This window comes from Nomascus leucogenys, chromosome 23, assembly GCF_006542625.1.
Source record: "Nomascus leucogenys isolate Asia chromosome 23, Asia_NLE_v1, whole genome shotgun sequence".
NCBI lineage: Eukaryota > Metazoa > Chordata > Mammalia > Primates > Hylobatidae > Nomascus > Nomascus leucogenys.
This window is the reverse complement of record NC_044403.1, coordinates 3,715,377-3,787,465: the sequence shown is the minus strand read 5'-3', so window position 1 is coordinate 3,787,465 and position 72,089 is coordinate 3,715,377.

Genomic DNA, 72,089 nt, shown 5'->3' with positions numbered 1-72,089 from the left:
CTCCTGACTTGAGACAAGCAATGGGGGCTTTTGTACCTAACCCCCCTCACACATCTGTCCATCGTTGGCTTCCATGATTGGCATGAGGCACAAAGTGGGGAGGGAGAAATGCAACTTTCAGGCCCCACCAGGCAAAGAGGCCCCAAATAGCTCAGGGAAATACTCCTGAGAAGGGTGCAGCCAAAGGGAAGGAATACATTCAACATTCTTAAAGAAAAGAATTTTCAACCCAGAATTTCATATCCAGCCAAACTAAGCTTCATAAGTGAAGGAGAAATAAAATGTTTTACAGACAAGCAAATGCTGAGAGATTTTGTCACCACCAGGCCTGCCTTACAAGAGCTCCTGAAGGAAGCACTAAACATGGAAAGGAACAATCGGTACCAGCCACTGCAAAAACATGCCAAATTGTAAAGACCATCGATGCTAGGAAGAAACTGCATCAACTAACAAGCAAAATAACCAGCTAATATCATAATGACAACATCAAATTTAAACATTAAATATTAACCTTAAATGTAAACGGGCTAAATGCCCCAACTGAAAGACACAGACTGGCAACTTGGGTAGAGTCAAGACCCATCAGTGTGCTTTATTCAGGAGACCCATCTCATGTGCAGAGACATACATAGGCTCAAAATAAAGGGATGGAAGAAGATCTACCAAGCAAATAGAAAACAAAAAAAAGCAGGATTTGCAATTCTAGTCTCTGATAAAACAGCCTTTAAACCAACAAAGATCAAAAGAGTCAAGGAAGGTCATTACATAATGGTAAAGGGATCAATTTAACAAGAAGAACTAACTATCCTAAATATATATGCACCCAGTACAGGAGCACCCAGATCCATAAAGCAAGTCCTTAGAGACCTACGAAGAGACTTAGACTCTCACACAATAATAATGGGAGATTTTAACACCCCACTGTCAACATTAGACAGATCACTGAGACAGAAAGTTAACAAGGATATCAAGGACTTGAACTCAGCTCTGCACCAAACAGACCTAATAGACATCTACAGAACTCTCCACCCCAAAACAACAGAATATACATTCTTCTCAGCACCACATCAAATTATTCCAAAATTGACCAAATAGTTGGAAGTAAAGCACTCCTCAGCAAATGTAAAAGAACAGAAATCATAACAGACTATCTCTCAGACCACAGTGCAATCAAACTAGAACTCAGGATTAAGAAACTCACTCAAAACCGCACAACTACATGGAAACTGAACAACCTGCTCCAGAATGACTACTGGGTAAATAACGAAATGAAGGCAGAAATAAAGATGTTCTTTGAAACCAATGAGAACAAAGACACAACGTACTAGACTCTGGGACACATTCCAAGCAGTGTGTAGAGGGAAATTTATAGCACAAAATGCCCACAAGAGAAAGCAGGAAAGATCTAAAATCGACACCCTAACATCACAATTAAAAGAACTAGAAAAGCAAGAGCAAACACATTCAAAAGCTAGCAGAAGGCTAGAAATAACTAAAATCAGAGCAGAACTGAAGGAAATAGAGACACAAAAAAAACCCTTCAAAAAATCAATGAATCCAGGAGCTGGTTTTTTGAAGAGATCAACAAAATTGATAGACCGCTAGCAAGACTAACAAAGAAGAAAAGAGAGAAGAATCAAATAGATACAATAAAAAATGATAAAGGGGATATCACGACCAATCCCACAGAAATACAAACTACCATCAGAGAATACTATAAACATCGCTACACAAATAATAAAAAATAAAAAAGAAACAAAGAAAATCTAGAAGAAATGGATAAATTCCTGGACACATACACCCCCCCAAGACTAAACCAGGAAGAAGTTGAATCCCTGAATAGACCAATAACAGGCTCTGAAATTGAGGCAATAACTAATAGCCTACTAACCAAAAAAAGTCCAGGACCAGATGGATTCACAGCTGAATTCTACCAGAGGTACAAGGAGGAGCTGGTACCATTCTTTCTGAAGCTATTCCAATCAATAGAAAAAGAGGGAATTCTACTAACTCATTTTATGAGGCCAGCATCATCCTGATACCAAAGCCTGGCAGAGACACAACCAAAAAAAAAAAGAATTTTAGACCAATATCCCTGATGAACATCAATGCAAAAATCCTCAATAAAATACTGGCGAACTGAATCCAGCAGCACATCAAAAAGCTTATCCACCATGATCAAGTGGGCTTCATCCCTGGGATGTAAGGCTGGTTCAACATATGCAAATCAATAAACGTAATCCATCGTATAAACAGAACCAAAGACAAAAACCAGATGAATATCTCAATAGATGTAGAAAAGGCCTTTGACAAAATTCAACAGCCCTTCATGCTAAAAACTCTCAGTAAATTAGGTATTGATGGGACGTATCTCAAAATAATAAGAGCTATTTATGACAAACCCACAGCCAATATCATACTGAATAGGCAAAAACTGGAAGCATTCCCTTTGAAAACTGGCACAAGACAGGGATGCCCTCTCTCACCACTCCTATTCAACATAATGTTGGAAGTTCTGGCCAGGGCAATCAGGCAGGAGAAAGAAATAAAGGGTATTCAATTAGGAAAAGAGGAAGTCAAATTGTCCCTCTTTGCAGATGACATGATTGTATATTTAGAAAACCCCATCGTCTCAGCCCAAAATCTCCTTAAGCTGATAAGCAACTTCAGAAAAGTCTCAGGATACAAAATCAATATGCAAAAATCACAAGCATTCCTATACACTAACAACAGGCAAAGAGAGAGCCAAATCATGAGTGAACTCCCATTCACAATTGCTTCAAAGAGAATAAAATACCTAGGAATCCAACTTACAAGGGATGTGAAGGACCTCTTCAAGGAGAACTACAAACCACTGCTCAACGAAATAAAAGAGGACATAAGCAAATGGAAGAACGTGCCATGTTCAAGGATAGGAAGAATCAATATCATGAAAATGGCCATACTGCCCAAGGTAATTTATAAATTCAATGCCATCCCCATCAAGCGACCAATGACTTTCTTCACAGAATTGGAAAAAACTACTTGAAAGTTCATATGGAACCAAAAAAGAGCCCACATTGCCAAGACAATCCTAAGCCAAAAGAACAAAGATGGAGGCATCACGCTACCTGACTTCAAACTATACTACAAGGCTACAGTAACCAAAACAGCATGGTACTGGTACCAAAACAGAGATATAGACCAATGGAACTGAACCGAGCCCTCAGAAATAATACCACACATCTACAACCATCTGATCTTTGACAAACCTGACAAAAACAAGAAATGAGGAAAGGATTCCCTGTTTAATAAATGGTGCTGAGAAAACTGGCTAGCCATATGTAGAAAGCTGAAACTGGATCCCTTCCTTACACCTCATACAAAAACTAATTCAAAATGGATTAAAAGCTTAAAGTTAGACCTAAAACCATAAAAACCCTAGAAGAAAACCTAAGCTATACCATTCAGCACATAGGCATGGGCAAGGACTTCATGTCTAAAACACCAAAAGCAATGGCAACAAAAGCCAACATTGACAAATGGGATCTAATTAAACTAAAGAGCTTCTTCCCAGCAAAAGAAACTACCATCAGAGTGAACAGGCAACCTACAGAATGGGGGAAAATTTTTGCAATCTACCCATCTGACAAAGGGCTAATATCCAGAATCTACAAAGAATTTAAACAAATTTACAAGAAAAAATAAAAAACCCATCAAAAAGTGGGAAAAGGATATGAACAGACACTTCTCAAAAGAAGACATTTATGCAGCCAACAGACACATGAAAAAATGCTCATCATCACTGGCCATCAGAGAAATGCAAATCAAAACCACAATGAGATACCATCTCATACCAGAGTGGCAATCATTAAAAAGTCAGGAAACAACAGGTGCTGGAGACGATGTGGAGAAATAGGGACACTTTTACACTGTTGGTGGGACTGTAAACTAGTTCATCCATTGTGTGAAGACAGTGTGGTGATTCCTCAAGGATCTAGAACTAGAAATACCATTTGACCCAGCAGTCTCATTACTGAGTATATACCCAAAAGATTATAAATCATGCTACTATAAAGACACATGCACATGTATGTTTATTGTGGCACTATTCACAATAGCAAAGACTTGGAACCAACCCAAATGTCCACAAATGATAGACTGGATTAAGAAAATGTGGCACATATACACCATGGAATACTATGCAGCCATAAAAATGATGAGTTCATGTCCTTTGTAGGTACATGGATGAAGCTGGAAACCATCATTATGAGCAAACTATCATAAGGACAGAAAACCAAACATGGCATGTTCTCACTCATAGGTGGGAGTTGAACAATGAGAACACCTGGACACAGGGTGGGGAACATCACACTCCAGGGCCTGTCATATGGGTAGGAGGAGGAGGGAGGGATAGCCTTAGTAGAAATACCTAATGTAAATGATGAGTTAATGGGTGCAGCACACCAACATGGCACATGTATACCTATGTAACAAACCTGCACGTTGTGCACATGTACACTAGAACTTAAAGTATATATAAAAAAGAAAACAAAAACCCAGAAAGAAAGAAACACCAATGTAAAAAAAAAAAAAAAAACAAACAAACAAACAAAGGGAAGGAATCTGAAACCTCAGGTCTGGACAGGGCACCAACAGCACCTGCTAGAGTAGGGTAAAGTGCTCATAGACAGGGATCTTAGGGGTGAGTTGAAAGCAGGTGAGAGATTTATTCCACAACTGGTTCATTTTGTTCGCCTGCTGTGTCACACACTGCGCTAGTCACACACTGGTGACAAACAAGGCAGACAGTAATCCTGAGCTTTGCTCCTGAGCTTTCTTCTGGCCACAGATATGGGGCTGTGGGGAGTCAGGAACAAACCAAACAGATACATCAACAAGATCACCAGTGGATGGAGAGCCAGAGAGGAACCCAAGAGGCAAGGGAAATCTTATGAGCCATTGTCTGAAAGATTTGGGGTCTGAGTTGTTGAGCTCCTTCTGGTTTCAGCTCTTTAGGGTGTGAAGAATGATTCTCTGGAACCTATCCAGTCTTCATTCCATACCATCCTGAAAAAAGTTGTCTCAGATATTAGCGCCCAGTTTACCCTACTTTCTGGCTGAGTTGGATGAGCAGTAGCCTTGTCAAAGCCTCTGGATCAAAGCCCTGGAAAGAAAGAAGCACCACCTTTTTAAGGCTGTCGAAAAGAAAAAAAAATCTGGAAATGGCTACGAGACCTTCAAAACTTATTGCACACCTGGCACAATAGGAGGGTGAACATGAACAATGCTCCCCCTTCTGAAAAATAAGGAACGTATGAACAAGGTCAACCATAAAAGGCACAAGGACCACAATATCTACCTGAAGAAGCTGGGTCTACAAACCAGTGGTGTGTCACTGTGAATATTTGGAGCTGGCGAGATGACCAGATCCCCAGAGCCACTGGACACCCAGAGTCCTACTCCAGGCTCTGGAGGCCAATCTGCCCTCAGTATTTATGGAAACCTGAGGTTTGTTGGTCTCCTAATTTCAGAAATATCCTTACAATAAATCTCAACTGCTGAAGGTAACCCTGTGAGAGGGTCTCTGTGGCCCTGATACACAGGCTCTAAATGTGTAGGGGTCTGCAAACAACAGGTCAGGGAGGGCTGGAAGCAGGGTGAGCCACTACACTCCCACTTTTGACTTTTTTTCACTCCAGCCTGCCCTTCTCATTCCTGCCAAAATCACAGATTGCACCAGCCCAGAAGGAAGCCCTGAATTAAGGATTTGGGTCTCCATCCAATTTCAAAGTGCAATCACTGAAACAGGTACTTCCGTCACTACCACTTGGTTCTCCATGAAGCAGAACAGTTCCTTCTGCTCCCCAAGCCCAGCTCCACTTGCTTCCAGTCTGCAAGAACTCAAGACCTGGATCATCATCTCTTCTCTCTCAACTCCCAGGTTCTGCCAAGCATGGCCCGGATGGAAAGCCACGGCAGTGGAGTGGGAGTTGTCTCCTTTAACCAAACCTTTTCAGGAGCAGGTTTAAACGTACATCTTTATTTTAGAAAGCAGCCTCCATATCCCAAAGCCTGTGGCAAGTGGGAACTTAAGGTCCCTTGAAATCATCCAAGTGTGGAAGTGGTGATTTAGAGCTAAAGCAACGATCTAAATTCTCCAGGCTGAAGTTTAGCTGAAAGAGGGCCTCGGTTCTCTCCTTCTATCCCTGGGCCTTCTTCCCAAGCCACCCCTAGACACCCTGTCCACAGAATCCGTGGTTTGTGATGGCACCTCGCTCCTGCATTCTGAAAGATGCCATTTCACAATGGTTGCTCCCTTTACACCTGTCGCATGGCCCCCAACCGAACAAACTCCAGCGGACAGATTCATGCCAGCAACAGGTTCACAGCAGACTGTGGAGGTATAGAGCACATGAATCTCCCACTTACTGAGAAAAAAAGTGACAGAGAGCCTAGGGAAAGGAAACAGGGACCCACTCCCTGCTCCCTATTCCCCCCAATCCCAGCCCCTCCCATCCATCCCCATTCCTTCCACCTGAGATCAGTGCTGAGCCCCCAAGAAGCTCATCGAGTCTTTTGGAAATATAACAAAAGTGAGTACAGTTGGTGCAGTTGCAAAGAGGCCCCAGATGCCCAGGTTTGACATCCTCTGAATCACCCCCTCTCAAGGGTCTTCCAGGCAGCTGTCCTCACTCTGGCTCAAGTAAATTCAGTTAGATTTTGTGCCTTGCCTCTTGCTTTTAGGTTGACACTGATGCGAATAAATGGCCCAAGAGAGGGTTTCCTAAGAGGGGAAGGAGGCTGTCTCAGAAGGAGGAGGAACTCACGTCTGCTGAGGACACAGTTATGTCCAGTGAGGTCAGGGACAGGCTGTTGACAGCTTCCACTAATTCCATTGGGGCAGGCAAGTGGCAACTGGCAGTTATTGGAGCTGAGAATGCTGGAATAGATTGTAAAGTGAACAGCCTGCCCTTAGATTGTAAGCCTAGCTTAAGGAAACAGAACTTCAGGGAGAGAGGAGAGAGCAGATTTTCACAAGACCTCTAGTTAGGCTTTGGTTTCCATATCCTTCCCCACAGCTTCAGCCCAAGCGCCCAGCAGCCCACCTGTTTGTCTTTTCCCAACTCCCCAAAGGTAGAGGCTCCTGTTGGTAAAGCAACAGCTGAGAAGTGGGAAAGGTAAAGGTTACAAACACTGCCCCAGATAATCCTCAAAAAGCTTTGCTGGAATCAGGTTATGCACCTCTGAATCTGAGCTAGATTTATTGGGTCAGGGACCATGCTTGCTTATTGGCTCAAGAACTGACAGAGGAGGTGTCTTAAGAAATGCTTGCTGGATGGATAAACAGCTGAGTGTTTATCTGAGCCTGGAAACTGCCTGCACCAGCACAAAAGTAAAGCCCCAACACCCTTAGGCCACACCTGCTGGAAGACTTCCTATCTGTCAGCCCCAGGAAGATGTAGGCAAGATGAGGCAAGTCCTGACCAACAAAGGAAACTGCCCTCCTTCTTTCCTGGCCTTTCTTCCACTGCGATGCCAAAAATCCCATCAAGTCCAGTTACCCAGACAGTGGGATGTAAGAGGAGTTTCCTGGAAATCTGGCTCTACCATTGCCCCATGAATATGATGGTGACAAGCCTGGGCCCTGAAATCAGAAAGCCTGAAGTTTGAAATCTCAGTCTTATTACTTGCTAAGTGTGATACTTGGAGCAAATTACTCAATGTTTCTAAACCTTGATTTCCTCAATGGGTAAAATGGGGATAATATTGGGTAATACACTAACCATAATGTCAGGAATACAGTTAGTGCTCAATAAATGTTTCTCTCTATTCCCGTACACCCCATCCTGCTAATTCCCTTCTCTCTCTTCTTCCCCGTAACTTCCAACTGCATCATTGCCTATGAGCAGAGGGTAGAATAATCACAAAACTGGAAAGTTTGGGACAGCCTAGAAGTTATTTACAAGTCTAAGAGCAACCACTGAAGCCTGTCCAATGGCCTGGCTTTTTAAAAAACACCTAATTAGGAGCCAGTGAGGTCCCTAAGCCCACATAATTTCATAGGAATGACAGGGGTATGTATTTACAAAATAACTATTTACCCTTTAAAAGAGCACAAGTATTTTCTGCTCCCACGATATCTCAAGTGGTGCCTAGATTACTGAAGGTCTGTTATCCAATGAGTAATGTCACTCAGAGAGGTGGTATGAGTGATTTAGGGTCTAGATCTGTGAACTGGGATGAGCCATTTCTTCACGTCTTGGTCTCCAACGCATAAAATGAAGAGATTGGACCAGATGATCACTAGAGAATCTTCTAATGTTAAGACTTAAAGTTTAAATGGTTTTATGATAGAGAGTGATTGTAGAAAAGTAAAACCCACAAAACTTAACCTCCCAGGAGGAAAATTAAAATATTTTAATTGGAAGTAAATGATAACATGGCACAGTTTGATGTGAATGTAATGGCATAAGGAGGTTGGAGGGCCTGCGTGCCCTCTCACACTCATTCTCAGCACCAGATGTGGGGGCACCGGCAGCAGCCGCTAGGGAGGCTGATAAATTCCACCCTCACTCCAGCTTTGAAGAAACCTCCATGGTAGAAGAAAAAAACAAAGAGCCCCTGAGTCTCTCTACTGCTTCACTGGCTACTCCAACTTTGGAAAGCAGGGAAGGAGGAAGACCCCAACATCTTCCATCAGTGCTGAAGACACCACCAAATCCCCCCACACCTCTGCTTCAGCTTTTACCTGTGCCCCCACCCCCACACAGCCCTCTGCTAGCCCCTAGGTGTTAGCTGCCTGTCACCTGCAAAAGGTCTTCCTTGGCCAATTTTTGTCGCCAATTTTTGTCACAAATTTTTGCATATTGCTTCCATACGTTTGCAGATAGGATTCAGTAGGTGCTGATTCCAACTATGTAAGAGAAAATGGAATGGCTGCACTTGCTGTCACAGAAGGCTTTCAGGAGAGCACATTGATTGGCTAAAGAACGCTGGGAGAGGTACTCTAACTATGTTAGACCGAGATGCTCAGACAGGAGCTTCCCCACAATCCAGGAAATCAGGGCTTTTCAATGTTGACTTGAAATTCTGCCTAATAGTCAAGAAAAAGCTTTTTTCAACCATGGGGGAAGAATGAGGAGGTGGGGATGGAGAGGGGTAGAGTGCCAAACGATTCCATCCAGGACGGGGCATGGAAGGACAGTGGCAGGCCCAAGTCCAGAACTGTTCCCTCCAAATAGTGAACGTTTGGCAACCTTACCCAGAAGTTCTGATATTTCTAGTTAGTCAAACCAGGCTCTGATTTCCAAAATAAGGCCAAATTCATAACAGTTTGGGAAATGAAGGTATCTGGCTGAAAGACAAGAGTTGGAACCATTGCCCTGTCATCAGCATCACATTAACAGAAACAAATTCCTCTGCCCATGCAAACTATCCACAAACAATTTAAGCCAAGAAAAAGTCCCAACTAGAAAAGCACACAGATGAGCACCAACCCAATGAGGCCCATCATTTTTGAGTGGACACCCTCTGAGCAACTTGGCGAAGAAAGCAGGGCTCAACTTACCCCCAGGAGGCTTGGGAGAACCTCTCCTGATGGACAGACATGAAGGAGGAGTTCAGTGATAGCACCTGGAAAGGTGGTAACTACTCACTGGCCACAGGGATGACTGAAATGAGACCTATGCCAAGGATAACACAAAGGATAAAAACAGTCTAAAGCAGAGATTGAGTTTATTATTTGCTGAACAAGAGGAGGGTCACATTTCATTAAGAAAGGTCAGGACAGTTCTCTGAATTGAAGGTGAACAGGACAGACACACTGTGAGAAAGAGGAAGTTTTGTCCAAATTTGTGATTGACTCGAAAACAAGAGTAAACTCTCTTGGATTGTTTGCTGTTCTATTTTGTATCACAGAAGCACAAGCACAGTTCTCCAAAATGTCCTGGATGGGTCTGATCTGTGGGGCATGGCCCTGGCTGCCTGGTGTCTGTGCCTCCTCTCATCGAGGTGAAATTTTTCTCTGGCTCCCACTTTGGTTAAGAATGAGGAGCCCTGGGCCCCCATCAGCCTTCAGCATGGCTCTGTGCCCATCGCCCAGCTCTCTTCTCCTCACTGCCTAGGATGGATAAAAATGCAGCTTTCCTGGCCACAGGGATGAAATAACCACATGAAAGCAGATGGGTAATTTTGTTAGCACATAACTATTAATATGGTATTTTCTAAACAGGAAAACTTAGGCACTGAGCCCCAAGCCCCAGTAAGTTGGAGGCTACATGATTAAAATATTGCTGAGTAGGGAGAAAAAGGCAAATTGTAAGGAGCTAACCAAAAACTAATAGGGTCTAAATCTGGGTGGTATGATTGCAGGTGATTTTTATTTTCTAACTTTCTATATTGGTCTTCTATATTCTCCAAATTTTCTACTCTGTGTGGTTCTGAAATCTTTTTCTTTTTATTTTGATACAACAAGCATGAAGTCAAGGTCGTGGTAGTTATTGCAATGATGAGTTTAGACCAGGCTCACACCTGTGAGTTTAGGTGGCTCACATCTGTAATCCTAACCCTCTGGGATGGTAAGAGGTAGGAGGATCACTTGAGGCCAGGAGTTTAAGACCAGCCTGGACAACATGGTGAGACCCCACCTCTATAAAAAATTTATTAGCCAGGTGTGGTGGTGCAGGCCTGTAGTCCTGGCTACTTAGGAGACTGAGATGGGAAGATTACTTTAGCTCAAAACTTTGAAGTTGCCATGAACTATGACTATGATGATCATACCACTGCACTCCAGCCTGGACAACACAGCAAAACTCTGTCTCCAAAAAGAAGAAAAAATATTACATAGGGGTATGAGGTCAAAAAGTTTAACTCCTGATACAGACAATAGGGCACAAAGAGCTCAAAACTAAATAATGCATTTAACAACCCTGCACATTAGCCACTATAAAAGTAAGAAAAGATCATGCAGGTGTGCCCAAGGACATGTAGTTTTCTTCTCAAGAAAGGAAAGTACCTAGAATAAGATAATGTAAAAGGGTCAGCCCAGAACAGCAGGCAGCTGGGGCAGTGCAGCCAGAACAAGACTCTGCCGGCAGTCAGTCTCAGGGGCTGAGGCAGTACAGGGAGAGAGCCAGCTCACACTGTCCTGCAGATGGAGGAGATTCGGCAAGCAGGGAAGAAAACTGTCAAGAGAAGCAAGAAGCCCCAGGAGAAGGTTGAGATGGGCCTCTCAGAGCAGAGTGGGGACAATGAGTAAAGAAGTAAAGATCTGGGGGAGGGGGGATGGACAGCATTAGGAGATATACCTAATGCTAAATGACGAGTTAATGGGTGCAGCAAACCAACACGGCACATGGATACGTATGTAACAAAGCTGCACATTGTGCACATGTACCCTAAAACCTAAAGTATAATAATAAAATAATAAATAAATAAATACATAAGTAAGTAAATAAATAAATAAAATAAAAGAAGTAAGGATCTGAATGCAGAGAGAGGAAATTAGCCTGTCTTTACAAGCTAAATGGTTCAGGGACAGGCAACCTAACATAAAGGATCTCACTCCTATCAATGGAACAGAATAAATAACTCAGAAATAAAGTTACATACGTACAACCAATTGATCTTCGACAAAGATGACAAAAACATACACTGGGGAAAATCCTCTATAAAATACTGGCCAACCGAATCCAGCAGCACATCAAAAAGCTTATCCACCATGATCAACTTGGTTTTCTCCCCATGGTTGGTTCAACATACCCAAATCAGTAAGTGTGATTCATCACATAAAACAGAACTAAAGACAAAACCACACGGCTATTTCAATAGATGAAGAAAAGGCCTTTGATAAAGTTCAACATCGCTTCATGTTAAAAACTCTCAATAAACTAGGTATTGAAAGAACATACTTCAAAATAATAAGAGCCATATATTACAGACCTACAGTTAATATTATACAGAATGGGCAAAAGCTGGAAGCATTCCCCTTGAAAACTGGCACAACACAGGGATCCCTTCTCTCACTACTCCTATTCAACATAGTATTGAAGTTCTGGCCAGGGCAATCGGGCAAAAGAAAGAAAGGGTATTCATATAGGAAGGGAGGAAGTCTAATTATCTTTGTTTGCAGATGACATGACCTTATATCTAGAAAACTCAATCATCTCAGCCCAAAAGCTTCTTGAACTGAAAAGCAACTTTAGCAAAGTCCCAGGATACAAGATCAATGTGCAAAAACCACTAGCATTCCTATACACCAGTAATAGGAAAATAGAGAGCCAAATCATGAACTAACTCCCATTCACAATTGCTACAAAGAGAATAAAATACAGCTAACAAGGGATGTGAAGGACCACTTCAAGGAGAACTCCAAACCACTGCTCAAAGAAATCAGAGAGGACACAAACAAATGAAAAGTTATTACATGCTCATGGACAGGAAGAATCAATATTGTGAAAATGCCGTACTTTCAAGGAGCCCTTGGAATCAATGGGTTGGTTTTCTAGGGCTCCTGTAATAACACGCCACAGTTGGCTGGCTTAATACAACGGAAATTTATATTCTCACATTGAACTCTGGAAGTACAAAGTCCAGATGTTAGCAGGATTAGTTTCTACTGGAGGCTTTGAGGGAGATTCTGTTCCATGGCTCTCTCCTGGATCCTGGTGGTTCTTGGCAACCCTTGGTGTCCCTTACCTTGTAGGTACATCACTCCAATCTCTGCCTCCACTTTTACATGACACATTCTTCCGTGTGTGTGTCTGTGTGTGTGTGTGTATGTGTGTGTGTGTGTGTGTGTGTTTTCTTAAGAACAGCAAACGCTGGATTTGGGAGGGCCCACTCTAATCCACTATGAACTTCCCTTAGTTTGGTTACATCTACAAAGACCCTGTTTGTAAACAAGGTCACATTCGAGGTTCTGACTGGACATGAATTTGTCAACTCAGTTGGGAACGGACCAGTCCGAGGGCAAGATAAGAGGTGGAACTAAGCAGGAAGGTTGAGTGCAGAGTTTTGAAAAAAGTGTAGTCAGGGCTAAGATCTAAGCAACATTGTTCTACTCCTTTGGAGGAGAAATTTTTCCTTCTTTTAGCTTCCTTCAGCCACTGCTGTGACCACCTCATCCCAATTCCTCTCTGCTCCTTCATAGTCCTTAAAGGTTAGAAGCATGGGCTCTGCACTTCTGTGTCCTGCATTTCTAGGTCCATGTGCCCTCAGAGACTTACTTCCCTCCACTTCAGTTTTCTCTGGGAAAAAGGGATGACAACAATACCAGGTTCATATAGCCATTTTGATAACTGAGCAATGTAATGTTTATAAAGTGCTTGTCTCAAAGGAGTAAAGTATGGATTCAGGTAACTTGCCTATTTTTGACTTGTCTTTTTATTGATTTGACTTACTTTATGCTAATGTCAAGTGATACTTTGGCCTTCTTTTTAATTTCTATATTTTATTTACCCCACTGCCTCTTACAGATGGTACAATGGGTAGAAAGTCCAGATTGTGTCCAGAGACACAGCCAATCCTGTATATTGAGGAGGCTGAATTGAGTTACTTGATTGGGTCAGTAGTTGTAGTTTCCCACATGCCAGGACATGGTCCCAAGCAATGCCCCACAATGGTAGCTGCAGCATTCGCTCAAACAATACGGTGATGTCATGACATGAAATGGTCTCTCCTGGCTGTGGTCTACTGTTTGCAACTGGTATCATCTGGTTCTGGCATTTGTTGTTCACACTAACATATCAATGATAGGCCTATATATCATCCTTTGGTCAAGTGAAGGCCCAGTTGGTTCCCGGTCTCATTGGATGGTGCATTACAGGGCATGGCAATACATCCAGGACATGCTCAGAGTGGCTTACTACCTGTCAATCTTAGTAAAGTCAAATGCTCTGAGCCTCAGTTTCTTCATCTATAAATGGGGATGATATCTACCTCTTAAGACTGTGTATTAGGTTGTTCAGGCTGCCAGAACAAAATATCACAGACTGAAGGCTGGAGGTCCAGGATCAAGATCCTGTCAGGGTTGGATTCTGGTGAAGGCTCTCTTCCTGGCTTGCAGTTGGTTGCCTTCTTGCTGTGTCTTCTCATGGCCTCTTCTCTGTGCACAGGCAGAAAAAGAGATATCTGGTGCCTCTTCCCCTGTTTGTAAGGACATCATATTAAGACCCAATAGATTAAGAGGCCCTATCAGATTAAGGGCCAATACTTATGACCTCATTTAACCTTTATTACCTCCTCATAAACCCTATCTCAAATAGTCATATTAGAGATTAGGGCAGAACATAGATCATGCTCTGAAGATGGTAGCACTTTTGATGTGGGTCATAGTGGAGGTCAAGAAGGTTGCAGCAAATCAGGCTGAGGAAGGAAAATCTGAACAGACAAGGACAAAGGTAAATCCCCCGATCTTTGGAGAAGGACTGAACGTCAACACCAGACCCCATACTTGGCAGCATCCATGTTTTGCTGCACCTCTATTTATACTTGAATTCGCTGTTTAATAATTATCTCTGGTTTTCTTTCCTTGATGCCACCTTCTCCCTCTCTTCCTACTTTCAGTCAGCCACCAGATGTGCCTTACCTGCCTTCCCCGCTATCTGATTAGTTCAGACCTCCGTCTTTGATGGCTTGGATTTGAACGGTAGCTTCCTGCTTTATCCAGTCCAATCCACTCTCACACTACAGGCTGATTGTGTAAAATGTAGACTAGATCCTGTCACTTTCCCACTTGAAGGGTTTCAGTGACTTCCTATGATTAAGACAAACCCAAATTTGATAACAGGTTCACAGGGCCAACATTGTCTGCTCTAGCTCCTGCATGTCCCTCTGCCTGAGTGCTTACCAACCCCACCTTTTTTTATCCTCTGACCCAGATGGCTCTGGGTCTCTGCCCATGCTGCTCTGCCTGCTCCTGTCTGCTCCCACACTCTTATACTTATACAACAAACACTTATTGAGATCTACTCTATGCTAGTCACTGAAGATTTAGAGCTAAATGAGTACATACCGTTTTTTCACATTTTTTACCATACTTTACATAATCATTTCCTTGAAATTGCTTTTTGAGTTAAACACAAATTGAGCCAGGTGTTTGTCTTCATAGAAATTTTAGCTCTAAAGAATTTATGGTAGATTATAATATGATCTACAGTATCAAACCGTAAAATGTAAAGTATCAGGAAATAAAAAGAAATATATCATGAACCTAGTCCAAGACTCACTTTTCAGGGCTCAGGTTCCAAGCCACACAATCTGGAAAGCCTTTTTTTGGAGGTTGGGTGGGATCTAGCCCATGTGCTCACAGGTGCCTGTTCCTCCTCTGCTGACAGTTCTTCCACTGTGCTGAAGTTGCCTGTAGTCGCCCACATTAGACACTAAGCTCTGGGAGGCAGGGCGGCTGTGTCTGTGGTCTTATTGTTGTATCCCCAGCACCCAGCACAGCACCTGACACATGGCAGATGTTCAATAAATGTTGGTTGAATTAATTATCATTTTAAAATCATTTTTAATATTTGTGCATGTATGTTCACAAAAGGCTTATTTACAATAACTAAAAGATGGAAACCACCCAAGAGCTCACTGATGGATGAATGGATAAACACAGTGTGCTACGGATATACGTGAATATTATTTAGCCTTAAAAAGGAAAGAAACTCTAGCACACACTGCAACACAGAGGAACCTTGAGGATGTTATGCTAAGTGAATTAAGCCAGGCACTAAAGGAGAAACACTGTATAATTCCTCTTATGTGAGCTTCCTAGAGTCATGAAATTCATGGAGATAGAGAGTTAAACAATGTTTGCCAAAGGCTAAGGGGAAGAGAGAATGGGGAGTTCGTGTTTAATAGGTAGAGAGTTTCAGTTTGGGAAGATGAGAATGTTCTAGAGGTATATGGTGGTGAATGCCATAGATCTGTAAACTTAAAAATGGGTAAGATGGTAAATTATATGTTATGGGTATTTTACCACAGTAAAAATGACCACACTGAAAATATTGCTTATGATATTCCAAGTGAAAAAAATAAAACCTCCAGGTAGTACTGTAGAGAGAGAGAAATGGATCAGTCGGGTGTCTCCTGGTGACTGTGGTCAAGATTCAGGAACCCGTGGTGGGCAGATCAGGTAAAGGCTCCCACCTTAGTCAGGCTCATTGCCTCTGGACAGCCTCAGGTAACCCTCACACCTGCTCCAGACACTGCTGCTCATTTTTTAGTTTATTTCAATTGAGCTATTTATAATGAACACTCATGTTTACAGGAAAGTCTACCCTTAGAGTATACTCACTAGGCTGTCTGCTAAGCAGGAGTGCATTGAAATAGCTTTATCTGTAACTTCAGGAATGAAACATCATTAAAGCACCAGCAGTAGACTGTTTCCAAAGATGACAATATCTCTGTCTCCCACCTTGCAGGATTTTTGCAAGGAGACCTTGTCTTTCCTCCCATCAAGTGGTGGCATCTCTTTCTCTTCCCCTGAGTGTGAGATGACAGAAATGATGTTGTGTAGGCTTCCAAGTCAATGTCATGACAGTGTTTGTGCTCTCTAGGGGAGCCAGGTGCATGCGATGAAGAAGCTCAAGGTAAAAGACTGAATGAAGAGGCGGCACATGCAGTGAGGGAGGCCATGTTGGAGGCTGAACACTTGCTGTGTGAATGGCCTTCCAGCTCAGCCCAGCTGCCATCCACCACGATTTCATGAGACATCCAGCCTGATGCCACGTGGGACAGAGCAGGCTAACCAGGTCCTGCCCAGACCCAGAGAATCACTGGGTCATAATAATCATTGTTCTAAGTCATAAGGTTTTGAAATTGCTTGATTTGCAGCAATATATAACCAAAACCACATCTTCTACCAAATTAAGCATGAAGAGTGTAGAATTGTATTATAGAGAGCTCTAGTGCAGTGCCCCCTCCAGTTTATATTCACTGTAATACTATTAAATAAAAAGGGGAGAAATCCACCTACAGCTCCCTCATCCCAATGATTCACTTATTTTCCTTTTTTCGTTTCTTGCCTGTGGTGGTGGGCATACATAGATAAGCAACGCTGTGGTTATCAAGTACATAGCATTTTGTAGCTTTTCCTCTCAGCTTTATAGCATTCATTCGCACACTCAACAAACACTTATTGAGATCTACTCTATGCTGGTCACTGAGGATTTAGAGCTAAATGAATACATACCATGTTTTCACATTTTTTTACCATACTTTACATAATCATTTCCTTGAAATTGCTTTTTGAGTTAAACACAAATTGAGCCAGGTGTTTGTCTTCATAGAAATTTTAACTCTAAAGTACTTATGGTAGTTTCTAATATGATCTATAGTATCAAACCGTAAAATGTAAAGTATCAGGAAATAAAAAGAAATATATCATGAGCCTAGTCCAATAGAATTACTCTAACTAAATATGAAGCACTGAGATTTCAGCCAAGACAAACATATAGTGAATTATTCTCATTGCTTGATTAAAGCAAGAACATCATTCTCCTAATTGAAATGAAGATTCTGACCTCACCAAATGGGAGGAGTGGAAGGTGACTCCAAGGTGGGGAGGTGGAGGAGCGCGTGTGGGCAGGTGTCTGCTCTTCAAAGGGCTTGACTGTGAAGAGGACAGAGTGTGTTGTGGTGGAGAGGGGCGGTCAGAAGGGAGACACTGTTCGGATGCTGATGGCAAGGTCCCGTTAGAAAGGCGGTGACAGGATTCAGGGAGCAGAGAGGCTAACTAGTGGGGCAGGGTCTCTGAGACCGCCTGGGGATGGGATAGGGAACTCAAACGGGAAGACTGGCCTTCCCCCGTTTGAAGGGTCACTGCCCTTCTGCCTTGTGACAAGAGAGAAGAAAGATAAACACAGATGAAAATAGGTTTGTGGATTTGGAAGGAAAACGAAGGTGTTTCCTGGCTGACAATGTCTATTTTTTTCCATTTAAAGTAGGAGATGAAGGGGAGTGCGGAAGAGAGCGGTTGGAGGTTTGAAAGGGATAGAAAAGGTTCCCATGCTCCTTTTGTTGGATCTGCTGATGATCTATGCCGAGTTCAGACGGTTGGAAATCTGAATCCTGGAGTGGACTGAAGGAAAAAGATAGAGTGGGCCATGAGTATCCCCAGGGCCTTGGCCCAATCTTCAGAGCAGGCTCCTGACCCCCAGGAAAAGCTGCCATCTAAACTGCTGTAGACTTGGGCTGCAGGTTCTCTGGCACCTGCTTTTCTGAGACTGGTGATTCATGAAGACCATGGAGACAGGCAGAGGGCACAGCCAATGATACAGCTGCAGAAGAGTCTGAGGGGTGGAGAGACAGTGGGCAGGACGAAGATTTCCGTTGTGCGTTTCTGTTGGGCACGAGGCCTCATGGGATGGGAGGGAACCCGCAAGGCTCAGAACCGCGGCAGTGGGCCGGGGACTCAGCGGGCCAGGTAGGATCCAGTCCCAGAGAAAAGGGGCAGCAGGGCTGTGTGGTGTCCAAAGGTGGACAGCCTTCATCAGAGGCTGAAACCTAGAGAGAGGAAGAACCACATCGTGGGAACACAAGGAGGGATATGGAGCTGAGAGCAGTGATGGGTCTAAACTTGAGCAGACTTCTTGGCAGCCATTCTCCCTTTCTGACTCCGAATTTTCTGGCTTTCCTTCCCTCCTAGGTGCTGTCAAGAGTTCTTCTCTTCTGAGTATGTGACTCTCCTGAGAGCCTGAGGAGATGGCTGCAGGAGCAGTGGCTGGACCCATCCCTGTGCTGTGCATGGGCGTTGACAAATCTGCCGCTACATTAGTCGGTAGCAGTGGTTTGGCAGTGATTTGGCTTAATTGCCATATGCGGGGCAGTGGTGCATGTGGTCAGCATCCCCCAACTCACATCCATGAAGATTTCTGGTGCCATGGCAACATCCCCTACTTCTTTGAACGTGAATACCTTCAGCCATTTTTGATTCACCTCAAATCTGAAGATCTTTAGCCATGTCTGGTCCAACTCTCTTGTGCTTGCAAGTCCAAACAACAGGACTCAGCAGGGAGCCCCAAAGAGTGGTAGACCTGGTAGACCTCTACACGTAGACCTGGGCTGGCTGCAGCATACCTCAAGATAGATGGGTCAGTTCTGGGAGTAAGGCAGGATTCTAAGTACAGTGAAACTCAGTGGTTTGTTTCCACTGAACCTCATCCTCTCCTAGTGGGACTGGCCGCACCATCCTCTTCCCACTGGGACTCATCCAGATTTATTTAGTCCTCGCTGGAGACTCAAGTGAGGTGTTAAGACTGAGCCCACACCTAGGAGCTTGGGGAATCCCACAGGGCAGAACCAAGGTAAACCTACCCGGCAAGTCTAGCTAAGAATTTTCCTTTCGAGAAGAATTGTCTCTGTATTTAGGATTAGTGCTGGAGAAGCCAGAGTACAATTAAATAAATCTCAAGCTCTTAGTTCTAAGATTCTGAAAACTCTTCCCGATTTGAAGATACTGAAAGAAAGCTGAATGTCACAGGCTTCTGCTGAGGACCAAATTACATAGTCTGTGTGAAAGAGTTCTGCAATGTTATCAACTGCATGCCACCCACCCATAGACACTCTTAGCATCACTATATAGAGAGAAAACTAGAACAGCAAATGTTTATTTGTTTATTTTATGGCAGAGTTTCACTCTGTCACCCAGGCTGCAGTGCAGTGGTGCAATCTCGGCTCACTGCAACCTCTGCCTCTCGGGTGCAAGCAATTCTCCTGCCTCAGCCTCCTGAGTAGCTGGCACTACAGGCGCATGCCACCATGCCCAGCTAATTTTTATATTTTTTAGGAGAGATGGGGTTTCACCATATTGGCCAGACTGGTCTCAAACTCCTGACCTTGTGATCTGCCCACCTCAGCCTCCCAAAGTGCTGGGATTACAGGCATGAGCCACTATGCCCAGCTGCAAATGTTTATTTTTCACACGAGAAAACCAACTAAGGTAATCAGGAGTAGGCCCTGTCCCAGAGACAGTATTTAGAGGAATACAAACATCATAATGTGAGGGAGAAAAGACTTTAAGAAGGTTGTTGTTCCTCTCAAACTTCAATCAGTTCAAAACTTGAAACTTGAAAGGCCTGTTAACAGGTAATGGTAGATACTCTACATGAAGAAACCTGAGCAGAAGAGGATTGTCACACAGGACAAGGTGAAGAGGGTGTAGACGGACATCTGCTTCCCCATGATTGCCCGTATTAGGCAGAGATAGGGGCTAGGGAAGCCATGGGTGCTGTAGTGGATTCTGGGTTGGCTCACCATAAGCAGGTGCTGAAACAGAAGGAACAGAAACACCCACCAGCTGCCATCCTGCAGGAGGAAGTAAAGGAGGTACAAAAGCAAGAGCATCTGAAAGTTCAGGATGGATTTCTTCAGAAAAGTGATGTATTCCTGCATCACCACCACGGAGCCACCCTCCTCTTCACCTACTCCCAACTCCACTGACTTCCCCTTGACCTGTTTATGGTGAAGCTGAGCTATGAAGAATTCCATAAGGAAGAAGAGGCCTATGAAGATGAAGATAAAGAAGTACAAAGTTCCTGTTATAGAATCGTAAAACCTTTTTTTTTTTTTTTTCAAAACACACATTTGGAGAGGGGAAAAGATGGGGATTAGAATGATGACATTGCAAAGAAAGTATCATCAGTCACCTCATCCTGTACTACGTATATTAACTCCAAAAGTAATTTAAGTGCCTATCCTGTGCCTGAGGGTTGGGATCCTTCCAGGGATTCGGGGTGAGATGTACAGCAGGGGGTACCCAGGAACCCTGCCTTGCTGGGTACTCTCTGTGCTGCCCAAGTGAACATGATATTCCCAGATCACCTAGTTGAATGTATTTGGGATTTTCCTCTAGTGTAGTCTTGGTCCTGAGGCTGACTGTGCCATAAAGACCACAGGATGGCACCCAGTGATTTTATGCTTCCTGTGTCCATGTCTTTGTCCAATCCTTTCCTTTTGAGTGTAGACGGAGACTGTGACTTGCTCCTAACCAATAGGATATGGCAAAGGATGTCATTTCTGTGTTCCCAGTATGTTATGTAGAAGTCCACTTAAGCAGACTAGAGCAAAAGACTCTCCCTCACTGGCTTTGAAGAAGTAAGTTGCCATGTCATGAGAAGGTCAATGGCAAGGAATTTCATGCAGCTTCTTAGAGCTGAGAATGATCACCAGCTAAAAGCCAGGAGAAAAATGGGGACCATGGTCATAGAACTGCAAAGGAATTGACTTCAGCCAATAACTTTAATGAACTTTGAAGTGGATTCTTCCCCAGTCAAGCCTGCAGATGAGTATACAGCCTAGTGTATACCTTCATTATTGCTTGGTGAAACCATGGACAAAGGATCCATGTTTTGTCTTCCATATCAACTGTGAGATGATATATGAGTTGTTACAAGATACTAAGTTTTTGGAAATTTGTTATGCAGCACTGGAAAACTAATGCAATGACTCTGTAGCCACCACAATGGTACAAGAGTCAAGGGAAGCTGATTAACCTCAGCATTAGGCATACATGGAGACAATTCTTGACTTCTTGCAAGATCTGGCCCAACCATACTTTAGGAGGACTGAGCATGTTTTAGCAGAGAGTGCTTGAGACAGAGACCACTGCTGCTGTGGCTTCTGCCTCTTCTCCTTAGATAAGAAAGCTCCTGCATTCTCAGCCCTGGAAAAATGCTCATGGTTCTGAATAGATCCATTCTGTTTTGGATTTGGGCTCAGCAAGGTGGGACATGAAGTCCCAGAACCATCAATTGCATATGCAATTACAAGTGAGTGACCTGCTGGACTCCACAACCTCAGCAGGCACAAGGCTCAACAGTTGGAGTTGCTTGCTGCCACTTCAACGCTCATCCTAGGCTAGGCATCTTTGTGCACTGAGTAAGCTGCACAACTATTTGAAGGGCCCTGGGAGGCCTCTTTTTGAAACTCAGTTGGGTTTGTGGGAAGGCCAATACCCTGTGGGTGAAGTTCTACCCAATGAATGTCTGTAGTTCTGTAGAAGACAGGTTACCTCTCAGAGCTGTGGGACACTTTAGGGGTGAATCAGAGCCAAATGTTGCTGTATACCTAATGCCTAGAATTAACTTTTGGTACACAGTAGGGGCTCAATAAATATTTCTGGGGCACACAGACTATAACCATAGGCTCTCAGAGAATCTTGATATTGTTTCTAGGGCTTGTAGGTCATGGTAATGCTATTCTCAGGCAAGTTCACTAAGAGTCACAACTCAAATGTCTGGTTTACATCACAAGTAAACCTTTCATGGTCACTCTCCCTGGATTTATCCTGGTTGCAGGCAATGGTTCCCAGTCATTGAGCCTGTACCATCTTGTTTCAATGGATAGATGGAGGCTACCTCAGATGCTTCAGATTAACCACAAAGGAAGGACAGTTTGGATAGCAAAAGCAGACAGTCAGCAGCTATATTTGAGCATTTACTTGTCTAGTTGAAGATTGTTCCAGGCAGAGGGAACAACAAGGGCCCTGACCTTGAGATGGCATATTGATCAGTGTTCAATGGCCCTACAGAACAGAAATCATCTGGTGAGAACAGAAACCTCACCAGTAATTTAAGTAGGGAGAATGTAACACAAAGACTTAACTATTAAAAAGTAATGACTCAAAGTGGCAAAAAAAGGACTTTAGGGCATCCATAAGTAGCAACTGCAGGAAGCAGCTTCTACGTCTTGGGCTGAGGAAGGAGCTAAGAATGGCATGGATTCAGATGATTAGGAAACTTGCCAGAATGTGTGGGTTAGAGCAACTTGCCAGAGGGTATAGGTGGGAGGTGGTCCACAAGAACTACTTAGATGAGTGCTTTCAAGTCTCCTGCACACCAGAGAACCAACTGCTGCACCCAAAAACATAGCACACTGGAAGGAATTCCCTTGTTTCTACTATTACCTCTTAGTGTCCTTCCAGTATTATCTATTGACAAATTCTAACATCAATCCATCTGACAAAAGAGAAATTTTTACAGGGTCCAGCTCCAGTATCCAAAACAGGGCAAGAAAGGGTAGATTTGGAGCTGAGAGGCAATATGTTGATAACTGGCACAGTCTACATTTTTGGTCACTCAACTTCCACATATGTCCTTCTACACACATTTGAACAGTCAACAATGAAACAAGCTCCAGCTGTCCTTTGTACAAGTGAAGAAGTTCTCACACTTACCCCAAAATGGAGACAATCACTCCCAAAAGACATTGTTCATTGCTGATTATATTCAGTACCTCCAAGTTTAGTCACAGTCATTCTGAAAATTTGTTACCTGATAACTGAATTATAAAGTTAACCTCCAACAACTTGTGTATAAAATCAGGGAAAGAAGAACAGAGAAGAAAATAGTTACTATATACAAATAAGTATATACACAAAAAATATACAAATCCACTGCAATCTTTGTAATTAGTTATAAGGTCACAGTAGCTATCTTTGTCTTCCTTCTCCACTACCCATTCATTTTTTTGGCCTCATCCAGAAGTTTAACTAGATGGGGTTCTTATCCTAGTGGGCTGAACCAAACCATCATTTCTGAAGGGTGTGACTCCCCAAGAGTCTTGACTTTTTCTTTTGTTTGCTGTAGTTTTCAACTAAACTTTACTATTGGGCATGAAAAGTATGCAGCCTTCTAGATATAGCTCTCCTTGTCCCCCACTGGGTAGCAGCAACCCAATTTCTCATTGGCAATTGTGATCAATCACTTCAGCCAGTAGAGTAACCCTTTCTTCTTACTGGTTCAGTGATGTAAGCTACCCCAAATGGTCAAGTGGCAGTCTATCTTCCAAATCAATGGAACCATTGTTATATCCTTTAATTCCCTCTTGGGAACTAAGATCTCCAAAACAGAAGAACTCTAGGTTGCTGAATGGGAAGCAAAAAATTCTGCTAGTGTTTTACTAGGTATAATAGTGTGTTTCTCTCACTTTCACCTTTGATTGCCAGATACATATGTTTTGGCTGTATGGGAGATAGCACCATATAGAGATCTCTGGTTCAAAGCATATACTGCAGCTTGTAAGACAGAAAACATTCTTTCAGGGTGTTATCTCACAGTTGACAGCATAGCTGACTTTTCAGTGAGCCAGTCTAGCTTTCAGTTAAGCCAGCTGTTCCTGGGTGATCAGGTATTGTGATAAGATTCCATGGGCATGGGCCTATTGCTATACTTCCTTTACTGTAAAATTTGCTCCTTAATCAGGCACAGTTAATGAGACATTTCATGAGTCTACAGAGAGTAGTGCTGACAGAAACATTTAAGGCAGGAAAGCTAAATCCTTATCCAGTGGATGTGTCTATTCTAGTGAGGAAAAATCTCTATCTCTCAGTGGTGGAAGAAGTCCAGAGTAATCAACCTGCCATCAGGTGGCTGGCTGGTCCCCTGGGAAATGGTTCCATATGAGCCTCAGCCTTGGTATCTTCTGTTAGTAGATTAGGCACCCATCAGGAGCAGTGTCCAGTTCAGTGGGAATGTCCACATTGTTGAGCTCATGAATATCCTCCATCTCTCCCACCATGGCCACTGTATTCATGGGTCCCATTGAGCAATCAATGGGGTGGCTGAGGAACATAGCTGACTGACCAACACGGCGCACCATTTTGTCCATTTGATTATTGAGAGCTTCTTTGGTAGTGGATGTCTGATTTGGTGAGCATTTATGTAGGACAAAAATATCTTCACCCTCTGTGCCAGCTCTGAGAGTTCCTTCCACATAGCTTTTCTTCAGAGTTCTTTGTCACCAATCATTAAGTCTGGTTCCTTTTAAGTCCCTCACCATCCAGACCACTCATGAGTCATGTAGGTGTTTAATTCATAAGCAGTTAACAACTGCTCATGAGTCATGTATGCATTTAATTCTAGCTATCTCTTAGTATAGCAAACTGGGTAACCAAACATACTGGTCAAAATTTTGCCCACTTGGACAATTTTCCTTCACTATTCCCCCTCCCACCCTGCCAAAGATCAACCCTTAATGGAGTTTTATGCTGCAGCTTTCTACTTTTGTGTGGTCAATATATGATGCAGATCCATCTGTAAACCAGTCTCTGGTTCTTTATTCCTAAGGCAGTTGGGCTAATGGAACTCTCCACGAGGTCACAGGCCTGAACTGAGGGAGAGGAGTTAATGTAGGAGGTGTTATATTCAAAGGAATATAACTGACTTGTATATGAAATCTCCTTGAGCTCAGATGCTTTTATAGCATTTCCACTTGATCAATTTCTGCAGTATATACCCAACCTTATGACTAACATAACACAAAGTTCATGATGAGAAGCTCAGCCTGCATAGTCACCTAAAATCCTATTGATGGCAGCAGCTGCTGCCATCACACCAGCTGTAGGCTGCAGCCAGGAGGCACAGCTGGGGCTGCACATTCCATGGAGCTGGTGGGAGCCCCGTCCCTTCTGAGCTGGGGCAGGAGCTCCTTGGTTGCTGCTGTAGCTGCCGAAGCTGTGGCTGCAGACCCAGGCCCCCCACTCTATGGAGCAGGTAGGAGCCCTGCCCCCATGGGCAGGGCTATAGCTGCCCAAACTGCAGCTGTGGATCCAAGCCTCCCTGTGCTCTTGTTGGGTGTACCCAGAAGCAGGCAGGATCTGCCCTCCCAAATGCAGCTGCAGCCTCCCAACCCATGGCTGCAGACCTGGACCTCCCACTCCCCGGAGCAGGCAGGAACTGCAGACAAGTGGGAACCCCACCCCTTCTAAGTTGGCTGGGCAGGAGCTCCCTGGGTGCAGCTGCAGCTGCTCTCCCAGGTGCAGGACCTGGGCATCTCTGCAGCTTGCACCCTCAGGGACCCAGGAAAGTCCCTCATCCCTGCAGGCTCAAGGCTGCCTGGCCTCTCTCCTCTCCTAGTGCTTGCTCTGATATCAAGTGGGGTTAAGGCAAAGCCTGGGGGCCATGAATAGCGCAGCGGGAGGCAGACAGATTCCTGGAGAGAAGGGGATGGGTCCACAGTAAGGCCCCTCCTTCATGCCAGGGAGGGCCTGAAGGCTGGGGGCCGGGCTGCCAGTCCTGAGGACTGGAGTTGGGACTTATGATGCCTGCTCCAGGCCACCCATGGCCATCCATGGACCATGCACCTCCTCCCCTCTGAGGTCCATAAAAGCCCCAGGCTCATCCAGAGTGAAGCAAAGGGCAGAAGATTGAGAGATGATGGGATGACCAGCTGTATAGAGGAGCTGCTCTCTCTGCTGAGAGCTTCAGATACCTACAGAGACCTCTGAATGACCTACCTGCAGAGAGCAGCCACCCTCCCCAGGGCCTCCTCTCTGCTGAGAGCTGAACACTTGATGGGACAACCTGCCTACAGAGAAAAGATAGCCACTACAGGTATCCTCTGAGCTGTTCAAACACTAAATAAAGCTCCTCTTCATCTTCTTCACCCTTCACTTGTCTGCTACCTCATTCTTCCTGGATGCAGGACAAGAACTCAGGCAAAGGAACCACTGGCCACAGAGGTTTCTGGGAAGAAAATCGACACCCCAAAGATCCCATAACACTATGATTAGATGTTTAATCTTTTCCAAGAGCCAGTAGCAAGCCAGAAGGTATTTCTCAAAAAAGAATGATTATCTGCAGAAGAGGGCATAGATGTATTTTAAAAATCTGAAATGTCTGCATTGTGATTATTCTATGGGTGCTTGCCAGAGGCTGTAAACACATTATTTTCTACAGACACTTAGAAAACCATTGGATTCACTGGATAGTAATGTAAGTGGAAGAGCAGCTTGCATTGCAGTCTGGACTTGCTACAGAACTTTCCCTTGCTTTGATCCTTACTCAAAACTGTCAGCCTAATGAGTGACTTAGTTCAAAATCAGGACACATGGTGCTTCCAAAATACAAAGAAGACCACCAAGAATTTGGCTTCTTTCTCTTGTGGTAAGTGGTGCAAGCCTCGGCATGTTGCCTTTCACCTTGGAGGTGATATCTCAACATGCTCCAGAGCATTGGATTACCAGTAACTTCACTAAGCTTGTGGGCTTCCAATTTATGTGGTATTTATCTTTTGCCTTGTGGGTCATGTATATCTTACAAAGTTATCTAAATTATTTGCTACTTCTTGCTTAGCAGATTCAATCAGCGTAATGTTATAAATATAATAAACCTCTGTTATGTTTAGTGGATTGCCAAATGGTTGGGATTTCTCTGGGCTGTATTATGATAGAGAGCAAGAAAGTTGATGTAGCCCTGAGACAAGACTGTGAAAGTGTACTGTCTTTTTAAAAAAGCAATCTACTTATAGCTGTCTTTTGCAAATTGGTGTCGGGGGGAAAAAAACAGCACTAACTAGGACCACAGCTGCATACCTAGTGCTAGAGGCTGTGTTGATTTGCTCTAGTAAATATACCAACCACATCTGGGACAGTGGCTGCAATCAAAGTTTCCATCTGATTAAGTTACAATAATCCAGAGTCATTCCCAAAGATCCATCCAATTTTTCCATGGCCCCAACAGGCATGGAGATGAGAAATATATCACTATTCTTGCTTCAAGTTTTTGATGGTGACACTGATTTCCGCATTTCCACCTGGGATGTGATGTTCCTTCTCGCTTAGTATCTTGATAGAGAAGGGAAGTTCTAGGAGCTTCCACTTAGCTCTTCCTATTCAAATCTCCCTCATCATATGGGTCAGAGAGCTAATGTGGGGATTCTTCCAGTTTCTGAGTACATTGATTCTGATTATACATTTAGGATCTGGGAGAAGAGCCACAGGGTGAGTCTTTGGACCAATCAGATCCACTGTGATTAGAACTTTGGCCAAGGCCATCTATCACAGGAGCACCATAAACTCCCACTTTGACTGATGAGATGCAGTGGTATCTAGGGTCCTAAGGAATTAGCATCAATTCAGAACCAGTGTCTCATAATCCTTTGGAAGTCTGGGTGATTCTTTTTCTCCAGGGCTTGGTCACTCTAGTCAATGACTACAGGTGTCTTCGCTGTAGACATTGTACATGTCTACAGAGGACTCGTCTGTGGAAAATCTTAGAGGGATATTTACTGTATATATTGTGACAATGCTGCAGAGTCCAGTTCTATCAACCAAGGGACTCTGGGGCTATAAATTGGCTTAGGTCTGGCAACTGGGTTAGAGGCCATGATTCTCCATTGTGGTGACTCAAACCAGATGTCTTTCAGTTAACTAGATCAGGAGCAAGCAAATCTTTTCTGTAAAGGCCAGATAGCAAATACTTTAAGGTTTGCAACCCAACTGGTCTCTGTTAACAACTACTCAACTTCCCTGTTGTAGCAGAAGAGCAGCCATAGACAAATGGATGAGTGTGTTTTGTGTTTCAGTAAAACTTTATTTACATAATAAACAGAGGAAGAGATTCCCCTAATCGCCTGAGCCTGTTTATCTTTTCTCTGTCCTTTCTTTAGAGAAACTTAATTGGGAGGTAATGGAGCCAAGTGAATGACACTTTTGTAGCTATTCATCTGCTTTCCAAAATGTGTTTAAAATTTAAAAACCCTATTAGATCTTCGTTTTAAAGAATAATGCTTTTAATAATTTAATTGTTATTATTTGCTGTACACCTACCTGCAAGATAGGTTTCTTAAGGTTGCTATGGTATTCTAATCATATGATGTACATAAAGCATGAAACACTTGTAAAGTATAAAATGCCTCACCATCATCATGTATAGGAAGAAAATGATATGAAAAGGTAGATAATGCTCTTTAACAGGCATGAAAAGTTTAAGCTGCTAGGTCAACAGGAGGATATGATCAACCCAAGGGAGGTTATTTTGGTAAGTTTTCTACAAATGGGAAAGTCCCTTCACTGACGTCGAGTTCAACGATACTCTTTTCCTATCTTCGGTGAAACAGAGTTTATAGTCATTTTCCACTCTTCTCATTTTTTTCCCATCCTTTCTAGGGAACAATGTTCTTTAATCAGCAGCTGCCACAATCTAAAAGGCTTTCAGACTGAGCTACTCCAGACACAGCCTGAAGCACTTTGCCGGGGTCTGCAGGAAATATCTAGGCCTATTAGGACACAGTAGATCCCTTGTTAAGTCACACTGGCTGCTCTTGCTCCAAGCTACATGCCAATTAGTCTGCAGGCTGCCATTTATTTTCAGTCATCGGAATCATGTCCACTTTTGGGTATCTCTCAAGAACCCCATGACTGGGAAACCAAATGATGCAAATGCCCAATGTTTGTCATCAACCTGGATCTCAAATGTGCTTGGCATAATCTACCTGAACCCTTAGAAGATTATTCTGGTATTAGGAAATGTGAAAAAAAAAAGATGAATATTTTACGAGATAAGGAAGCAACTAGTTATATGCTGTGATTTAGAAGGAGAAATTGTAAAGGATTATTAAAAGAAAACCAGTTTTCTATGAGTTGCAAAGGCTATCACCATGTGTTTCTATTCTCTCAAAGTTGCTGAAACTGCTCTACATTATCTTTCATGTTGTAATACCAAAAATTGAAATGCACCACTCTAGGATGTTTGTGTCATTGGTTTAACTCAAGTTGCAATCTACAAATGGCACTGTATTTCTAACGTTGCTATAACAAAACGAGGAGGACTGAATAGTTGGAGCAGATGTGAGAAGTGTTCAGAGATTTGGGGCCCAGAGGCAAAACTTTAAAGAACAGTTGAAATTCTGAATGCACTCAGAAAAATGATACCAAAGTCACTTTGGAAATGTAGCTTCACATGAGCCAGCTCATGAGAGGCTCTTTGTGAGAGGTTACCACTCTCTGATATAACACGGACTTTCCTCCAAACAAATTCAACTTGGAAGAAAATCCCCCCAATTAACCAGCTCATTCCTTTCAGATCATTCATCTTACATCAGGTGGATAAACCACCAATACTACCGCGGTGCATGTGCAAACCACATATGTAAAAACCCTGGCAAAAATATTCAGGTGTCCAAAGAGGTTAACACCTCAAGACAAAAGTTCAACTCCTATCACATGTCCAACTTTAATAAGAAACATTTTCTTTCCAACTCTGTTTCCTCCTGTTTACAATGCACTTTCTCCAAGCCCCCAACCTCAACTTGGGACCAAACAAATGTCATGCTAGCAGATCCTGAGCAGGATGTTTCTCTGATTGACACACTCAGAAAGAAGAAAGAACCCTCAAAATGTTGCCACCAGGAGGAGTGGGGCTGTCCGGGTGTCATTCTGGCTCTTTCTACTACCTGCCTCCATTAGCTATTACTTCTTCTTTTAAAGAAAGGCACACCTGTCACACATTCTGAACTTAACAATACCCCCCTACCTGGAGGGAAATTACTTCCCAGGGTGCCAGACAAATGTCCAATTCGAAATATCAGTGCTTTCTGGTCAAAGTGGAATAACAGGGACCAGATGCATCCTCTGCCTGAAACACCACCACTGCCACCCCTTAAAAAGCAAAATACATGAATCAGCAGGCGATCTCTGAGGGATGGGAAACAAACAAGGTAAGCCCTACAACTGCTCCAGCTAATAGCCTGGAAAGAGTTCCTAGGCTGCGGTTCGGGGAGGCAGAACTGAGGTGGGTTTCCCAACGTGAGGAGATGAAGCTTGGTCCTGGGAGACCTGGGCAGCGAGGGTTCACAGGGGAGAGTTCCAGAGAGGAGAGAGCTGCACGGACAGCCAACTCCAGAGATCTGCAGAGGGACTCTGATGGGAATCAGCACATGCATGTGAGGAAGCTACCCAGGAAAGAATCATCAAAAGAGGGAACAGACTGTGCTGATGCCGGGCTGGAAACAATGACTGCTCCCACCAAGCAGACTGGAAAAACTCAATTCCCAGGGCAGTGGACAAAGTACTGAGGAAGGTTTTGCTTCAGTAGTGAGGAATAATTAACCTTAGACTGGGCTTTGTTTCAGAAGTGCCTAAACATCATAAGAGTAAGACCTGAAAACTGCAAACTGTTACAAGTAACTTAATTGCATAGAACAAAGCTCAAGAAAATCTATAGAAATAACAAAAATTTCCATCATTCAACAATGTCATCTAATCAAAGACAACGAGGCTTGTGAAGAGTTGTATGAAGAATATACAACCCACAACAGAGAAGAATGAGTCAATTAAAATCCATATAGAACTGACCCAGTGTTAGAATTAGCAGAGAAGGATATTGAAAGAGTTCTTTTCTACCAAAAGCTCGTAGAAGAATCTTCCTAGCAGCTTGATTCGTAATTGCTAAAAACTGAAAACAATCTAGGTGTTTATACAGTTGAATAAGCAGAATACTTGGTGATAAAAAAGATTTTCTAAGAGATGCAACAACATTAATGAATCTCAAAAACATCATGCTAAGTGAAGAAAGCCAAACATAAAAAATGTATTATATGATTCCATTTATTTAAGATTCTCAAGCAGGTGAAGTTATTCTGTGATACTAGATATTATATCTGTGGTTGTTTCTGGAATTGGGGAATCAGCAGAAAAATAATGCAAGGAAACTTTTAGGGCAAATAAATAATTTCAATATTGGTAGGAATGTGAGTTTCAGGAATGTAGGCATTGTAAAAATTGATCAAACTGTACAAACTGTCCATTTCATTCAATATTTTCAAAATATTTTAACAATCCAATAGAAAAATAGGTACTTTGTATAGAAGCAAATAAAATAGTTGATAATAAACAAATGAAACTGTGCTTAGTGTCATCAGGATTCCTTGAAAAATAAACTAGAACCACAGTGAGATACCATTTTGCACCCACCAACTTGATGATATTTTAAAATCTGACAGCATTTGACACCGTTTCATCACATACTCTGCTGATGCAATATATATGGAAGCAGCCACTCTGGGAAACATTTTCGCTTACTTAGTAATGAAGCAATCCATTCTCTGTGCCCTGAAATGCCACTCTTAGAAATATTTCTTTTTAAAAAAAGTATTGAGCATCAAAGATTTGTGGATCTTGTTCATAACAATGGGGTTTGTGATAACAAAAACCTGAAAACCTGAGGATTTACTTATAGAATTAGAAATAGCAACATAGTCAAATATGGGTTGAATACATTCATAAAGAAGTAGAATTAGGCCAGGCACAGTGGCTAATGCCTGTAATCCCAGCACTTTGGGAAGTCAAGGCTGGCGGATCACCTGAGGTCAGGAGTGCAAGACCAGCCTGGCTAACATGATGAAACCTCTTCTCTATTAAAAATATAAAAAAATGAGCTGGATGCAGGGGCACAGGCCTATAATCCCAGTTACCCGGGAGGCTGAGGCAGGAGAATCTCTTGAGCCTGGGAGGCGGAGGTTACAGTGACCCAAGATCAAGCCACTGCACTCAAGCCCAGGCAGCAGAGCGAGACTCCGTCTTGAAAAAATAAAAATAAAAAAAAAGATGCCAGGCTGGGTGGCTCACGCCTATAATCCTAACACTTTCAGAGGCCAAGGTGGGCGGATCACTTGAGGTCAGGAGTTCTAGGCCTGGCCAGTGTGGTGAAACCCCATCTCTACTAAAAATACAAAAATTAGACAGGCATGGTGGCAGGCACCTGTATTCCCTACTACTCCGGAAGCTGAGGCATGAGAATCACTTGAACCTGGGAGGCAGAGGTTGCAGTGAGCCGAGATCATGCCACTGCACTCCAGCCTTGGTGACAAAAGGAGACTCAGTCAAAAAAAAAGGTAAAATGTAATGAATTTCAACTATGTGAATACATAGATGAATCTCAGGGGTATAAAGTCAAATGGGAAAAACGTTTCCAAAGAATACCTACAGTATGCTTCTATCAGTTTCTATCTCAAAAACATGCACAACTAAACCATATGATATTTAAAGGCACAAACACATGATAAAACAATAAGGACAAGAAGGGAATAATTAACACAATTCTAAACATGGAGTTTGAGAAGGGAGTAGAGCTAGGGAAGGAAATGCAATACAAAAGTATCCATTGTATTGTATTATTTAAACTTTATATGTGTTTTATTAAAATTCTTTCTTGCTCACTTTATTGAACACAAAATTTCGTAAAAAATGAACCAAAAAGAATATAGAAGGGTAGACTAAGGAATGTGAGTTAAAATGCTGAATATGTAAGTTTTTATTATCAATGACAACCTCAAAATCATTATAAAACTAAATTATAAATCTGCCAAATACTTAATGTGGAAATTTCTCATTCAGAATTATAAGATCACCATGTAATGAAGGCAAAACTGAAAGACTATTAGTGAATAATGTTGTTTATAAAACTGCACCCAGATAAATGTCAAGGTATTATGAAAAGTATTATTTATTCCCAGCCCATAATTAATTGAATGTCCTGTGGAGGCAAGACGCTCTAGTATAAAGGTTTTTGTCATTTTTATAAAGATGTTTGTTTGATCTGCTATTTCACAACACTTGATTATGTGGAAGTAGAATTCATCTTCCCTGCGTAAACTTTCAAAGTCATCAGAAGTAAACAGGGAATGACTTTGGAGGGAAGAAAAGCAGCATATAAGGTCCCATTTTGAAACACCTAATATTCAAATTCAAAGTGTTATTCCTTTCCTTCCGAATACTGATATATGCTCAGTGCATGCGTGTATGTAAACACGTGAGAGATATCCGGAGGAACTGCATCTGAATCTGAATAATGGATTGCCTGTGAAGGGAGACAAATTCTATTCTGACCTTTCAGCCTTTTGCAAAACCAAGGTCTCCATATGGAGATCTGCCTAGATTCAGGATTCCACATCCTGACTGAGTTGCCAAGTATTGGCCCAAAGGACAGAGAAACACCATATGTACACCAAACAGTGTGTTCTGGTTCACCTAACAGTGCTCTGGAAAAACATGCAGTGCAGTCTCAGGGATCACATTCAGCCCTGCAATCCTGGGAGAGTGGTTGCCCACATTCTGGGTTGCTGGGCAAGGGTGGACAAAATAGAGAATGTGAGGCTTGGGAGAGGAGATGCAGTCTCTCTGGTAAAATTGCCCGATTTCTTCCCTAATCTTTGTCTGTTCAACAGACGTTTTTGATAATTTTTTTTGTAATATAAAAACAACTAACGTGAAAGCTACTTTCAGAGATATAGGGTGTATTAGGCCATTCTTGCATTGTTACAAAGGAATACCTGAGACTGGATAAATAATAAAGAAAAGAGATTTAATTGGCTCACAGTTCTGCAGGCTGTACAAGCATGGAGCCAGCACCTCTTCAGATGCTGGGGAGGCCTCAGGGAGCGTTTACCCGTGGTGGAAAGTGAAGTGGGAGCAGGTACATCACATGGTAGGAGCAGGAGCAGGGCTTGAGGGAGGAGCTACGTACTTTTAAACAACCAGATCTAGTAAGAACTCACTCACTAACATGAGGACAGTACCAAGCCACGAGGAATCCACGCCTATGAACCAAACACCTCCCACCAGGCCCCACATCCAACACTGGGGATTACATTCCAAAATGAGATTTGGGTGGGACAAACGTCCAAACCACACCATAGTGGACATTTAAATACACTATTCACTGTTAGTAACAGGGATTCTACTGTCTCCCCTATCTTCACATAAGTCCAGAATGCTCTCCCTAGATACGTAATGAAGCCGCTTCACCTAATCCTGATCCTAATGGCCAAGACAGGAATAAAAACAGAGCTATGGACCAACGTCGTTCCCCCATGACGACAACAAATACTTGCTGCTCTCGGGTGTATTTGGAAAACTCCTCTTTGCTCTGCACACACAACTAATGTCACAAGGATTTATGAAATGGGTTGAATGTTTTAGCCCTTATACCCTAAAAATCCCAGCCTGGTTAAGTGCTGGGCATACAGCAAAACACAGTGGTTCTAAGCTATTCTGGAAAAGTCACTGAGGCATCAGCAGCATGTAAGGAAAGATCCCTCAGAACAGGTTAGAAAAAGCTAGAAATCAAGTCAGTTAAGGCAATATCCCCAATATAGAAACATTTAAAGAGGGGAAACTGGTTTCTACTGAGAAATTAAATGTAGACTTAAAAGATTATCCCTTTCCAAAAATCTACTTATCATGCAATTACTACCAAATGTATTAAGGAGACAATCACTTCCGTAAACATGGTAACAGGTCAGCAAGCCGTCTTCTCCACAACCTTCCAGGAGACACTGCTGAGGTGCAATGCAGGGGTGCAATGCTATACTCCTCCCAATAGGCAAGGATTATTGCTAAATCCCATTAAATTGCACAAATATCAAAATACAGTAGGAATTTATAGCCCACAATGGCACAGGAGCTCTGCATCTGAAGAAATTTGCTGCTTCATTTATTGTGTGTACTATAGCCCTGCGTGCGCGGTCAAAGCAAAAAAAAGACAAAGGGGAAAAAGTTTCAGTACTGTAGCCCCAGACCAGTCACCTAAAACACAAAGTCTGGGAGTTTGCATATTGTATATACAATTTGGTTTACATTGAAACAAGAGTCTCAGCTGATGGTAGAAAAGTTGGGGATTTGCAGAGGGTAACAGTAAAGCTTTATCTGAAGCTTAACTTATAAGTTAAGTTTTCCATTTAAGTAGTTAGTTTCAAGCAGAGCGTTGTCTGACCACACAGACTGCATTAAGTATCTTCTTCTAGTTCAAGAGTAGAAAACCTTTTAAAAGATTCTAGAGGCTATTGTGAATAGCCTGAAGCTGGAAACCATCATTCTCAGCAAACTATCGCAAAGACAAAAAACCAAACATCGCATGTTCTCACTCATAGGTGGGAATTCAACAATGAGAACACATGGACACAGGAAGGGGAACATCACACACCAGGGCCTGTTGTGGGGTTGGGGGAGGGGGCAGGGATAGCATTTGGAGATATACCTAATGTAAATGACGAGTTAATGGGTGCAGCACACCAACATGGCACATGTGTACGTATGTAACTAACTGCACGTTGTGCACATGTACCCTAAAACTTAAAGTATAATAATAATAAAAAAAAGATTCTAGAGGCTTCATAGCAGAAACAAATTAATATCTTGTTGAAATTACAGGGCACACAGTAAGAACATGACACAATATAATGCCGTAAAAGTCAGGTTGCATTTTTACATCAAGACCCTATTAAGTTGGCTCAGAAAACAAGACTCCACCAGAGAAAAGGGGGTGGAGGCGGATTCCCAAAGACTCTTTAGGCTTGGGGGGAAACAATCAATAATAGGGCAGACACGTGAGTCCAGGTGGAGGTGGAGAGGGTTAAGATGATAAAAAAAAAACCTCAACAATAATGGCCAAAAGGCTCCCTCCACATGTCTGAAATTAGGAAGTGTGAGAAGGAGCCTTAAAAATTATCCAATGCTAGGGAGGCCGAGGCGGGCGGATCACCCGAGTCAGGAGTTCAAGACCAGACTGGCCAGCATGGTGAAACCCTGTCTCTACTAAAAAAATACAAAAAATTAGCCAAGTATGGTGGTGTGTGCCTATAATCCCAGCTATTAGGGAGGCTGAGGCACGAGAATTGCTTGAACCCATGAGGCAGAGGTTGCAATGAGCTGGGATAGCGCCATTGCACTCCAGCCTGGGCAACAAGAGTGAGGCTCCATGTAAAAAAAAAAAAATCATCTAATGCCTCATTTTATAAATCAGGATAAATAATACCAAACGGATTAACTGAGTTTCTAATTCCCAGGATTTTGACATAGATTTTCTTACTCCAAATCCTTCAGACCCACTTTTAATCCACTCCAGCCCAGCAAACACAGATTCTGGAGGCAAACTGCAAAGGTTGAAGTCCTGACTCCTTGACTTGTTAGTAGTCGGCCTTGAGTCAAGTTAAACTCTCTGTCTCTTAATTAAAATACCTAATTCAAAAAGTTATTGTGAGGATTAAATGAGCAAATGTAGGAAAAATGCTTTTATGGTTCTGGGCATATAGTGTTATGCTTTATATGGTTAACAATTATTATCTTTAATGTCATTATTAATTATGGGGACATAAGGAAAATGGCAGAAAAGCAAATTACGATTTTTCACAAATGCTTTCCATTTTAAAAGTGGTAAAGGAGCCATCATCACCAATAAGACCAAAGCATAAAAATGTGACCACTCTTTCATTTAATTCTTTATAGTTGCATGGAGATCAGAAGTTATTCTCTTCCTGCCAAAAAGCCACTGACATTTATTAAAAACATTCTTAAATTCAAGATCGGGGTTGGGGAAAGGAAAGGAAACAAATTAGTGTGTTCTGTAAGACCAAAGTTGGCAGCTGGGAAACTTAATTTTGGAATACACTGGCTTTCAACAAAGATCATTGGTAGGTTAAGGATTGTGATGGTTTTCACTGAAATATTTATGATGAAGGTATTTCCTAGGAGAGGCATCTTTCAGTAGAGGTCTTGAAAGCTGCCAGAATCCATGACTTTCTTCTAAGTTAATTAGCTTGATTGAGGTAATCGCTTCACGATGTATACGTATATTAAAACACAGCGTTGTCCATCTTAAATATATACAACTTTTATTTGTCCATTATACCTTAATAATTCTGGGGTAGGGAAGAAAGAAGGCATTGTGTTGATCACATTACCTTGTATGCTGCTTTAGAGATTCAGGTGTCATCTGTCACTTCATTTGAACAATTATCATAATTGAAATATATTATCATATGACAATTATCACTCAAAAGGTTGTTATCTGATGGAACCGCTGTATTAGAAAACAAGTACAGATATATATTTGAAAGGAAATTTAGATGTGAGAAAATTTTACAAAGAGGTCTAAACTATTGTCAGAGTACATCATGCTATTAAGAGTCAGAACCCTGTAAAGTATTAGAGCTCATGAAAATCTGTTAAACATAATGTGAAGCTTTTATTTTTTGGTATATTTTGTTAAAATTTAATATTAAAGCAGCTATTCATCTATTAAAAGTTAACTATAAGTCACTTGTAAATAAAAAGAGAAGAAATCAATGGCTTTGACCCTAATCCCCTTGCTTTCTGCCAACTATAAAAATGACTACATATATGTACCTATGCTTGACGGTACGGACAATATAGTGTCTCCCCATGTCCTCAGAGAACAGAAACCTCTTACTTCCCTTTACTTTCTAGCTCCTGTCAACCTCTCCAGCTTCATCTCCCATGAAGCTGGTTTGGGATTACCTACCAAGCCCACTAAGCACATGCTTAGGACACCAGCAATGCAAGCCACATTCTACCCTAACCCACCTGCAAAATGAGAAAGTTGAACTCAGTGAATCTATCCATAACTTTATAATCAGATAAATCTAGAAAAGCTACTTTAACTTTAGCTTTCAGGTAGTTACTGTATTGTATTGAAAAACAAAATATTTCCCATTCTTTATGCCTTTTATTTCTTTTTCTTACCTAATAAATCACTGGCTAGGGAAAAGTAAAATGATATTTGGCATCACACATGGCAAGGGAGCACGCTTGGGGCTTCTAATGATCATAACTGACTCCAGTCATTCTAAATTACCTATGATCCCCAATGGAATGTTTTCTCAACTCTGACTTTTTTGTTTAATATGCAGCATCCTTAGCGTATTGTTCTTCCTTAAACATTTTACCTAAAAAACTCCAACTCATTTAAAATTCCCCCTTTAATGACCCTAACCCCACTTACTTTTGGGTTAGATGGAGTGTCAGTTACCAAGTTGTTGCTTCCCAACTCAAAGTGTATTTTTCACCATCCTGTGACTTTTGTATCTGAACCCTGTAAATATTTTTTGCCACCTGGCATGATGTTCATCTTTGTCAGTGGAGGACACTGGAGGGACATTGCAGGAGGAAGGGGATTCTTTTTTTTTTTTGAGACGGAGTCTCACTCTGTCACTCAGGCTAGAGTGCAGTGGCGTGATCTTGGCTCACTGCAAGCTCTGCCTCCTGGGGTCATGCCATTCTCTTGCCTCAGCCTCCCAAGTAGCTGGGACTACAGGTGCCCGCCACCACGCCCAGTTAATTTTTTGTATTTTTTTGTTTTAGTAGAGACAGGGTTACACCATGTTAGCCAGGATGGTCTCGATCTCCTGATCTCGTGATCCGCCCGCCTCAGCCTCCCAAAGGGAAGAGGCTTCTTTTTATGCTTCCCTGTGCTTGCCTTTCTTCGTGCTCCTGTTGCACTTAGGCTGTGAGCAGGATACTCAGCCGAGCTCATTCTGGAGCTTTTACATCAGCACCCAATAGGTGGATTCCTGGCACGTTTTGTCAGCAGCTCCATGGGTGTTTTCCTGTTTTCCAGCCTCAGCCAGCCACACATGCTTCAGTGAACTCCTCTGCCATCGGTGGCCCCATAGCCTTACTTCTCCAATGAGGTGTGAATCTCAGCCTTGGATGGCGGGCTTTCTTCCACATTCGTTCCCGACTTGGGTGCTTTGCTTCAGCCCAGGGGTAGAAACTGCTGTCTATTTGCCACCGTGTCTGTGATTTCTGTATTCTTTAGAGTTCTCTTAACACCTTATAGCTAGCTACCTGCCTGTTATTAGTTAAGAATTCTTTACGTTAACCTTTCTCTATTCAAAATAATGTGTAGTGTCTGTTCTCTGACTGGACCCTAAAGATGCAGGTATCTTGTCTGTTGAATCCAGGAGCACCCTGTCCTTGTCCCCAAAATAGCTCTAATTAAGCTGTATATGGAAGTGCCTGTGTATGCCCCATCTCCCTGTCCACACTGGAAACTCCCTCCTGGATATCTCTCCTTTTCTCCCCTAGGTTACTCTGCACCCTTCCCCAGAGACTGGCCATTCTGGTGTTCACCATGGGTTCTCATGAACTTGGTTAGATTCCCAGTGGGAATCTTAAGAGTTAATTGGAGCGAGAGAGGGATGTGATGCCAAGGCATTTGCATTTATTTCTCTGCTCATTCCCTGAAAGGGACCTCAGCTATCTGGGTTCTTCATTGTCTCTCCCAAAGCAACATTCTCTACACAAACTTCTTCCAGGTTGTAGTAACCATTCCCTCACCTTTTCCCTTTGTACCTAGGACAGAAAATAGCTCCTTTGTGCATGAGGTTACTGCACTATTCCTTGTATTACACCTATGAACCCTTTCAATTCATGTGGGTAAACAGTTCATTTGTGAATACACCCTCCAAAACCTAATCTGAGTACCTTTTCTTTCTTGTGATTCTGATCCATACCCTTTGTCTCCATTCACTCAATAAAAATTATGTTCCAGACACTATTCTAGACGTTCACGTTCTAGATTCTTGAGAAAGAGAAAGAGAGAGATTTAGAGAGAAAGTTCCTGCTAGTGAAATTGACATTTAACATTTTGGACTTTGTCCAGTGTCTGAGCTGAGCAGGTGCTATTTTGAATGGGTGAATATATTCATCTTTTCATTAAGCTTTCTTATTCAATGATATATTAAAAGTGTTTTCCAGGGGAGTGGGCAAAAGTCTACCGGTAACATACAGAGGATATTACTGACGGGAGTAGGAAGAGGACTGGCATACAAGAGAGGATTCCCAAAACCAGTGCCTGCAGGCCTCATCGAAGATCAAACAGCAACAACAGCTATATTTATTTCACTGTAAGTCCACTTTTTATTGAATAAATTGAAAGACACCTACAATATTTTTCCTGAATAAGTGAGATCTTAATAATAAACATAGAGGGCCAGGTGTGGTGGCTCACGCCTGTAATCCCAGCACTTTGGGAGGCCGAGGTGGGCAGATCACGAGGTCAGGAGATTGAGGCCATCCTGGCTAACACGGTAAAACCTCATCTCTAATTAAAAAATACAAAAAATTAGCCGGGTGTGCTGTCAGGCACCTGTAGTCCCAGTTACTTGGGAGGCTGAAGCAGGAGAATGGCGTGAACCCGGGAGGCGGAGCTTACGGTGAGCCGAGATCGCGCCACTGCACTTCAGCCTGAGTGACAGAGGAGAGTCTGTCTCCAAAAATAATAATAATAATAATAATAGACACAGAAAGTTGTTGTTTTCAGCTTTTCCACCAGATCATACCACTGCACACATCATAACTTCCACCCTCTTCTCAAGAACTATCCCACACATAAATATCCTGGCTGGCTTTTAGAAAAAAAGATATTTTATGGAAAACAGTGACACTTCTTAGGAGGCAGATGCGTTAAGCTAAATGTCTTATTAGTAATATGAGTCACTTAATGTTCTAAGCCCTAGTACCTTGAAAAGGCATCTTTTCACATCCGAGATTTTCATCAAATAATATTCATGCCAAGAAACCAGAAAAGTCTATTACGTCCTGTCTTTTACTCATCCTTTAAAAAAAGACATCAGATTTACCCCCAAGCAAGCAGAAAAGCAAAAATTCTACACTTAAGCCATCTCCAAGAAATAGCACAAAAGGGCGATGATGGCATTGCCATCTGCAACGGAGCATGGTGAATACCAGCACCAAGGTAATCTAATTATGCCTTGATGCCAACACAGATTTTTACTGGCTTTCCCCCAATTATGTCTTAATGCCAAAACAAGCTTTTACTGGCCTTCCCCTAGTTGTTCAAAATTAGAATAAATTGCACATATTATGAGAGCGAGTGATAATAATCATGATTCTTAGGTTCTACCGTGTTAATGATAAAATGTGAATATGTTCACTTAGTGCATATTCTGGGATATCAAAGACCACTCTCACTTCTGATACCAACTGCAACTAAGGATTGCCAAGATCACTTTCAGTTTCAATAATTTTCTAGAAGGATTCAGAACTCACTGAAAACAGTTAAATTTTTGGTTGCAGCTCATTATAGTGAAAAGATACAGCTTAAAATCATCCAAGGGAAGAGGTGCATGAGGCAGAGTCCAAAACATGTCCACACACACATACTTCCCAATGAAACCATGGACAGTGCCAACTTTCCCAGCAATGTTTGTGACAGTACACAGTCCAGAGTTTTTATTCAGGCTCATATCATAGACAAAGTTGACTATCCATGTGGCTAACCTAGACCCAGCCCTTCCAGAGGTCAAGCTGATATCATGTGACCCAAAGCGCTCCTCATAAATCACACTGTTAAACTATCTGGCTTGGCCCAAGATCTCTGGGAAACAAAGACACTCTTTTTAGGCGAGATATTTGAAGGGCTTAGAAATTACCTCCCAAGAGCTGAGGGCAAAGGCCAGACCTGTCTTTGGACAAGGTTAACTTCTTCTTTATCCACTTGGGGAATCAAAAAGATTAGGAATTATAATCAGAAATTCCATTTAGCACTAGCATTATTTATAAATAACTTAGCATCCCATTTTGGTATTGTTAGCATGCTTTTCTTTTAATTTCCAGCTTTATTCTGGGTAGAGTAACATCTATACCACATCTACTTTCTAAAAACATCCAGAAGCAAGACAGAGAGATATTCAAGAAAGAAAAACCTCTGGGTTATTTCTAGTTTTTAATGCCTAACTCTGTCAGTAGTAAGTGAAATAGGAGCAGATTTTACATGTCCTTGAGGAATATCAAAATTGGCACTTGGAGGAAGGAGAATAGACAAGCTAACAGCAACCTACGTTCTCTAGTTTTCTATCAGTGAACTCTGGTTTCCACTAAAAGAGAATTCAACTTAATAAAGACTAAACAGGGTCAGATAATAGCCTAACAGTCTAGCGAAGATAATTTTTAAAACAGCAAAATAAAAGAATAAGGAATAAGCATTAAATTCTTGAAACAAAGAAAAAAAACTGGGAAAACAGTTCAGTCCATGTACCTGTTAAAACCAGCTTTTGTGGAACCAAAAACTGTTAGGATTTGGTAAGATTTCTTATTCTTTCTGAGTTATCTATTCTGTTCCATTTTCATTTTTATTGGAATAAAGTCATATAATAAAATATCAATATGAAAAAATCGTGCTTGGTATCAAGTTCAATAAAAGTCATTTAAGGAAGATGAAATGCTATTTACTAGTTCTATATAGTAGAATTATATATTCAAATTGGCCCCTGCATTTTTAGAAGGTATTTGTCACACTGTCAATGTAATTCTTCAAAATTGAAATGTCAACTTCCCCATTCCCCTGTATGTTTCTTCAATTTCTCTCTTTTTGCTACAGTTTCTTTTTGTTCATTTACTTTATTTTAAGTAGGATCATCAAGATGATCATGCTACTCTTTTCTGATGTTCATAAGCTATGTGTTGGCATTTTGTGATAGAATTGTTTTCTTTCATGTTTTAATATCACCTCTTTTGATCAGAATATTCTTCTTTTGCAATTAGTCAATCACTTGACATTTATTGAACATGGATCACTGCATATACAATGCTAAGCATTGCTAAGTTTAGCTAAGCCATTGCATAAATGGTTGAGTACAAGGTGGCAATTAAATGATAATTGTAAAATAAATCAGCCAATTATCAGTGATATAAACCTCCTGATAAGGAGCAACTGGTTTGGTTTGGGTGGGCAGGTAGAGTATTCAGTCTTGAGAAAGAAATTATTTGGGAGGATTAGAAGAAAGGATATGGGTGTCTGACATTTCAGGAAAACCATAGCAAACAGAAAGTTCATGGTATCCATGGCAGTTTTCAGTAACAGTGAGAAGTACATCTGACTGGAGCAAAATGCTCAACAAGGAAAGTGCCGAGACAGAAGGCCAGAAAGTGAATGCAAGGCCACTCAGAGTCTGTGTATTCCAAAAGAAAGACAGAATGGGGGGTGTTGGAATTTGCACTAAAACCAGGCAGATCTTATTTCCAATCCTGTTTCTGCCACCATTAGCACTGGATTTCTCATCTTTGCAATGGAGATAATAATAGCACAGACCTCAGAGTGTATATGTAAGTATTAAATGGAAAAACTCTTATCACAGTGCTTAACACATATCAAGGGACAAAAAAAAATGTTTGTTTCTATTATTAGCCTCACCGGGGGAGTCTGGATCTCGTTGTGTCACTATTAAAAGGTCTTGGTGTGGAATGATATGATGAATCATTCATTTGGAAACAACACCCATTTCCCTGTATAAAGGGAGGAGGACACTCTTTCCCCATTCCATTTATGCAGCCTTTTCATACAGTTTAAAGTCAGCTTAACCACATGAATTTGAACTGGTCTCCTCTTACCTAGCCACATCATTCCATTATGCCTGAGGGACTCTGGACCAAGCCCCCCAACCCCTGTAGTCAGTGGCAGGCTCTCAATAATGCCCCAGCACATTTTCATATATATACTGAACTTTAAGTACAATGAACAAAGACTTGGGGATCAGGAAAGACTTGGATTCAAACAATAGATAGGAGTTAAAAAATTATTCTTTTAGCCTCATATTTCTCATATGTAAAAATGTAAATAATAAAAAGCACCTTGTATATGTTGTTGTGATGCTTAAATAACTAAAGCAGAAGTATCTTACCAAAAGAGAATCAGACACAGTGGCTACACTACAAACACTTCAGAGCCCGCTTCATAACGGGTCCTAGGCATCGTCTGCTTTAATCATTATAACGATCCTATGAGAGAGATGCTGTACTAGTCCCATTTTCCCTGTGAGGAAGCTGAGGTCTAGAAGGGTTAAGTAACTTGCCGAGTCACAGATGGAGCGAGTGCAGCACTGCATCTGAACCAGGCCATCTGACTTGGCTTCATACTCTCCTTCCCCACCTTCTGAAAACTCTGAGGGAGAAAGTGCATGCATGAGTGTCGAATCCCCAAGGTTTAGGGCCTCCCTGGCCTCACTGACCCATCTGTGAGAATATCTTTGGTTGACTTAAAAGCCATAATAAAGGGAAATCCCTTATGTTTTCTAGGAAGCCATTTACTTATTATTATGTGTTTTATCGTTAAGGTCAGAAGCTGCTAGCCATTGCTAGTGGTACAGAGAGGCTTCAAGAGTCATTGCAGCACTATTCACAATAGCAAAGACATGGAATCAACCCAAATGCCCATTAATGATAGATCAGATGAAGAAAATGTGGTACATATACACCATGGAATACTATGCAGCCACAAAAAAGAATGATATGATGTCCTTTGCGGGGACATGGATGGAGCTGGAGGCCATTATCCTTAGCAAACTAACGCAGGGACAGAAAACCAAATACTGTATGTTCTCACTTATAAGTGGGGGCTAAAAGATGAGAACACATGGACACACAGAGAGGAACAAAGACACACTGGGGTCCTTCAGAGGGTGGAATGTGGAAGGAGGGAGAAGATCAGGAAAAGTATTTAATGGCTACTAGGCTTAATACCTGGGTGACAAAATAGTCTATACAACAAACCCACATGACATAAACCTGCACTTGGACCCCTGAACTTAAAATAAAAGTTTTTAAAAAAAGAGGCTGAGATCCTGGCTGTTCACCTCACTCTTTTCCTTCCAAAGGAACATATTTTAGTCAAAATTACCATTATTGGGCATATCTGTCCCCTCTCTCCTAGCTGTGACCTGACAACACTTGTAATCAGGTTGACTTCATGCCTTAGTGTGAGCCTGAGCTGCTGATGAGCTACTTTCCTAGTCAACCCCTCCCTCCCTAACAACAGTCCTTCCCTCAGTTTCTGTGCCAACAGTAATTTTTCTGTCCTTAGCACCTCCCTTCTTGCACCTATTTTGATATTGCTCTGCTTGCTCTATTGTTTTTCCTGGGAATCTCCCTTTTTGTTGTTGTTTTTGCTTTGACAAATCAAGACATTTTTCTTTCCCATTGTTATTTCCACAGAACATTGAGGTCCTTGAAGTTGCTCATTTATTTTTCCTTGATGACATACATTTAGCACTAACCAGGGAAAATAGACTTTTCAACTTCCTTTGAGAGCCAGGCTCCAGTCTTTGTGCCTTTTTATACTGTGAAGACCTACCATTCTTTTACTCTACTTAAGTGTATAGCATGTCTTAAGGTATATGTTGAAACATCTGTCGCCTCACAGGGAAGCCAGAAGCTAGCTGCTAAAACCAGGATTCATTCTGCTGATCCAGGATGACATTTTGTTTTTTACTCTTACACGTGACTTCTGTATTTCAGGAGAGAGGAAGTGTGATTCCCGTGGGGATGACATGTTTCTTCTCAACCACCAGCTCAGTCTTTCTCTAAGGCCACACACTTTTGCTGACCTAAAGAGTGGACTGATCTGATTTTTCTCCTGGGTTTTAGGAGAGGCAGAGTATTTATTCTATGAACGAACCCTTGACCCTTTCCCAGGACATTAGTCCTTTCAACTTTCACTCATTTTTGTCACGCCCTTTCTTTGGACTGCCTCAGTAACCCAATGGGGCTGAAGGAACACAAGCTTTCTGGATGATTGTAAACACCAAACTGAAAAAAAACCTGTATCATGGAACACGTTATAGAATTATCTGATGAATTAATCTTTCAGAATACACCTCATTCCCCATGCTATTTATGTTGAACTGCCACTAGCAATTTTTTATTATTTCAATTTTTCATTATACTTTTATTTTAATTTTAGTAGTTGGTAATTTTTTATTTTGTTTTGCTTTTTTAAACAGCAAAAGCCTTTATAGTAGATATTTATACCAATCCAGGATCCTTCTGCCTTAAAGTATTTAGTGGTTTGAACACAATCATTTAAACTGTCCTGTGGTTATGGGAGCTCACCTGGAACCCTCAGGTTATTTCAATTCTGTGTAAACACAGAACGTAATGTAGAAGATCTGTTTGTGTGAAAACTCTGCTCCTCAAACATATTTGGACCCTGTCACGAGCATTCATCTATCTAAAGGTTGTTTAAAATGATGAATAATAAATCACCAATTATATCATGACTGTGGTCCTATCAAATTCCAGAATTAAGTTAAGCTGGAATTTGGCAGGCAGAGGTAAAGCCCATGACAGTGTGAGAGAAGGCTACTCAGAAGGCTGTATGCCCTCAAATAAGGACTAGTCCCCAGAGTTTTGCAAGGAGGTACCATTCTTAAATGAAGATTCTGATCTTTGCAGATTTCTGTTTGCATGGGGACATACTGTTGTGTGAATCAGGAGGACCAGAGAGAACTTGGGGTGAATACAGGAGGACCTTTGTTGAGTGCACTCAGACCCAGCAAACTTAACATCCAAAAACTGGGCCAAGGACAAAGACAGGTCTTGGCTTTTATACATACTTCAAAAAGGGGTTGCCTAGTTTGAAGCAAGCTTGCAGTGGCTTGAAAGCAAGGATACAGAGGCAGAACAAAGACAGTTAATCAAATTATGACAGGTTCATAACTCAGGATTACACATGACCCTTTCTATGCAGCTCAGACGTCTGTTACCTAGGTTTGCTCTAGTGCCTAGCACGGGCTTATCCCATAACCTTCACTGTGGCACCCAGGTGGCTGTATCTCAGGGCTGCTCAGATGGTTTATGACCTTCACTCTGCTGCTTAGATAAAACTACTTGAAGTCACTACTTGCAGAAAACAGGAATCTATAAACTCATACCATAAAGAGAGGAAAATTTTTCCTTCTTCTCCCTGTGTAGAGGGAGTGCTGAGAGAGTCTCCAGAGCACATTCATTTCTGTCCTAGCTTCTCAGATAGTGTTTATCGAGGCTTTTCCTGGATTTGGGCAGTGCCTGTTGCTGCCTCTGGGATAAGTCAGCCTAATACAGGACCGTGGGATGATTTCCAGTCTCCTCTTGTCCCATACTTAAGAGAATAAGATGTTAATTTACATTATCAGGGTGAGGGAGACCACCTGGGGAAATATCTATGAAGAAAAGGAAAGGCAGTTTGTGTGCATGTGTGTGTGTGTGACTCAGTTTCCAAGCTTACTTTCCCTTTTGTCATAGCAAGTTTGGGATTTTATTTTCCTTTCACATTTCCCTTTTCTTCTTAAAAATATTTTGGAGAAAGCACTGTAGAAAAAAATGAGTCTTTAGTCACAGGTTCGGTCTGATCCCAAATCATTGGGACAGTTTATTCCTAGATGGTTACGTTCCACATTGTTAAAGGGGCTCATTCATAGCAGATTGTAAAGTCCCATGTCCCACAGAGAAAAATAGGGGGAGGAAGAGAGAATGAAAGTGAAGGAAAAAAGGAGAAAAGATCATAACAACAAAACGGGAAAGCAATCCTGAAAAACTGATTTAGGCCATACTACTCTGAGGTCCATATATCAGTAGGCAGGTACAAAAATGGTTTATGTATATAAATAAGTTGCTATTATTTCTCCCAAAGTTTAAGTTGTCTAGCTTCAGTTCACAGGGCTTTAAGAAAAGCACAGTTTTAATTTCTAATGATTCCAAGTCAGAGAAAAAATGGGAGAAAAATGAAAGAAAAAGGAAAAAAAAAAAGAACATTAGTCTGGAGACTTGTAGCCAGGAAAGAATTCAGGATTCAGTCAAAATAAATTGTAGATAATAAAACTGAAAAGCAAAGGACAAGGATCTAACAGCAGGTGTTCTATAGTTTCTTTTGAAACATATTTTTTCTCTCTAGTCCTCCATTTTTACCAAAGACAAATCATAGTAGGGCTAAATTATTTGCAAAATAAATTTTTGTCTTATTTATACATAATCTCATTATTTGCATAATGTTTGGCAAGAATAATTATTTTCTATATAGGCTTCATTTTTTAATATTGGCTTTGTTGGAGCTCATATGTATATGTGTGTGTATATATATGTGTGTATATATATGTGTGTGTGTATATATATGTATATATATGTGTGTATATATATACGTATATATATACGTATATATATATATATATACATATATGTGTGTGTGTGTGTATATATATATATATACATATATATGTGTGTGTGTATATATATATATATATATACCCTCAGATTTGGCTTTTCAAAAGCCTTGAGCCCAGCCAAGGATTTATCTGTGCTGCAGGTAGGTGTATGAGTTTGGGTGAAGTCCTCTCTTGTTAAGGTCCCAAGATAACCTGGGATTCCTGGGCCTGTCATAAAGTATTTATCACAGATCAAGAACACTGTAAGGAACTGCATAGGTAAGGTATGAGGCTGGTTTTCCTAAGAAGCTTTCACCTATAAGTCACCTTCAATTTCTCAAAGCAGTCTGGTCATACCTGAAAATATGCCATTCAGTCAAAGCCTTTGTAAAATACCAGTGTCTACAATTGCACCCTGTTGTAAAAGAAAGTAGAATTTTGTTGAACTTATGCAATTAACTATTTTGTCATAAATTAAGAATACTCACAAATAGTTTCCAAATTCTAGAGAAATTATGTTGAGAGAAAGAAATATGCTTGAAATTTTGCTCACAAGAGAATACTTTTACTCAATTGTTAAAAGCTGTAAATAGCTCAAAAAAGTTTTCTTCACTCTGAAAAACAAAGCAAAATGAATCAGCAATGTTTCAATTATTTCAGTCCTCTATTAGTTCAGTCCCATGTAACTAACTTATTCCACTTGATATTCAGTGCGCAATCCTTATGAACACATCAGCTTTTTAATTACAGTCCTGGAAATTTTTCTATTTCAATTGCACAGTCTCCAAAGTTATTAGAAACCTGCCTTTCAGAGCACTCATAAGAGTCCTATAGCTGATTAGAAACTCTCGTTTTGAAAAGGATCAAAGTAAAACAATAATTGTGGATGACAAAAGTCTTAGAATAGTCACAGTTAAAGACACAATGATAAGGACATTTGTTATGGCATATAATAGTGTAACATAATAATGATAATTATTACTGATAACATTTCTGAAGACCTTTCAGAATTATAGAAGTTTGAAACACATACTCATTAACACATTTATGTCAATTTACCTCAAAAAAGTTAAACACCATTTTATATTTGATAATGTTTCCTGTATGATTTTAACACATTAAATAAGCCAAATATGTCTCTCTTGGACTTATAAAAAGTCAGTTTAAGGTCAAAAGACTGAATTTAGAATTTAATTTTGGAACATTTGTTAAATATCAAAGGTTTTAAACAGTTGATATCATGAAATAGCATCAAAGGTTACTATAAAACCATTCATTCATTTAGCCAAAATGACAGTTCAAAGATTTTGGAAAAATAAAAACTTTTACTCTAATAGTGAAGATACTTCCTTTCACAAACAATAAGTACTAATAAAGACAGCATAGGCCAACTGAATCTATCTTTCTCTCTCCCTTTCTTTTTTTTGGTAGTTTACTCAAAGGACAAATTAAAATCTCCCCACTATCTGTTAATATTACACAAAAATATTTTTCAAAGAGGAAAACAAATTATACCTTTCTATTAGTGTATGCTAAAGCTAATTTTAGTAAAATCTTATAAATAAATCTATCAAGATTTAATCAGTTTGATCATAAGGTAAGATTTCCATAAATCTTTTATAATTTTCCATTAGAGAGTAGATCAATGCTGAAAAAAATCCCTGTTATTTCAACATGGAGGCGCAGATTTTGGCCCTGCCTCAGTGTGCTTTTTATTTTAATGTTTAATTTATAGAAAAACTACTTCAAAGTTTAGCCAACTTGATCACATTTAGAATTCCTTTTACAAGACTTATCGCCCACAATCAATTTTATAACATGCTTAAATCTTCAGTTTTGTTCTATTATCCTTTAATTTTAAAAAATCCTTAAAAATCTCTAGATAAAATTGCTTTCTCTTTGATGAAAATCACAGTATCACATCTTTTTAACTTTTTATCAAAAATACATCTTACTTTTCTTATACTGTTTGTATGTATCTAGTAGTTTTAATTACATTGATTCATTGTTATGTTAACTCTTAGTGACCACATTTTTAGTGAAAAACCTACGAGCTAAGCAATTTTAATTATGTACCAAATGCATAGTCCAGGTCAAAAGATAATGCCTGGGCCCTGGCCAACAGCTCATATCTAAAGACATTAGTTTATACAAAAGTTAAACAAGTATTAAAAGTATTCCAGAAGCAGCATTAATATCTTAAAACATCTAGTATAAATATTATCTGACTGCTTGACTAATTCAGGCCAGAGAGATGCTTAAATGAAATTTTTGAAGACGTTTCTATTTTATTTTACCAACAACTTTAGAACTGTCTTCACCAAAGATTATTAAAGTTATGTGAACTAAAAGGCATTAGAGTTAAAATTTCTATTTCTCCGATAAAATATCCGACTTATGCACTTTTTTCCTTTAAACCAATTAATTAGAGCTCTTTTGTATATATTGGCATAGAGGGACAGTCAATTATATATTTGTTTCACACTCAGTAAATCTGCACTTTACATAAGCTAAAGTAAACATACTGTAGAAGAAGAAGTTAAATATGCATTCATCTCTGGATGGGCAGTGGGATGATTTCTAGTCTCTTATCTTATGATGATAAGCTGTTAATTTACATTGTCAGGGTGATGGGGGCCACCTGGAGAGATCTGTCTAGGAAGAAAAAGAAAGGCAGATTTTTGTATGTGATTCAGTTTCCAAGTTTAACTTTCCCTTATGATATAGTGAGTTTAGGGTTCTAAGGTTTTATTTTTCTTTCATAAAAGTATCATGCATATAAGCTGCTGTGAAAAATAATTTGACAGTTACTCTAAAATTTAAACATGAAATTGCTATATGACCCAATAAATTCACTCCTAGGTATCTACTCAAAAGAAACAATAGCTGGTCAAATACATGTACATGTATATTCATAGCAATACTATTCACAACAGCCCAAAGGTGGAAACATCACAGATGTTCATCAGAAGAGGAATGAAGAAATACATTGTGGTATATACATCCAACAAAACACTACCCAGCCACCAAAAGGAACGAAAAACTGATACTGTAACCATAATAGGTCCATTGCCATACGCACACAGCAAGTCAATACCAGGTTGCAGCAGAGAAAGAAGTTTAAGTATAAGGCTGCCTAATGAGAAGATGGGAGCAAGCCTCAAATCTATCTCCCCAAGGAGTCTGTGGCTAGAGCTTGCGAGGGTTTTGGAGTAGGTTAAATGTGAAGATTATTGGTTGGTCAAATAATGCAAGGTGAAGGGAGATAAAGTTGTATTCTTGTGCTGATTCCATTCCTCTGTGGGCATCTTCAAAATGGTTGGCATTATCTGTTTTACTGGAATTCAGAATCTAAAGAATAGCTTAAGCAATTCTTAAAAAAACGCCTTATGATTCTATGACAGAAATCCTACCTAAAACAAAAGTCTTATGTCAGAAATCCTATTTATATGAACAAAGGGATGCACATGTTTTCCAACTTGGTTCCATTCTCCCCATCACTTTCAGGTACACCAATCAAACATAGATTTGGTCTTTTCACATAGTCCCATATTTCTTGGAGGCTTTGTTCATTTCTTTTTACTCTTTTTTTCTCTAATCTTGTCTTCTCACTTTATTTCATTAATTTGATCTTCAATCACTGATACCGTCTCTTCCACCTGATTGAATCAGCTATTGAAGCTTGTGCATGTGTCATGAAGTTCTCGTGCCATGGTTTTCAGCTTCTTCAGGTCATTTAAGGTCTTCTCTACACTGTTTACCCTAGTTACCATTTGTCTAACCTTTTTTCAAGGTTTTTAGCTTCCTTGCAATGGGTTAGAACATGCTTCTTTAGCTCGGAGAAATTTGTTATTACCGACCTTCTGAAGCCTACTTCTGTCAACTTGTCAAAGTCATTCTCCATCCAGCTTTGCTCCATTGCTAGCAAGGAGCTGCGATCCTTTGGAGGAGAAGAGGCGTTCCGGATTTTAGAATTTTCAGCTTTTCTGCTCTGGTTTCTCTCCATCTTTGTGGTTTTATTTACCTTTGGTCTCTGATGTTGGTGACCTACCGATGAGGTTTTGGTGTGGATGTTGTTTTTGTTGATGTTGATGCTATTCCTTTCTGTTTGTTAGTTTTCCTTCTAGCAGTCAGGTCCCTCAGCTGCAGGTCTGTTGGAGTTTGCTGGAGGTCCACTCCTGACCCTGTTTTCCTGGGTATCACCAGCAGAGGCTGCAGAGCAGCAAATATTGCAGAACAGCAAATATTGCTGCCTTATCCTTCCTCTGGAAGTTTTGTCCCAGAGGGGCACCTTCCTGTATGAGGTGTCTGTCTGCCCCTACTTGGAGGTGTCTCCCAGTTAGGCTACACAGGGGTCAGGGACCCACTTGAGGAGAAAGTCTGTTTGTTCTCAGAGCTCAAACGCCATGCTGGGAGAACCACTGCTGTCTTCAGAGCTGTCAGACTGAGGGGTTTAAGTCTGCAGAAGTTTCTGCTGCCTTTTGTTCAGCTATGCCCTGCCCCCAGAGGTGGAGTCTATCAAGGCAGTAGGCCTTGCTGAGCTGCAGTGGGCTCTGCCCAGTTCAAGCTTCCCAGCTACTTTGTTTACCTACTCAAGCCTCAGCAATGGTAGATGCCCCTCCCCCTGCTAGGCTGCAGCCTCACAGGTCAATCGCAGACTGCTGCACTAGCAGTGAGCAAGGCTCCATGGGCATGGGACCCACCAAGCCAGGCATGGGAGAGAATCTCCTGGTCTGCCAGTTGCTAAGACCATGGGAAAAGCACAGTACTGGAGTGGGAGTGTACCGATTTTCCAGGTACAGCCTGTCACATCTTCCCTTGGCTAGGAAAGGGAAATCCCTTGACCCCTTGCACTTCCTGGGTGAGGCGATGCCCCACCCTGCTTCAGCTTGGCCTCCATGGACTGCACCCACTGTCCAACCAGTCCCAATGAGATGGACCAGGTACCTCAGTTGGAAATGCAGAAATCACCCGTCTTTTGCATTGATCACACTGGGAGCTACAGACTAGAGCTCTTCCTATTTGGCCATCTTGGAATGGAACCAGCAGCAGATTCTCAGACACTCTAGTGCATCCCTGGATTTGAGGGATCTTGACTCTTCATCTTTCAGCTCACAGCAGGCACATGACTCTGTGCTACTGACATTTAAGATCCAGCCACTTTTCACACCTTGTCCCAAAGTCAGTAATTTCCCTGGTGACCAGCAAGGGCCCTAGGGGCTGAGATTAGCAACTTATAACCTGTGTGTCAAAACATTTCAACTTTCTTAATCCTATTGTTACAGGACTGCCAGGTTTGTATGCCTGCTGCGCAGTAACGGACCAATATACTAAAACAGTGGACAGTGGGGTTTGCTGTGGAGGAAGAGGAGTTTTTAATAATTACATGACTACTGAAAAAAGTAATAATAGGAATTCTCAAGCCTCAAATTTGTTGTGTCAAGGAGTTCTGGGCAAGTGTCTTTAAGAGGATCATAGGGAGTGAGGGACTGGAAAATGTCTTTGTTCTTATTTTATTTTAAGTTCCAGGTTACATGTGGAGGATATGCAGGTTTGTTACATAGGTAAATGTGTGCCATGGTGGTTTGCTGCACCTATCAACCCATCACTTAGACATACACCTAGCATGCATTAGCTATCTTTTCTGATGTTCTCCATCCCCTGCACCCCTTGACAGGCCCCAGTGTGTGTTATTCCCCAATGGGTCCATGTGTTCTCATCATTCAGTTCCCACCTATAAGTGAGAACATGCAGTGTTGGGTTTTCTGTTCCTGTGTTAGTTTGCTGAGGATAACAGCTTTCAGATCCATCCATGTCTCTGCAAAGGACATGATCTCATTCCTTTTTATGGCTACATAGTATTCCATGGTGTATATGTACCACATTTTCTTTATCCAGTCTACCATTGATAGGCATTTGGGTTGATTCCATGTCTTTGCTATTGTAAACAGTGCTGCAATGAGCATACACATGCATGTATCTTTATAATAGAATGATTTATTTTCCTTTGGGTATATACCCAGTAATGAAATTGCCTGGTCAAATGGTATTTCTGGTTCTAGGTCTTTGAGGAAATGCTACTCTCTCTTCTACATTGATTGATCAGGGATATTGCACTTTGTGTTTGTGTGTTGGGGGAGACCAGGTTTATTATTACACAAATCAGTCTCCCTGAACATTCAGGGAGAAGAGTTTTTAAGGATAACTTGGTGGGTTGGGGGAAGCCAGTGAGCCAGGAGTGCTGATTGGTCAGAGATGAAATCACAGGGAGTCAGAGCTGTCTTCTTGCACTCAGTCAGTTCCTGGGTGGGGGCCACCAGATCAGATGGGCCACTTTATTGGTCTGGGTGGGGCCAGCTGGTCCATCAAGTGCAGGGTCTGCAAAATATCTCAGGCATTGATCTTAGGAGCAGTTTAGGGAGGGTCAGAATCTTGAGGCCTCCAGCTGCAGGACTCCTAAAGCATAATTTCTAATCTTGTGGCTAATGTTAGTCCTACAAAGGCAATCGAATCCCCAGGCAAGATGGAGATCTGCTTTGGGAAAGGGCTGTTACCATCTTTCTTTAAACTATAAGCTATAAACTAAGTTTCTCCCAAAGTTAGTTCAGTCTACACCCAGGAATGAACAAGGACAGCTTGGAGGTTAGAAGCAAGATGGGGTCAGTTAAGTTAGATCTTTTTCACTATCTCAGTCACAATTTTGCAAAGGCAGTTTCAATCCCTCCCTTTGGGTTTTATAACACCTCAATCTTAAGGTGTAAGCTATGAAGATGGTAAAAGGCCTTGATTGCTCTGGCTTCTTCCTGCTGACAGGCGACATAGTGGGAATGGGAGTGAACCCCAAGGTGAGAAGAGTGGAACTGCTTTGCAACTGTCTGAGTATACTCATGCAGGCCTGGCAAGGCTTGTATGGCAAAAACACCAGTACTCTCATCTATAGTTTTACCACAGTTTTTAAGTGAACAGGCTACTATAAGGTAAATAATGAGGAGCACAATTCCCAATTTTAAAAGCAAAGATTTGAAAGCATTAGTTTGGGGACCTGTAACCCATGAAGAATTTAGAATTTAGTCTAAACTGCAGAAAGAAAAACTCAAGAATGGCTAACAACAGTGTACTATAGTTTTTTCTTTTGAAGCATAATTTCTCTCTCTCCAGTCCCCATTTTTGTTAAAAACAAATCATGATAGAACTGATTTGTTTACAAAACAAACTTTAGTCTTACTGTACTTGGCCTGGTTACTTGCATAAACTACAGCAAGAATAATTATTTTTCACTTAGGCTTTTTTATTTGGCTTTGATGGAACTCTGTTCGATGAAGAATCTCAGGTAAGACTTTTTAAAAGCCAAGCCCAGCCATGGGTTTGTACCTCAAATACCAATGAGTTGGACAAATTCCTCTCCTCTTGAGGTCCCAAGATAACTCGGGGTTCCTGGGCCTGTTAGAAAATGGCATTCTTTACTTACCACAGGTTGGGAACCTTGTACAGGGACTCTGTGTGGATAAGGTATGAAGCCAGATTCCCCAGTGGGCTTTAATTTGCTCTATAAGTCAACTTTGATTCTTTAAAAGAAGCATTTCTTTCCAGTCAAAGCCCTGGTAAAATAACCAAGTTCTCCAATTGTGTCCTGTTACAAAAGAAAACAGATTTTTATTGCACTTATGCAATTAACTATACTGCCATAAATTGAAACTATTCACAAATAGTTTCCAAATTCTGGAGAAATCTGGTAGAAGGAACAATATGCTCCAAATTTTGTTCACAGGAATATATTTTACTCACTTGTTAAAAGTTGCAAATAGCTCTAAAGAAATAAGTTCTCTTGACTCTGAAAACAAAAGGTTTAGCCATGTTTAAAACATTAGCTCTCCATGAGAGTCTTCGAATTTTGGCTTTTTTCCTCTATTCCAATACCACAATTTTTAAAGTTATCTGAGACCTACACTTAGAGTCCTATATCTGATTCTAAACTGCCTTTTGAAAGCAAGACAAAATATCTGTGGATGACAAAAGTCTATAGCCACTATTAAAGCTACAATTGACTAGAAATTTTGTTTACTTCAGTGGCATGTAGCAATTTTACATAACAATTATAATTATTAATAATGTACACTATATTATATCAACATTATAGAAGTTTCCTATAATTTTGGAACACATACTAATAACACATTTATACAAATATAGTCCAAAGTAAACCAAACACCATTCACTCTTCTATTTCAAAGTTTTTTCTCTGCTCTACTGTCACAATCTCCAACGTTATGAATCAGAATCCTGCATTTAAGAGCACCTGTTAAATTTTACAGCTGATTATAAAACCATCTTTTAAAGAGGACCAAAATAAGACAATTGTTTATGGATGACAAAACATTTTAGGGAAGCCACAGTTAAAGATATGATTGACAAGGAAATTTGTTACCTCTGTGGCACGCAGTCTGTTAACATAATTATAATTATTACTGACAGCATATACTAAGTCATATTAGAATTACAAGAGTTTTACATATTCAGAACATATACCAATAACACATTTACACAAAGGTAGACCAAAGAAAGCCAAGTATCATGTCATATTTGACAATGCTTCCTGTATGATTTTTGAACCAAATAAGCCAAATGTCATTTTTGGACTTTAGAAGACCTAATATCTAAAATATTAGGTTAGAAAGAAACATAATTTATAATTTGATTTTGGAAAGTTTGTCAGATATCAAAGCTTTAAAACACTGGATATCACAAAATAGAATCCCAGGTCACCACGTCATTCATTTGGTGAAAGTGATAACTGCAAAATCTTAAAAGAAAAACCTTTACACTGATAGGAGACTTAGCTTTCCAAACAAGACCCAATAAAGATGGCAAGAAGCTAACTGACTTTGTCTCTTCTCTCTCCTCCATTTTTTTTCCTGCTATTTACCCAAAGTAGAAAACAAAACCTTTTCATTGTCTTTTAACATTACATAAAAATCATCTTCAAAAGAGAAAACCAAATTTCATGTTTGCATTAGTGCATCTTTAATGTTAAAGCTAGTTTTTTAAAATAAAATTTTATATCTCTATCTGGTTTTAATTAGTTTGACCATAAGGTAAGGTTTTCATAAACTTTTTAAAATCCCTTACAATGTTCCATCAAAAAGCAGATCACTTTTCTGAGAAAACAGTTATTCCAACACATGGGCTCAGATTCTGGCCCCACATCAGTATGATTTTTAGGTTTTCAAACTACGGAAAAAAGTCTAAATAATTTCTTTTACATTTTAGCCACCTTGTTTATACCCAAATAAGTTTTTTATAAGATTAACCCTTTACAAACCCTTTTCACTTTGCTTAAACCTTCAGTTTCGCCTCATTACTCTTTTAGGTTAAAACAATCTTTAAAGACCCTAAACTAGACAAAATTACATTCCCTTTAACCAAAGCCATATTCCTCTGCCTTCTTATAATCTTTTACCAAAAACACATTCCCTACACACCTTGTATGTAAATTATTTCTCCAGTAATCTCAATTTCATGTTACAATATTAACTCTTAGCAGCTTTTATTTTTAGTGAAAAACCTGATAAGTAAGCGATTTTGATTAGGTACTGGGGTGGAGCCTGGGACATCAGATAGAAGTGAAGATAAGGTCTGACTCTTTTCAGCATAGCTAGGGACATGGCTCTCCACACGTCCCAGGCCTCATCTATAATGTAATGCTCCAAAGTAGGTAAATTGAATGATTTTCAAAAGTCAAGGAAACAATTTGACCTGAGAGCATTTAGCAGATCTGGTATCTGAACTTAATTTAGACAAAATGTCTACATTTTGAAGACATTTAATTTTACCAATAATCTTTAAAACTGTCTTTGTTTCCAAAAGATTTCTAAAGTTATGTGAACAAGAAGGCATAAAGTTTCTATTTTTCTGACAAAATATTTGATTTAAGCTCTCATTTTTCTAAGCCAATTAATCAGAGCTCCTTTATATATAAACATCACACACACATGAAACACATATAAATACAAACAGAAGATTCAACACTTGTAAGATTTTTTATTTGCCAGTTTTTTAATTGGATTACTGGCTTCAGGGTGCAGCCCTTGAAGGAACAGGGCCAGGAAAGCATGCATTTCTAGGGCCTAATCACAGCTAAAGGCAAAGACAGATCCTCAAAATTAAAGGTGCCTTTTTATACTGGATCCTGGATCCCCAAAAGGTTGGAAATACTACAGGAGAAGACAGTGCAGTGCTTTTACCAACTGTGGGTTTCACTGCAAGGCAACCCAAAGCCAATCAGCCCATTTTGTAATTAGACCAGCCCCCATGAGAGTCTCATCTCTCAGTGGGGGACGGAGATGTTGCCATATACTCCAGGTGACCAAGAGCATGCTTCTCTGATCCAAGTGTGCGGAGTCAACTATCCCTCCATAACTATTATTAGCCATCCCCTAAAGTATATTTCCTACCTAGTTATTACACACCAAGCTCTTTCATAATAAGAAGTAATTTTTGATACCCCTAAACTCAAAACCATCAGATAACACAATGCAAACCAGAACAGAGCCTTTTATTTTGAGAGGGATCTATCCACTTTTAATTTCTGGGGTTTCATGAGGAAAACATAGCTTTTTTCCAAAATGGGGCTTGCAGTACCTCCTGTTTTTCCCAAGGAGTCCCCAGCTACCAAAAGTTATCTTAGGGTCTCTCATGTGTGCATTAAGAGTGATAAGACAAAAACAATGGAGACAAATAATTCAGTCCACTGAGAAGAAAAAAAACTTTTTCCCAGAAAAACAAGATCCAAGAAAAGAAAAACATAAAGACCTTTTAAATACATCTATAGCTGGTTTATCCACTTTTAATTAAGCTGACTTTTAACCATAGTGCTCTTTAAAAAAGAAATCCTTTCAAATCTCTTATTACCCAACTTTAGCCATGCCAACTGGCCAATATTTCTAGCTTCCGAACTTTACCAAAGGTAACCTCCTAGGTGCTTCAAAGACATGGTAAGCAGTTTCTTTTTTTCTTTTCTTTTTTTTTTTTTTTTTTTACAGGATTTAGAATCTCCATAAGGTAGTTCAGAGAAAGGAAAATTCAAGAGAGAAAATGAGAAGCTATCTATGAGGGGGAAAAAAACTCAATAAATGGCAAAGTTACATAAATAAAAAACCAGAAAGGAATGATTCCAGAAGCCAAGAATAGAACCCAGGCCACCATTGTCAAAAGGCAAAACCTTAGCTACTGAGTTACAACATTGAGCAGTTTCTATTGCTCTTCCCAGAAGGAGCCTAAAGAAGCCAATTTCAAACTTGCAAAGGTTTTTAACTCCTCAAGAAAGTTTTTAGAGCTAACTATGACATGAATCCCCCAATTCCTGTCTTCTACATAGCAGAAACCAGGAGAACATATTCCCACATGGCCACAAGGTTAAGCTCTTAAGGACACAAAGCAAGACAGAGAAATTTCATCCGGTATTGGTTTCAGGGACCTGCAGCAAAGTTTGAAACTGAACAGTCTGCTGGGCTGGCTTGAAAAGTAAGCTTGAAAGTGGGTCCTAAACCCACATTCTATCCTGTGGCACTCCTTTCTCCATTACAGAACACAGAAGGACAAATTCTTAGCACAAACTACACCAGATTTTCTACTGCCTACGACTAGTCTCACAAATTCTTTTTCTATTAATCAAACCCTTGCAGAGAGACAAATAGTGACACTTACCATTTACCCAGACAGAGAAAGAGAGAAAGAGCCAGGCTGGAAACTTGGCTGGTAAGAATTTCTTACCCTTTTTGCTGGCATACCAGGTTTCTGGACTCCCCATATCTGCAGCTTCCAGAAGAATGGAGCAGCTTCTGATGACCCTGCTCACTGCGACATAGCTGCAGGATTCAAGCCACTTTGCAACAGAAAATTACCCTTTCCTGCTTTATAGAACCATAGGCAGTATTCTTAACTTGCAAGATGCTGCCCAACACACTGCATGGGGAACTGAATTAAATTTTCCATCCCAGCAAAAGACACATGAAAAAACAAACATTTGTCACCTCATTCAGCACCCAATATCAACCTGACAAAGCTCAAACATTTTCCCATCGGTCACTGTTGTCTTTGATCCACTCCAGGTGGGGAGGGATGACCTCCAAACGGTAATTCATAATGAGGTCTCTGGGCAAGGTGAAGAGCAGATAGTCACCCCAAGATAGGCCTGTTGAGCCTTCTTTAGGGCTCATTGAATGTGACCACGCAAATAAGGAGGGTTCTCTGAGTTAGGCCTGCTGGACTTCCATCAGCAACCCCTTCTGTGATCCCTTCTACATATATGACCACACACAAAGACAAGATGGACAGAGGCTCCCAAATCAGATCCCCAACCAAGAACTCCAAGAGTATCCCTTCCAAACTATCCTCCTATTCTTCATCTATGAAACCTCCTCGAAATCTTCCTGATTGAGAAGTCTCCCAAACCAGGACTCTTCCTATTAGTTAGAAAGAGCCAACTGAGACTCCCCAGGTGCCAAAAAGACCCCCTGCAATGGGGCTACAGACACAGATACCCAATGGTGGAGCTACAAACAGACACCCCACAGTGGAACTACAAACACCCCACCACAGGGCTACAGAACCAGTTGGGAGAAGGAAGGAGGCATTGGCTGGGCCAAGGATACCCACCAATGCAGACACCCCACAGTGGGGCTACAGACAGACACCCTGTGATAGGGTACAGTTAAGGAACATCTCCCCATGACTATTTCTCCTTTGCAATTAAATCCATGCACATTGGGTTGGCAGTGCCCTGCCAGTAGAGAGAGTACCAGAGTCAGCCCCCAGTAAAAGAGAACTAGGGGGCCACTTGGGTTGGCTTCTGAATCCATCACTGAAGGGGGGACACTGAACCATGGGGAGGTAACCACAAGGGCAATCCCAAATGAGTCCCCAGATTTGTAACTGCCGAGGGGGTCCACATTTCCCACTGCATAGACAGAGCTGATTCATCAAGACAGGGGAGTTGCAATAGAGAAAGAGTAATTCTTGCAGAGCCAGCCTTACAGGACCCTGGAGTTTTATTATTACTCAAATCGTTCTCTGATGTTGTGCTTTTTTTCATGTGTTTTTTGGCCACATAAATGTTTTCTTTTGACAAGTGTCTGTTTAGTATTTTGCCCACTTTTTAAAGGGGTTGTTTTTTTCTTGTAAAGTTGTTTAAGTTACTTGTAGATTCTGAATATTAGACCTTTATCAGATGGATAGATTGCAAAAATTTTCTCCCATTTTATAGGCTGCCTATTCACTTCAAAGATAGCTTCTTTTGCTGTGCAGAAGCTCTTTAGTTTAATTAGATCTCAATTGTCAATTGTTGCTTTTGTTTTAATTGCTTTTGGCATTCTCCTCATGAAATCTTTTCCTGTGCCTATGGTTTGAATGGTAGTGCCTAAATTTTCTTCTAGAGTTTTATGGTTTTGAATTTTATATTTAAGCCTTTAATCTATCTTAATTTTTGTATAAGGTATGAGGAAGGGGTCCAGTTTCAATTCTCTGCATATGGTTGGCCAGTTCTCCAAGCACCAGTTACATTGCTTGTTTTTGTCAGGTTTGTCAAAGATCAGATGGTTGTAGGTGTGTGGTCTTATTTTTGAGTTCTCCATTCCATTCCAGTGGGCTATCTGTTGGTTTTTGTATCAGTACTGTGCTGTTTTGGTTACTGTAGCCTTGTGGTATAATTTAAAGTTGGGTAGCATGATGCCTCCAGCTTTGTTCTTTTGGCTTAGGATTGTCTTGGCTATTTGGGCTCTTTTTTGGTTCCTTATTAATTTTAAAATAGTTTTTTCTAATTCTGTGAAGAATGTCAGTGGTACTTTAATGGGAATAGCATTAAATCTATAAATTACTTTGGGCAGTATGGTCACTTCATAATATTGATTCTTCCTATCTATGAGCATGAAATGTTTTTCGATTTATTTGTGTCCTCTCTGATTTCCTTGAGCAGTGGTTTATAGTTCTCCTTGAAGAGGTCCTTCACATTCCTTGTTAGCTATATTCCTAGGTATTTTATTCTCTTTGTAGCAACTGTAAATGGGAGTTCATTCATGATTTGGCTCTCTGCTTGTCTGTTGTTGGTGTATAGGAATGCTTGTGATTTTTGCACATTGATTTTGCATCCTTAGGCTTTGCTGAAGTGGTTTACCAACTTAAGAAGCTTTTGGGCTGAAACAATGGGGTTTTTTTTTTTAATTTGTTATGTAGATTGTAATCATTACCAATTTTTTTATGTTTTTTTATTATTATTATACTTTAAGTTTTAGGGTACATGTGCACAACATGCAGGTTTCTTACATATGTATGCATGTGTCATGTTGGTGTGCTGCACCCATTAACTCATCATTTAGCATTAGGTATATCACCTAATGCTATCCCTCCCCACTCTGCCCACCCCACAACAGTCCCCAGTGTGTAATGTTCCCTTTCCTGTGTCCACGTGTTCTCATTGTTCAATTTCCACCTATGAGTGAGAACATGCGGTGTTTGGTTTTTTGTCCTTGTGGTAGTTTGCTGAGAAAGATGGTTTCCAGCTTCATCCATGTCCCTACAAAGGACATGAACTCATCATTTTTATGGCTGCATAGTATTCCATGATGTGTATGTGCCACATTTTCTTAATCCAGTCTATCACTGTTGGACATTTGGCTTGGTTCCAAGTCGTTGCTATTGCGAATAGTGCCGCAATAAACATATGTGTGCATGTGTCTTTATAGCAGCATGATTTATAACCCTTTGGGTATATACCCAGTAATGGGATGGCTGGGTCAAATGGTATTTCTAGTTCTAGATCCCTGAGGAATCGCCACACTGACTTCCACAAGGGTTGAACTAGTTTACAGTCCCACCAACAGTATAAAAGTGTTCTTATTTCTCCATATCATCTCCAGCAACTGTTGTTTACTGACTTCTTAATGATGGCCATTCTAACTGGTGTGAGATGGTATCTCATTGTGGTTTTGATTTGCATTTCTCTGATGGCCAGTGATGATGAGCTTTTTTTCATGTGTTTTTTGGCTGCATAAATGTCTTCTTTTGAGAAGTGTCTGTTCATATCCTTCGCCCACTTTTTGATGGGGTTGGTTGTTTTTTTCTGGTAAATTTGTTTGAGTTCATTGTAGATTCTGGATATTAGCCCTTTGTCAGATGAGTAGGTTGCAAAAATTTTCTTCCATTCTGTAGGTTGCCTGTTCACTCTGACAGTGGCTTTCTTTTGCTGTGCAGAAGCTCTTTAGTTTAATTAGATCCCATTTGTCAATTTTTGCTTTTGTTGCCATTGCTTTTTGTGTTTTAGACATGAAGTCCCTGCCCATGCCTATGTCCTGAATGGTATTGCCTAGGTTTTCTTCTAGGGTTTTTATGGTTTTAGATCTAACATGTAAGTCTTTAATCTATCTTGAATTAATTTTTGTATAAGGCAATAATTAATAGCCTACCAACCAAAAAAAGTCCAGGACCAGATGGATTCACAGCCTAATTCTACCAGAGGTACAAGGAGGAGCTGGTACCATTCCTTCTGAAACTATTCAGATCAATAGAAAAAGAGAGAATCCTCCCTAACTCATTTTATGAGGCCATCATCATCCTGATACCAAAGCCTGGCAGAGGCACAACAAAAAAAGAGAATTTTAGACCAATATCCTTGATGAACATTGATGCAAAAATCCTCAATAAAATACTGGCAAACCGAATCCAGCAACACATCAAAAAGCTTACCCACCATGATCAAGTGGGCTTCATCCCTGGGATAAAAGGCTGGGTCAACATATGAAAATTAATAAACATAATCCAGCATATAAACAGAACCAAAGACAAAAACCACATGATTATCTCAATAGATGCAGAAAAGGCCTTTGACAAAATTCAACAGTGCTTTATGCTAAAAACTCTCAATAAATTAGGTATTGGTGGGACATATCTCAAAATAATGAAAGCCATCTATGACAAACCCACAGCCAATATCATACTAAATGGACAAAAACTTGAAGAATTCCCTTTGAAAACTGGCATAAGACAGGGATGCCTTCTCTCACCACTCCTATTCAACATAGTGTTGGAAGTTCTGGCCAGGGCAATCAGGCAGGAAAAGGAAATAAAGGGCATTCAATTATGAAAAGAGGAAGTCAAATTGTCCCTGTTTGCAGATGACATGAAAACCCCATTGTCTCAGCCCCAAATCTCCTTAAGCTGATAAGCAACTTCAGCAAAGTCTCAGGACACAAAATCAACGTGCAAAAATCGCAAGCATTCTTATACACCAATAACAGACAACCAGAGAGCCAAATCATGAGTGAACTCCCATTCACAATTGCTTCAAAGAGAATAAAATACCTAGGACAATGGAGTTTTCTAGATATAGGATCATGTCATCTGCAAATAGAGACAGTTTGACTTCCTCTCCTCATAATGGAATACGCTTTATTTCTTTCTCTTGTCTGATTGCCCTGCCAGAACTTCCAATACTATGTTGAATAGGAGTGGTGGAAGAGGAAGAGGGCATCCTTGCCTTGTGCCAGTTTTCAAGGGGAATGCATCCAGCCTTTGTCCATTCAGTATGATATTGGTTGTAGGTTTTTCATAAATGGCTCTTACTACTTTTAGGTATGTTTCATTGATACCTAGTTTATTGAGAGTTTTTAACATGAATGGATATTGAATTTTATCAAAGGCTTTGTGTGTGTCTGTTGAGATAATCACGTGGTTTTTATCTTTAGTTCTGTTTATGTGATTAATTACATTTCTTGATTTGCATATGTTGAATGAGACTTGCATCCTGGTGAAGAAGCCAGCTTGGTCTTGGTGAATAACCTTTTTGATTTGCTGCTGAACTCAGTTTGCCAGTATTTTATTGAGGAGTTTTGCAACAATGTCCAACTGGGATATTGGCCTGGTTTTAGTTTTTTTGCTGTATCTCTGCCAGGTTTTGATATCAGGATGATGCTGGCTTCCTAAAATAAGTTCGGGAAGAATCTCTCCTTTTCAATTGTTTGTAATAGTTTCAGAAGAAATGGTACCAGCTCCTCTTTGTACACCTCGTAGAATTCAGCTGCAAATCTGTCTGGCCCTGAGCTTTCTTCTGTTAGTAGGCTATTATTACTGCCTAAATTTCAGAACTTGTTATTATTCTGTTCAGGGATTCAACTTCTTCCTGGTTCACTCTTGGCAGGGTGAATGTGTCCAGGAATTTATCCATTTACTCTAGATTTTCTAGTTGTTGTGCACAGAGGTGTCTATAGTATTCTCTGATGGTTGTTTGTATTTCTGTGGGGTCACTGGTGACGTTCCCTTTATCATTTTTATTGTGTTTATTTGATTTTTTCTTTTTTCTCATTTATTAGTTTAGCTAATGGTCTATTTTATTAATTTTTTCAAAAAAACAGCTCCTGGATTTGTTGACTTTTTGAAGGGCTATTCATGTTTCTGTCTCCTTCAGTTCTACTCTGATCTTGGTTATTTCCTGTCTTCTGCTAGTTTTAGTGTTTCTTTGCTCTTGGTTTTCTAGTTCTTTTAGTTATGATGTTAGGATTTCAATTTAAGATCTTTCTAGCCTGTTGATGTGGGCATTTAGTGCTATAAATTTTCCTTTTAAGACAGCTGCATCCCAGTTTCTGGTACACTGTCTCTTTGTTCTCATTGGTTTCAAAGAACTTCTTGATTTTTGTCTTAATTTCATTATTTACCGAGGACTCATTCAGAAGCAGTTTGTTCAGTTTACACATGGTTGTGTAGTTTTGAGTGAATATCTTAATGTTGAGCTTTAATTTGATTCTACTGTGGTCTGAGAGACTGTTATGATTTTAGTTCTTTTGCATTTGATGAGGATTGTTTTATTTTCAATTATGTGATCAATTTTAGAATAAGTGCCATGTGGCACCAAAAAGAATATATATTCTGTTGTTTTTGGATGGAGACTTCTACAGATCTCTATCAGGTCCACGTGATCAGGTCCACTGATCCAGAGCTGAGTTCAAGACCTGAATATCTTTGTTAATTTTCTGTATCCATGATCTGTCTAATATTAAGAGTGGGGTGTTAAAGTCTGCCACTATTATTGTATAGGAGTCTAAGCCTCTTTGTGGGCCTCTAAGAACATGTTTTACGAATCTGGGTACTCCTGTATTGGGTCCATATACATTTAGTATAGTTAGCTCTTCTTGTTAAACTGAACCCTTTACCATTATGTAATACATTTTTTTGTCTCTTTTTCTTTTTCTTCTTTTTTTTTTTTTTTTTTTTTTTTTGAGATGGAGTCTCACTCTGTTGCCCAGGCTGGAGTGCAGTGGCGTGATCTCAGCTCACTGCAAGCTCCGCCTTCCAGGTTCACACCATTCTCCTGCCTCAGCCTCCCAAGTAGCTGGGACTACAGGTGCCCACCACCACGCCTGGTTAACTTTTTTGTACTTTTAGTGGAGACGGAGTTTCACCATGTCAGCCAGGATGGTCACGATCTCCTGATCCTGTGATCTGCCCACCTCAACCTCCCAAAGTGCTGGGATTACAGACATGAGCCACTGCACCTGGCCTGTCTTTTTTTATCTTTGTTAGTTTAAAGTCTATTTTTTTTTTCGGAAATGAGGATTGCAACTCCGGCATTTTTCTGCTTTCCATCTGCTTGGTAGATTTTCCTCTATCTCTTTATTCTGAGCCTCTGTATTTCTTTGTATGTGAGATGGGTCTCTTGAGTACAGCACGCAGATGAGTCTTGACTCTTTATCGAGCTTGCCATTCTGTGTCTTTTAATTGGGGCATTTAGCCCATTTACATTTATGGTTAGTACTGTTATGTGTGAATTTGATGCTGTCATCATGATGTTAACTGGTTAGTTTGCAGATTTGTTGATGTAGCTGGTTCATAGTATCATTGGTCTGTGTACTTCAGTGTGTTTTTGTAGTGGCTGATAATGGTTTTTCTTTTCCATATTTAGTACTTCCTTCAGGAACTCTTGCAAGGCAGGCCTGGTGGTGACAGATGCCTTCAGCATTTGCTTATATGAAATGGATTTTATTTCTCCTTCACTTATGAAGCTTGGTTTGGCCAGATATAAAATTATTGGTTGGAAATTATTTTCCTTAAGAATGTTGAATAGTGACCCCCCAATGTCTTCTGGCTTGTAGGATTTCTGCTGAGAAGTCTGCTGTTATTCTGATAGGCTTCCTTTGTAGATGACCTGGCCTTTCTCTCTGGCTGCCCTGAACATTTTTTCCTTCATTTTGATCTTGGAGAATCTGATGATTATGTGTCTTAGGGTTGATCTTCTCATGGAGTAACTTACTGGGGTTCTCTGGACTTCCCGAATTTGAATCTTGGACTTACTTGCTAGGTTGGAGAAGTTCTCCTGGATGATACCTTGAAGTGTGTTTTCCAACTGGGTTTAATCCTCCCCATCTCTTTCAGGTACCCCAGTCAGTCATAGGTTCAGTCATTTTACATAATCCCATAAACTTGTCTGCCTGTCTTATTTCAGCAAGAAATAAGAAATTCTTTCCTCTGCTTGGTCTGTTTGGCTATTGATACTTATGGTTGCATTGTGAAGTTCTCATGTTGTGTTTTTCAGCTCCATAAGGTCGTATGTGTCCCTCTCTAAGCTGGTTATTCTGGTTAACAGCTCCTGTAATGTTTTATCATGGTTCTTAGCTTCTTTGCATTGAGTTAGAGTATGCTCCTTTAGCTCAGTGAAGTTTGTAACTACCCACCTTCTGAAGCCTACTTCTGTCAGTTTATACATCTCAGCCCCAGTCCTGTGCCCTTGCTGGAGAGGTATTGTGATCATTTAGAGGAGAAGAGGCACTCTGGCTTTTTGAGTTTTCAGCATTTTTTCATTGATTATTTCTCATCTTCCTGAGTTTATCTAGCTTTGACCTTTGAGTCTGCTGGCCTTTGGGTGGGGTTTTTCTGGGGACTTTTTCTTTATGCTGTTGTTGTTAATGATCAAACCCCTCTTCCATAGGGCCGTTGTGGTTTGTTGGGGGTTCACCCCAGATCCTATTTTCGTGGGTCTCTCCCACCCCTGTAGATGTCACCAGTGGAGTTTCCAGAGTAGCAAAGATGGCTGCCTGCTCCTTCCTCTGAGAGCTCTGTCCCAGAGGGACACCTACTTGTTGCCAGTGGGAACATTTCTGTATAAGGAATGCTGGGGGGGATCTCACCCAGTTAGGAAGTACAGGATCAGGGACCCACTTAACAAAGCACTCTGGCTGCCTCTTGGCAGACGGGGTGTGCTGCACTGGGGTAAATCCCACTTGTCTGGACTGCCAGGATTCCTCAGAGCCAGGAGGGGAAACGGCTAAGTCTGCTGATCCACAGAGACTGGTCAGCTGGCCCCCACTCCTAGGGGCTCTGTGTCAGGGAAATCAGAGTTCTGTCCATAAACTCCTGGCTGGAGTTGCTGAAATTCCTGCAGGGTGGACCCAACTGATGAAGACAGATGGGTCTTGTTCAAGCCTAAAGAAGTAGTCTGGCCACATTCTGCCACAGCCACTATGCTGCACTGTGGAGAATTACTCCTGGGTCCAAACCACACAGTCTCCCAAGTACCAGCAGGGAAAAATGGCAGACTGGAGTTTCAGTGATGGCTGCTGCCTCTGACCCTGGGACCTCCATCATCTTAGGCAGCAGGCACCCACAGCGATGGCGGCCACCCTTCCCCCAGGAACTCTGTAGTCTTAGGCAGTCTCCAGCTGGGCAGCCACTGAGAATCTACACAGCTTTGTGCTTGGGACCCAAGGCCCTTGTGGTGTGGGCTCACCAGCGGATCTCCTGATCTGTGTCACACAGACCTGTGGAAAAAGCATGGTTTTCCAGGTGGGATAGCACAGTCACTCACTGCACATCTTTACCTATGTAGTAAACCTGCACATCCTGCGCATATACCTTGGAACTTAAAATAAAATAAATAAAACAAAATAAAATAAAAATACTCCAGAGCATTCTGTTTTGTTTTGTTTTTTTTTTTTTAAACAAGGTCTACCATCTGGAAAAACTATTTAACCAACACATAACTTCTGGGAGATTTTATCACAGACTAATTGATGTGGGGGAAGGGAGATACCCAGCTCCAGCTGGCTCTAACCCCCGCCATGAGACTGAGTGCTGGGACACATCAACAGCCTAAAAACAAAATCACATGATCATATCAATAGATGTACAAAGAGTATTTGACGATATCCAATACCTGTTTATGATAAATACTCTCATCAAACTACTAATGGGAGGAACTTCCTCAAATTGAAAAAGAACACCTATGAAAACCTACAGCAATGATGAGAAACTAGAAGCTTTCTGCCAACATCAGGAAAAAGACAAAGATGTCCCTTCCCACCACTGCCTTTCAACATCATACTGGAAGTCCTAACTTATGCAATAAGACAAGGAAAGGAAATAAAATATATACAGATTGGAAAGAAAGTAATTAAATTGTCTTTGTACATGGATGACATGATTGTCTATGTAGAACATTTGAATGACTTAGTAAAAAAAACTCCTTGGACTCATAACCTATTATAGTAAAATTGCAGGATACAAGGTTAACATGCAAAAGTCAATCACTCTTCTGCATACCAACAGTGAAGTGGAATTTGAGATTAAAACCCAATACCATTTACTTTAGCACCCCTAAAAATAAAATACTTAGGTATAAACCTAACAAAATAAGTACAAGATTTACAAACTTGGAATAAAGAAAACTGGAAAACTCTGATGAAATTAAATAGCTAAAGAAATTGAAAGATATTCCATGTCCATGCATAAGATGACCCAATATCGTCAAGATGTCAGTTCTCAGCTCGATCTATAGATTCACAGAAATCTCAACTAAAATCTCAGCAAGTAATTTTGTGGATATTGACAAACTGATTCTAAAGTTTATATGAAGAGGCAAAAGTTCCAAAATACCCAACATAGTATTGAAGAAGAAGAACAAAGATGGAGGACTGACATTATTCAACTTCAAGACTTACTATAAAGCTACAGAAATCAAGGTGGTATGGTACTGATAAAGAACAAACAAATAGATAAATGAAGCAGAAAAGAGTCCAGAAACAGGCCTAAGTAAATATAGTCAACTGATCTTTGACAAAAAGACAAAGGCATTACAATAAACAAAAGTTAGTCCTTTCAGAAAATAATGCTACAACTGGACAACTACATGTAAAAATCATTCTAGACACAGACATTACACCATTCACAAAAATTACCTCAAAATGAAACAGACCTAAATATAAAATGCAAAACTATAACAATCCTAGAAGATAACATAGGAGAAAATCTAGCTGACCCTGCATTTGATGATGATAGCTTAGATATAATAACAAAGGCATGATCCATGAAATAAAACATTTGATAAGCTGTACTTCATTATAATTAAACATTTCTGCTCTGTGAAAGACACTGTCAAGAGAATGAAAAGACAAGCCACAGAACTGAAAGAAAATATTTGTGAAAGATACATTTAACAGGCCAGGCACAATGGCTCACTCCTGTAATCCCAGTATTTTGGGAGGCCTAGGAGTTCAAGACCAGCCTGGGTAACATAAGAAGACCTCATCTCTATAAAATACTTATATATCTGACAGAGGACTGTTATCCAAAATATACCCAAAACATTCAAATCTCAACAATAAGAAAACAAACAACCCCATTTAGAAGTAGGCCAAAGAGGGTCCAGGTGTGGTGGCTCATGCCTATAATCCCAGCACTATGGGAAGCCAAGATGGGTGGATCTCATGAGCCCAAGAGTTCAAGATCAGCCTGGGCAACATGGCAAAACCCCATCTCTATAAAAAACACACACAAAATTAGCCAAGCATGGTGGCTCACACCTGGGGTCCCAACTACCCAGGAGGCTGAGGTGGGAGAATCACTTGAGCCCAGGGATCAGAGGTTGCAGTGAGCCATTGAGCCACTGAATCCAGCCTAGGAGATGGAGTGAGACCCTGTCTCAAAAAAAAAGAAAAAAAAAAAAAAGTGGCTCAAAGACTTTAATAGATATCTCATCAAACAAGACATATAGATGGCAAAGAGGCATATGAAGACATGCTGTACATCATATATCGTCAGCAAAATGCAAATCAAAACAATGAAGTATCACTAGATGCCTATTAGAATGGCAAAAATCTAGAATATTGATACCACCAAATGCTGATGAGGATGTGGACCAACAGGAACTCTCATTCATTGCTGGTGGGAATACAAAATGGTACAGCCATTTTGGAAGGCTATTTGGTGATTTCTTACAAAACTAAACATACTCTTACTATGTAAATCATCAGTAGTACTCCTTGATATTTACCCAAAGGAGTTAAAAACTTATGTCCACACAAAAATCTGCGCAATGATGTTTATAGTAGATTTATTCACAATTGCCAAAACTTGGAAGCCACTTACGTGGCCTTCAGTAGCTGAATGGATAAATAAACTGTGGTGCATCCAGACAATGGACTATTATTCAGCACTAAAAAGAAGCTATCGACCCAGGAAAAGACATAGAGGAAGCTAAGTCCATATTACTAAGTGAAAGAAGCCAATCTGAAAATGCCACATACTGTGTGATTCCAACCTTATGACATTCTGAAAAAGGAAAATCTATGGAGACAGGAAGATCAGTG